The 72,089-nt window shown below is 33.7% G+C and overlaps 6 protein-coding genes across 6 annotated transcripts; all 6 read left to right on the top strand.

Moving 5' to 3' along the window:
- The first annotated feature begins 3,061 nt into the window (after positions 1 to 3,061).
- Positions 3,062 to 9,017, top strand: LOC129750497 (endocuticle structural glycoprotein SgAbd-5-like). Its single transcript, XM_055745460.1, has 3 exons — positions 3,062 to 3,188; positions 3,263 to 3,432; positions 8,730 to 9,017. The coding sequence occupies exons 1-3, from the start codon at positions 3,138 to 3,140 to the stop codon at positions 8,944 to 8,946; spliced, it is 438 nt and encodes a 145-aa protein (XP_055601435.1). The 5' UTR covers positions 3,062 to 3,137; the 3' UTR covers positions 8,947 to 9,017.
- Positions 9,018 to 16,973: 7,956 nt separating this feature from the next.
- LOC129752252 (uncharacterized) lies at positions 16,974 to 17,416 on the top strand. Its single transcript, XM_055748038.1, has 2 exons — positions 16,974 to 17,119; positions 17,185 to 17,416. The coding sequence occupies exons 1-2, from the start codon at positions 16,974 to 16,976 to the stop codon at positions 17,414 to 17,416; spliced, it is 378 nt and encodes a 125-aa protein (XP_055604013.1).
- A 20,811-nt stretch (positions 17,417 to 38,227) lies between these two features.
- Positions 38,228 to 45,846, top strand: LOC129757361 (flexible cuticle protein 12-like). The gene is made up of 3 exons (XM_055754562.1): positions 38,228 to 38,362; positions 38,426 to 38,547; positions 45,536 to 45,846. The coding sequence occupies exons 1-3, from the start codon at positions 38,354 to 38,356 to the stop codon at positions 45,720 to 45,722; spliced, it is 318 nt and encodes a 105-aa protein (XP_055610537.1). The 5' UTR covers positions 38,228 to 38,353; the 3' UTR covers positions 45,723 to 45,846.
- A 258-nt stretch (positions 45,847 to 46,104) lies between these two features.
- Positions 46,105 to 47,449, top strand: LOC129756730 (cuticle protein CP14.6-like). The gene has a single exon (XM_055753725.1). It carries the CDS (start codon positions 46,996 to 46,998, stop codon positions 47,305 to 47,307), a length of 312 nt encoding a protein of 103 aa, XP_055609700.1. The 5' UTR covers positions 46,105 to 46,995; the 3' UTR covers positions 47,308 to 47,449.
- A 15,083-nt stretch (positions 47,450 to 62,532) lies between these two features.
- On the top strand, positions 62,533 to 62,958 carry LOC129756508 (flexible cuticle protein 12-like). Its single transcript, XM_055753414.1, has one exon. It carries the CDS (start codon positions 62,586 to 62,588, stop codon positions 62,904 to 62,906), a length of 321 nt encoding a protein of 106 aa, XP_055609389.1. The 5' UTR covers positions 62,533 to 62,585; the 3' UTR covers positions 62,907 to 62,958.
- An 8,629-nt stretch (positions 62,959 to 71,587) lies between these two features.
- On the top strand, positions 71,588 to 72,016 carry LOC129757640 (flexible cuticle protein 12-like). The gene has a single exon (XM_055754915.1). The coding sequence runs from the start codon at positions 71,630 to 71,632 to the stop codon at positions 71,939 to 71,941; it is 312 nt and encodes a 103-aa protein (XP_055610890.1). The 5' UTR covers positions 71,588 to 71,629; the 3' UTR covers positions 71,942 to 72,016.
- The last annotated feature ends 73 nt before the right edge of the window (positions 72,017 to 72,089 follow it).

Below are 72,089 nucleotides of genomic sequence, written 5' to 3'. Positions count from 1 at the left end.
CTATCATATTCAATTCAAACCACTTAATCCGACTTCGAGTAACGACTTTTACGACCTTTTACTTGCGTTAGTTGGAATTACGATTCGCAGAAGCGTTTTTAATGACTTGAGTTATCATTTAAATGCGATTTTATGTTTGCTGGGCTCCCCAACGTTTCCCTCCAGACTCATTGAGTGGAGCAGGAGTTGCTCAGCAAACATGAAATCGTATCAGAAATGATAATTTAAGTCGTTAACAATGGTGTTGCGAATCGCAATTCCAACTCCATATTGGAGAGATCGTATAAAATGTCGCTTGAAGTCAGTTTAAATTGGATATGATAAAAAGCCCGCCAAGTTTGTAAATTTTGAAATGATTTAAATCCCGCGCGAGCTTCCAGTGAGAAACCATCGTCATTTTCTCTCTGCAACCAGCAGTGCATTCAGATGGCTAAAATTTGGATGGGAATTGAGTAATATTGATCAAAGATAGAACTGGAAAATATTGCCGCTGGCAACGATTTGATGGCTATGAGAGTGAACTCTTGTATTCTTCCGATAGGTACGAATAAGGTGTCGGAAAATACAGGCGAGACTTGTCAACAAGAAGTTTCTGATTGGAAACCCGCCAGGCGACCGCTAAAGAGTTCGTTTTGCTGTCCAAGGCCGTGCGAACGAGTGAGGGGGGAAGGGTTTAGGGGTTTAACCCCCCATATGAAAATTTTTTCCAAGTAAAATTTTCACAGAAGTAACGGAAAATTACTTTATGTTAAAATGTATTTGAAAATAAGTGTTAACAAGCAAGTCTGAAATTTTTCTCGCCTCTGGCGGAATTCAATCTTAAATCACCCTTGGCTTGAGACATTTCGATCTACGATACTATTCGACGTTTACGAATTGAAACTAACTTTGGTTCTAAATTGCAATTCAATTAATCTTCTGTATAGGAACTCAAAACTTGACATGCAAAAACCATACCTCGTCTTCAGAATTGGGTTTTATTAAGAAGTGTAACTAGATAAGAACTGAGTTTGAAACGAACCTTTTGTTATTTAAAAAAAAAAGTTATTTTAATTACAAATGTTATGCTGATATGGAATATTCTTCAAGAAACCATTTTGGACTTAATTTAATTTAGTGTTTTTGTTTTGCTTAACACAACACATAACTAACACAAGGCCACAAAATTTACATCTTTCGGTGGTGCAATGAATTAAAAAAGTAGCTTCGACTAATTTGGGTACCTTGAGTCTGAATATGCAATATTTTTATCAGTTTTTCTTATTAAAATGACTTTTGAAAATAAGTAAAAAGTATTTGAGAAATTTCTGCATTGTTTATACAAAAACTCAAATTAAAAACCTATCATTCAAGAATAAAAGTTTTAAATGTATTATCAACTTTCCTCAGGAATTCAAGTATTTTTGAGTTCTGCGAAAAAGTTATAGAAGTTATAAGTTTTTTTTTAACTTTTTTTCATTTATCAAATTTTTTAGAAGTTTCAAACTAAACTGAATTTTAGATATTTTCAACTAAACATGTAATCTTTTTGCAGGTTTCAACAAATGTATGAAATGTTATCAAGTTTTTTTTACACTTTCTACAGTTATGTCAAAAGTACTGTAACGATTAGGGTGGTCTAACCGGTTTTACCGAAACCGGTAAAACCGGTGAAACCGTCCATTTTCCAATACCGGAGATACCGACTTTTGGGACGAAAAAAAACCGGGATTTCCGGTAAATTTTTCATCAACTTTTCATCATCTTTTCATCAACGGCACTGTAATAAAATTGACACAGCTAAATGTTTTTTTTCATCAAATATGTATGAGTATAAATACTTATATTTTGTTCAATCAGTTTCAAACTCTAAGCTCAATAAACCATGCTACAAGGTTTAAGTATGTGAGATATGATGATTGTTGCTAAAACTTGCCAATGTACTTTTTGAATTAAAGCTAGAGTAGCGTTTAAAAAAGCATTGACAAGCTGCCATCTCTCACTTAGATGAAATATTTTCATGAAACTTTACACATTTCAGTTCAGCTATCGAACTAACACTTCACAACATTTCAAGACTGTACAAGTGAACAATGACTGAAAAAAGAAACAGCTACAAGAAATTTAAGATTGCTTGATTATTATATCACAGTAGTTTTCATTGAAAAACTGGAATTTGGTCAAAATATGCGAACATGTTTTATCTATAAACAGGCCAAGTTTTTCAAATTCGTTCTAAACGGTGAAGGGCTTTCAAAAATTAAAAACCAAAAATGTTAATTATATACTTCCTACTTACAATACTTACAATACCCCACTCTCCTCTATAGAATGGTCATAAAAATTAGGTTTCGAAGAGTTTCTAAAATGTCCCGCTTTTTTCTGAAAGTATCTGGTAAGCCTAGCTTAGCATGCAACTGCTAATTTCCGAAGGCTGGCAGAAGTTATTGGGCTCAACAGTCAACGATATTATTAAATATTCTCAATCTGCATTCGTTGATTCTTTTTATTACATGATCATCGCTGCGATATAGATTCCTTTTTATTCAAATCAGCTCTTTTAAGCATAGTTGTAGCATTCTGGACATCTTAAAATGTCGGTTCGAAGTTGAAGTTTCAAGATTTAATAAAACAGCCGAAGAGAATGATATTCATCTCTTTTATAGCCCTGATTACATTTGGCTTGAAACATCTGGAAAAATAGAAATTTTTCATCTTTTCCCCATTTATCTAAAGCGCCTAGTGCTTTCAAGGTATTTTTTTTTAATAAGAACATGCATGTTTTCGTCTTCTCTAGGCATTCCTAGACTTTTGATTTCTTAAGATGCAATCTTAAAATGCGATCATAGTTCATCCACCTTACATATTACAACGGTTTACATTCGGAAATCGTTCTGCGGAAATAGCCGTTTTGCACAAATTAAGGAACATGATCATTCAACTAGAAGCCATCTACCTGAATGTATTAGAACAAAAGAAAACAATGATATGTTGAGTCCATGCAAGAGTGGCTGGAAGCATCGGTCAATCAAAACTGGTCGGTCTAGTCGCGTCTTCAGATGAAACTCATCTTCACTTGGTTCATCGATTCATTAGTGGTAGCAAACAGTCTGGGGCTGATCGCATAGCCGAAAGGTTGGATTGGTGCCTTAGAGAGCATGGGGCAGGTGAATTTAAGCAACATTATGTTCGCCAAGTGGTTTGGTAATGTAAGTAGCCGTCATTTAAATTCTCGAAACGGCTAGTAATGGCTTCTAATATAATTTGTGTTTTTTTTTTCTAGTTACTGCTTCTCATTATGTTGCTGATTCTAGGATCAGTGACCTGCAAACCGGTTTCGAATGATGGACCTCCGATTACTACTAGCAGTGGACAGAACAGCAACAAAGACAGCTCGCAGATTACTATCGTGCGCTATGAGAATACCCGGACGGAAAAGGGATATAAATTCGTGTAAGTTGTTAAAGAACCATTCTTAAAAACTTATTATAAGATAATTTTAATCTAAGCTGAAGAAAATTTAGAGTATAAGTTTAAGTATGACTTAACTTAATTTGCTGATCTTCACAAACTATGTCAGAATCAATTTCAAAATTTTGTGTTTAGAAAATACCAAATATTTTTAATTTAGTTTTGGTTAGTCGAGTTATTAATTTTGCTGAGACATAAATTTACAATTTTGAACTGTATAAAAACAGAGATTTATAAAACTTATAATCGCCGTGACTAATGTTACTTGACCAATTAAGCATTATCGGTGAAAAAAATAAAAGATCGTAACTAAGACAAGGAAGAATACGAATGAGGCCCTCAGAACCAAAGAGGTATAAGTTCATTGAAGCTGATTTTAAGAAAACACGTTTCAAAGTTTTCATTTAGACCGTTTTCCATATATTTTTGGGACAGTTGCAGTTTTCAATCGATAAAATAAAGTATGTGATTCAAATTCTAAAAATCCAAACTTTGCAGCAGTTGAAGATTGAAATATGAATAATAGTTTAGCCCTATCGACTCGAAATTTATTATTACTATTGTTTTGCTTTTATACCTCTTTGGCTCCAATCTCTTCAAATAGGCGTTTAGAAAGTTAAACAAAAATGAGCGGGTATAATTTCATGCAATAGTTTTTTCGCCACATAGGGGAGACAAAAGCATAATGACCACCTCCGGAGGACGCTTGTTAAATCATAGAAACCAGCTATAATATGTGAGCCATATCATTGTTTCGTGTTCATACACTAAAAAAGTATGTTTCCTAACGGGCTGAAACTAGAAAAATAAAGATAGAATCATTTTGAAATGCATTTTGCATATTAAAAAAGTTAACCGAAAGTTTAAAATCAGTCACAGTAAAGTCTGCTTCATTTAATATTGGAACACAAACAATTGCGTGTAGTTCAGTCATTTATTAACGAATTCATTATTTGTTTTTCATACAAATGTAGCATTTTCTTTACTCTTTCATAAAAAAAAATTAAAAAAATTATTCATTGCTGTTTCGAAGAAATTCTCCTACTTTTCCCGTAATACGGCACATTAGGCGGCGCACACCCTTTTCGTCCACCGTTTTGGCGATTTGATTCCACCAGTTCTTCATTTGAGTCATGTTCCTAACAAGTTTTCCCTTTGCCTTAAGCCTCCGCTTCGTGATTGCCCAGTATTTCTCTATCGGCCGGAACTGGGGGCAGTTTGGGGGGTTGAGGTCCTTCGGTATTACGCTGACCCTGTTCGTTGCGTACCATTCCATAACCGTTTTGCTGTAATGGCAGCTTGCGAGGTCCGGCCAAAACATTACTGGACGGTCGTGGGCACGAATAAACGGCAGAATCTGTTTCTGTAGGCACTCTTTTTTGTAGACTTCTGATGTCATTGTCTTGTCAGTGAGAAAGACTTTGGTTTTCTGTCCACAACTGCATATCCCCTGCCAAATCATGTACTTGCGGGCGAATTTATCCGCAAACACGAACTTAAATTTTGCAGGTACATCCCCCCGAGCCGTCGCCAAATAAAATTTTTGACCTGGGATTTGCCCAAAGTCCGCCTTTACGTAGGTCTCATCGTCCATCAGAATACATCCGTCGAACTTGGTCAGCACTTGGTCGTACAGCTTTCGAGCACGGATTCTGACCACATTGTTCTGCTTCAGCGTCCGATTTGGCTGTTTGCTGGCTCGGTATGACCTTATTCCTCCCCGGAGACAAATTCGTCGCACCGTACTGTGAGCGGCCTGGAACTTATTGGCCAAATCGCGGTCTGAAAGATTGGGATTCCTCTTGACGGCCTTGATGACTTTCCCACGCAGTTTCCGGTCGACAGTTCCACTCCGACGCTTCGAATGCGGCTTCCGAGCCGTCGTCAATGTTTCCTTGTACTGCTTTATAACACGCCATACGGTATTTCTGGGCATTTTAAGCTGTTTAGCTAGCTTCGATGCCGACAACAATGGATTTTCAAGAAAACTGTGCACAATTTGATCTCTCCGTTCGGCTTCCATGGCGGTTGTTTACAAAATGCTATCGTTTGGTGTTATGACATAAATACATGGTGAAAGGTAATGAATTTCCCGACACGTGGGTGAAAAAAGTTTCCAAATCCGTCCACTAGGAGCGCCACAATGAGCAAAAGAATTTGTTCCAATATTAAATGAAGCAGACTTTAGGGGCATAATGAGACCCCCTTGGTGCAGTTTAAGCTCTTTTAATCGGGGCACGATAATAGTTTTCTTGCGTAGAATATAGCTGCGAATTCAACTCGATGAAGTCAACTGAATTATAGAGCTACAGCTTGGCTTGTTTCATCTGTCAATTTGGTCTATAGGTAAGGTGTCGGAAAGTTAATCAGAGGACTCAAGTTGGATTCCTGGTCGAGGCGAATTTATTTTCATTTATCATTTATGATCATGCATTTTGAATTAAACGATTAGTCGTAAATTCATCAAACAAAGGAATAACAAAATAATATATACAAACAATTCACTCACACTCATACATTATGTTCCTGGTGCCTTGTTTGGCTGATGGTGCTACTAGCCGTTATGTGTAACAATCAAAATAATCGATCATGAACGGCAAATGAAAAAAAAATCGCCTCGACCAGGAATCAAACTCGAGTCTTCTAATTACCTCTCCGACACCTTACCAATAGGCTAAACGGTCAGATGTAAACTAGTCAAGCTGTAGTTTTATAATTCAGTTGACTTTTTCGAGATGAATTCGCAGCTAGATTCTACGGCAGAAAATGCTCGTCGTGCCCCAATCAATTGTATTCTGTTCGTCCCGAATCAACTAGTTAAAGTAAAAACGCTTTTTATTATAGACACATTCCACGCGCTTGTGCCGCTCAAAAGTCATTTTTATCCGTTAGCCTATCAAAAAATTTCAAACTTGTCTATAATTATGACAATTCAAATCACACAGAACCAAGGAAAAAAAGAGAAAAAATATTTTCAAACATGTTTTATATGATTATGAAAATCAGTTTTTATTTGTTGGAAAAAGTCCAAAATAATTTATTAAAATATATAGATAATTTGTTTTGGGAAAAATTTCTAAACGTTTTGAAGCCAGCTCGTGGACATCGTCTCAGGAAGCAACTGACTTGCCAACTGAGCTATATCACAAGCCGAGTTTCAACGTATGATCCCTCAATATGTTGCTTTTCAAGAAGTGCCAATCAAAATAAGGAAAAGTTAGGTGAAGATACTGAAAATATATAATTGTAAAAGTCGGAACAATGAAATATCGTTTTTAGAAGTGCTCATAAAATGTGAATGGTTCAGAATAACTTGATATTTCGAGAGGTGAATTTAGTCAACTACCCTGTTCTGTTTTAAGTGAATGCATTCACGTCACAACTTTAAATAAGCATAATTTCGTTCATGATTGTTCGATCGAGAAGTAACGCACATCAAATTGTGGGTAATTAATTTTTCTAGAACTTATTTCCAGAAACAAATATTCGGTTTCCACAGAGAGAACAGCAATTCAAACTTTTATTGACTGAAGTCAAAAATAGTAAATTCTAGCACGAATTTACGTCACAAAAGTAATCGATCACAACAAAAACAACTTAAATTTGTAATGACCAATTTATATTCATTTTAAAGAAAATTCAATTAATGACCTTTTGCTAGAATTTTTTTCGTTTTCAAGTCAATTGGATGACTTTTATAATGATAACTGTTCAGAAAAGTCCGGAAAAACGGTTTCACGTCACGGTGGAATGTGTCTATATTGAAAAATTTAAAAAAGATGAATGGTGGTGAAAATGGATGAACAATATGTACATCGTTGCAGTGCGTATATTATAGATCAAGATGATTTAACGATCCTGAGAGCCTTTTTTCCGGTGCTCGAAAATTTTAATATTTTCGTCCCTTGAGAACTTAGTTGGTTTTTTTCTAAATATTTTTGTATCGAGGATTCTTTTGGCAAAAAAATGTATACTATAGGAACTAAAAAACAGTTCTCCTTGCAAATTTATTTAAGATAATACGTATTTTCTTAGAAACGAGGGGTGCCCAGCTAATCCCCGAGTACTCATTATGTCCTCATCTCCCCTATCAACAACTTGTTCATCATGAATCACTATATAGTTATCAATTCATCAGATTATTATCTCAAATTATTTTTGTTTCAAATGTTTGGTTATGATACTGAGTGCAATGTGTTCATATACGAACTTGAAAATATTTGAATTTGTTACATATCAGACAATTGTAACTGCAACATTACCAATTTGATCATTTTAAATTTGGCGTGTTTGTATCAATACTTCGAAACTTTGCTTTAATCAAACACAAAGATATTTTTTTTTATCAAAACATTATAAAGAAAAGAACTTTTATCTCATACTTAAAATTCGTATAAAAAAAACATTTATAAAAGAAAAAGATTTTCCGAATTCCGGATTTTTCTCTTTATTTGGTAGATTTAGAACACAGAACCATACTTGAGGAAATGAACTGAATTTCGAATAAGCATATCCTGTATTTGCTATGATCTCTGACTCATTAATCAGAACTCAAAATGGAATAAAGGTTAGATTTTGGGTTTTACATTTATTGAAATTACAGGCAAAGAAATGTTATATAATCTGACACAAAATGATTGTTTCAATTCTATCGTTCAAAATAGTCATCTATTAGCAAAAAACTTAAGTATAAAACTGGACATTTTTTGCAATAAATTAAAAAAAACACAGGATTTAGAATAATTTTAAATTTTTCCCCTATAGCTCAGATTATTAAATTGAAGCAACGATATAAATTGACAAATGATTAAAACATACGCGTTCAAGGCTATCTAGAACATTTAATAAAAATTGCTTGTACCGAATAAAGGATTTTTTTAATACTTGATAAACATATAAGTTCCAAAAATGATTTCAAAATTTTGGTATCTATATTCCATAAATAAGTTTTTTTTTCGTATCAGCTTGATTAGAAATAAAACGTCATTTTAAATTTTATTTTAAAAAGCTTTTGGCAACTAAGATTTTCTCTTAAAATTGTCGCATTGACTATACATGTACCCAAAAACTAATTTTAGTTTCAATTTTGTTTTAATAGTCAGCTTAATAATTTAAATACTTTAAGAAAAGGATTAAACTCTGCCTAAAACATTCTAAATTCAAATAAAAATGAATGATAATGGTGGTTCTACTATCGTCCCGTACGTAAATTTGAGCTAGCTGAGTAAATCCATATCTTATTAAAAAAATGAATAAATGAATGAGACTTTTATTTTTAGGTATGAAACTAGTGACGGGCAAGTTCGAGAAGAGGAAGGAACTCTCGTTAAAGGTGCTGACGGAAAGGAGTATATGACGGTGGAAGGACACTACAGCTATATTGGAACGGATGGAGAGCAGTACGAGCAACACTATGTGGCCGATCAGGACGGATATAGACCGACAGAACCCCCGATTGGAATATCCAATAATGTACTGTTGTCATTAGTGGGGTAGTGAGAATTTACAGACTGATACGAACTTTGTGATATAAACTTTGAGAATGGAATAAATGGTGTTTTTTAATTTTGCCAATACAGATGCAGGGAAGTAGATTTGAGGTGAAAATGCGACGTATAACTTTGTTTACATATTAAATTTTAGCCTTGATTTACAGCAACAAAAAAAATGCTGGAATAGTCCAGCAAACCAGCTAACATTTCTTGCGGATTCTTCCAGCACTTGATCTTTATTGCTGAAAAACAAGCGATCGATCTGTTAAACTTGAATTTGTTTTTGTTTTTACTCATTATTTTTCGTTGCATAAGCTTGAGCTTGCTATCAACTACGGTCCACCTGCAGCCCCTCCTGGCCAATGGCATAATGGTTGCACTCCATGATTGGTTCGAGATAATCAATGTTCAATTGTACAATGAACCAAATAAAAGATTGCTGGGAACAAGCAATACAATCTCACTGTGAATTTTAAGAATTTCAATCTTCAAAACAAACCATAACGACGCCGGCCAATTCCATGTAGTCAATAGGAGGAAAAGAAGTGCAGCACATGAGGAGATCCCTCCACAATTCTCCACGCTGAATGTTTTGGGAAAAGGTATTGCGGTATGGAAAAACATCTTGGAAAAACGTTTCCTATTGAAACTCCTGATTGAACCTGCAGGCTTTAAACAGTAGGGGAGAATGAGGATACTTGATCCCTGGGGATACTTGATTCCTTAGCTATATCTCGAAACTGGAATGATCAAATGTTCTAGAAAAATGTGCCAAAATGAGCAAAATAACAATGCTTGTAGTTTAAAAATTTTAACAAAATAATTGTTTGAGTAATTGAACTTTGTTTGAAAAATTTCACAAAATGTAACTTTAAGATCTTTTTTCATCACTTTAAAATGTTCCTTACATGGTGAAATTATGAAAAAAATATTCGTTCCAATGTATCAATCGTTCGAGCGTAAAATGAACTTCATAATGCCATATTTTCAAAGTAATGGAAAAATCTCAACTTTTTCCAGAAAAAGTTTTCTAAAATGTTTATTATGGGTACAATTGATCCCCTAGAGTTGGGTACAATTGATCCCCCTTCCAAACGGCATTTTCTTCTTCTGAATTGATTGTTATGATTGCTGATTACGAAATTACTAATATTTATCCAAAAACTAATATTTATCAAACAATTGTCTGAAGTAAAGAGCAAAAATAATTAATTTTCTCTAAATTATAAAAAATAGCGCCTTTAAGTATGCAATGTTTTTAGCGTTGAGACAAAGTTATAGAATTTTCTTCTTATGTCTTCTATAAATTGTGAAATGAGAACAAACATGACCAAAATAGTCAATTAACATTCTATCTTGGGGTTTTGTTTGATTTTTATACAAGGATTAGGGCTTCCTGAATAAAAGATCAAGTCTCCTTCAATAGGGGATCAAGTCTCCTTCAATAGGGGATCAAGTCTCCTCTAACTTCAGAAAAATTGCATTTTTTTTGCTCCCACGAAAATGCTTCTAGTTCATCAACGGATTCAAGTATCGTTCTAATTTTTGGAGCATATAAACTTGAAGTTACAAGCTGTCAGAAAATGTCAAAGACAGCGAGTTGCTAATTTTTTCCAAAAAGATATGGTGAAAATAAGAAAAGGGGATCAAGTATCCCCACTCTCCCCTATAAGTTTACTAATTGTGAACTGTACTTTGGCTGTACTGTACTAATGTGTTCCTAACTGAACTTGGCCTCATTAAATTGAATGTCCAAATTTGGTATTGTTATCAAAGCTATGTATATTAAATTCATTTAAAATAGTTTTGTGATAACACGGTAGCACAAAAAATTTCAAAATATCTACAAAAACCGTCTGGCTGTAATATGTATTTGCGTTTACAATAAAAAATGAGTGATAAGCTACATAAAGATGAAATGTTTTTGCAGCTACAATTTTACTAGGAGTTTAGATGTTTGGAGTTATACATAACCTATTTAGCGGAAATAAAATAGATTTTGATTTAGAGTAAAATCCCAAGTAACCAAAAGTCACATAGCTACTTAATCTTGTACGTTTTAAGTTCACATTTCGCTGAGTAAAAGGTACTCGAGAGAAATAACATCCGTTTTCCTTAAGTGCTTTATTTGGACTTCTGAACGAACATAAAAAGTCTGAACAAGTAGCATAGAACATATTTGTGCGTTCTAAGTACCTTAAAAAGTCCTGATATCAATTCGGCTTATCTTGCTTCGTTACGAACTATTTGATTCCATGTGGAACTCCTTACGAACTTTTTGGTTCCATGTTGAACTTCTTACGAACTTTTTGGTTCCATGCGGAACTTCTATGGAACTTCAATGCGAATTGAGTTATGTCAAAATTTTCAAATAGTTTGTTTACATTCTCCTCGAAAATTTATTACCGTCGCCGGCTATTGGAAAAAAAATGGAATGAGGAAAGAACATTACATAAGTAAGTACATAAGAAAATAATATTAGGAGAATATTTTACTAATTAAAAGTTAAATTTCAGCACCTTGAACCAGAGTTGTCGAACGCAAACCCTTTAGTTTTGGAACATCAAAGAACCTTTCTTAATTGGCAACAGTTCGATCTATCATGTTCATTCAGAAGTTTTCCCAAAAAAAGTTGCTTTATCCCTACGTCGATGGTGAATTGGACAAAAATAAGTGGAGGGAGAAACATAAATAAAGTTAAATTTTTTTGGAAAATTCATATTAATCAGAGATTGTATATTATTACGTTACAAATTCGAATCACATATAAATATTCACTATCAGACTACATTTCATAGTTTTTTACGTTTTCCGCATTAGTAAAAACATAGTTATTCCGATTCTTCTTATTTCCCTTTTCAATGAATGTAACTCTCACAGCAACATTAACTACACATCCAGTACCTAGTACATTCGAACAAACATCAAAGGCAGATTATTTCGACGGGTCGATGAATCGTTAGGAAATGTGGGTCGATTTAGCTCATTATTTTTCCATGTTGAATGCGACGATTTGCCGTTAAAATCGAACTATTTTGATAATTTTCTTAAATTTTGTTTTCTGGTATCAACCAATCTAAAATGTACATAAAATGTGTTTTAATTTAGGAAAATATTAAAAAAAAAACTAAAAACAAATTACAACTTCCTCCTGTAGACTCTGTGTCTGCAGTTCTTTAAAATTGGATTGTATTGTAACAGAAATTGCAGCGGCTTGTTCACGGTCCACATATTTTGTAGGTATATTCCTTTTTTGAACTGCAAGTAAACATTATACAATGAGATACAATTGTCACAAAAAAGAATTCAGTTCGTGCAATTACGTTCAAATTTAAATGTTGCGGATACGACTCACACGGAGATTATCAATTCATGGTGTGCAAAATTGATGGCAAGGATAATTTATTTCGTACGGCAGCCCTCGTTTCACAACTTTTGTTTTTACTTTTAGAAGCTGATTGTTTACTATTTTTCATCCGGCCTACTTTTAAAAGGATAACCCGTAAATTATTTCAAATAGATGTTTTCAATACCATTGAGTCAGAAAACGGCCATGGTTCAATGGTAACGTGCTCAGCTTTCATTCCACAGGTTCAGGTTCAAATCTCCATGCAGGAAAATTTTTCAAGTAAGTTTAAAATTGTTGAAAATAGAAACAAATATAAATAATAAATAAAGATTAAAGATAATCATAATTAAAAGTATAAAACGACTTAAGAACGCTTTATTTTTGCAAGATTTTTTTTAAAGTTTCATTTGAAGCTGAATAGCCTTCTACTCAGCTTTGTTTATGGAACTTGAAAGAATCAATAAGAACTTAAAATTTCAGCTGAGTAGAACGCTATAAAGCCTTCAATCAGGGCTGAGTAAGCATAGAGACCATTCTATGGAACTTTTGGTTAGTTGGGATGACTATACAGCGTACCGCTTTAACGGATTTCCTGTAACCTTGTTATCAAGCCTGAAAACCAAACTACTGAAAATGTAGAGAATTTTATCTTTCTCTGTTCTTGTACAATTCCAAATGCTTCTGAATGCTTGGAATATCTTGAATACTTGGTAAATATTTCTTCTGAAAATTTTTGTCCTTTTTATATCACTTAACAAAATATATGCATAGGATGTAAGTACTATTATTAAAAATGCATATTAAACTTTTAACTGCCTGTTTTACAATAACGCATGGAATCATCTACGATCACAGCAGTTCATAAAATAACTACATTCACGCGCACGCAGCCCGCACCAAGGAAATAAAAATTGAGAATTAATTTGTTGCCATAAAGGAATTTGAAGGCTTTTGAACTGCTGATGAACGAAAAAACCTCAGCTGATGGAACAAGCATGAAAAACAAAAACTTCCGAAAGCTCAGAGCTTCTGAAGATTTCTTATAATCACTTTCAGCGCTGCATCTAAACAATTGTTATCGTCATTACTTCTTTCATTGAAATCCACATTTTCCACTGGAATTGTGAATATTATGGAATAAGTAGGGTAAATGATCTTGAGCGGAGCTAGTCGAAATCTGATCTTGAGCGGAACTATTTACTTTTCCTAAGATCTAGGCAATGATTGTTTATGAATCTAATCAAAGTGTTGAAAAAACACTATTTCAAGATCTTTTCATACAAGCATTGACATTTTTGCTAAAATTTACTAACTGAAATAATGTTATTAGAAGATTTAAAAATATTCGCATTTCTGCTGCAATTTTAATCAATCTACGCTGACTTTGAACGTCAATTTATGTCACCCTTGACCGTTATAAACTGATTCTTAATGATTTAAATGGTAGAAAAACCCATAAAAAAGCATTATTCGGGTTTTTGTAACAAGTTTTCCATCTAAATTTCAATTAATAGCGTAGTTTTTAAAAGTAAAATATGATCTTGAGTGGAAGTCTTTGATCTTTGATCTTGAACGGAACTACTGGCTTCCGAAATAAACCGCTAGGTGCGCTGCCTTATGACTTATGGCTCACACGTGGTTTTTACCCCTGAATGTACGCAACACCTTTGTATATTTCTTATTATATAAGCTTTAGGGAAAGAAAAGATGTAAAATTTAGTTCGAGTAGAACAAAAATTAATTAATTGGTGTCACAGCGTACCGAACTAGGCACATAAAAAGTTTTATTTTTTGGGGTACAAGAAATGTTTTTTGATTCTTTCTTTCAGAGGGACGACGGGAAGGAGGAGGAAGGCTTTCATGCATATTTTTTGGCATAATTCGAGAACTTATGAAGCCAATAAGTCATTATTTCAGAATAAGTATCAATCTTCATTGCCTTTACTATTTGTACTTTAAGAAGTAGCTTTCATTTAAAGAGGTTGTTTTAGATGTTAAAATTACAATTGAAAACGATATACTCCCTAATAAACAAAAATTCAAATTGCTTCTTACACACATTTCTTCAGTTTTGCAAAGTGGAGCAAAGCACACCGGGTTAGCTATATATTTTATAATACTCCACGATTCAATTGGTGGCCTAGTATTGAAAACCTATCCGATTCCATTGTGTTTGATTTTACACTTGAGCTCGAACTGGAAATCGATTTGAGAAATAATTGTTCTTATGAAAATAATAACAACATAATTAATGTTTCCATAAATTTTAAATATGAATAAATTTTATCGTGATTCATAAGAAACTGGAATTTATTATAAACTTTATTCTAAGAATAAGTTGCTTAGAGCAAGGTTGCCGAAATCACAGAAAAATCTGTTATTTCACAGAATTTTGAGAGAACTTATATCACAGCATCTATGTCACTTAACCCAAAATTTTGAAATATTTACAGATTTCACAGAATTTTCGAATTTCGAATGGATTTCCATAGTTTTAAATTTTTTGGTCAATATAAAATTTAGGTTTCTTACTTTGAATTAGAAAAGTGTGAAAAGATTTTCAACGTAAACTGGTTTTTCTCAAATAAAATATAAAAATGACCCAATTTATCGTGAATTTCCAATGAAATTAAAGGAATTAAGAGAATAAGAAATCACAAAAAATCTGATTTTTTTCTCAAAAATTTTTATTAAGACAATGTACAATTTTTTTTGTGAAAAATCTGTAATTTAAGGCATCTTCTTTTGCATTACTGACTTTGTCGTTAATTTCAAAAGTTGTCAGGGCAATATAATCTTCAACACGCACATTCAAATAATCAAAATAATAATACTTACGAATTTAATTTTTGAGATAAAAAAAACTAAAAATTGAGTTTGGAGAATCGATTTTTTTAAAAGAGGATACAGTGAATCAAAGTGAAAATTTGACTTTTTTTTTAGCAAGAAATAAATTTGAACGGATATTTTGAGAACAACTTTTGAACGCAAAGTTTGATTTTTTTACGTAAAAGCATTAATTTTTACACTTTAAAATCTTCAAAGAATTGAAATTTAAATGATCTTTTCACAGTTACACAAGTATTAGGAATAATAGCTATTAAAGATGTTGACAGAAGAAAATGGTTTTGCTCAAGATCATATTTTAGTTCCGCTCAAGATCAGAATTCTTACTAGCTCTAGAGTTATAAGGATTTACTGTAAAATATTCTAAAAATGATCATTAGAAAGCAGAAACCAAGATCTATCCGCTGAACTGAAAAAATTTTTGTTCTGATATAACCCATAGCCATACCGCTTGATCAACTGTTCCTAGTAGCGTCGAATTGAGCCATTTAGTTCCGCTCAAGATCATTTACCCTATATATTAGGGAGAATGCGGGATAGCTAGCTTGAAAGCTGAAAATAAATTTACACATTGTAAGCAGCTACAGAGGCTTTTTATTTATTTGTTGTTATTTTAGTTGTTGATACAGTGTGGAAAGGGTTGAAGAAGATTTTTAGACCAAGCCCACTGGACGTTGCTATTTCGGTCGGTATTTTATATGGTTTGATTGGTTGCCTTTTTATCTACTTACTGATTTTCGCACTCATTGTTGCCATCCAGGTTGGTGTTTGTGTTTGTTTATTTTCTGATGGCGACGACCGGCTGTGTTGCTACCGGGTTGCTACATAAACGCATCCTGTAACAACCTACTGCTCGAATGCTATTTTTCGAATCAAGTAAGCGACTGTTGGTGCGATGATGGGTTGATAGATATGTTGCTGAATGTGCTCGATTCATGGTTTAGCAACCATTGGGTGGGCTTGGTCTTAGAGAATAAAAAAAGAGTCCTCAAGTGCGAAAGTGTTTAAAAATGTTGGTAAAAAATGAGAAACAACGCTTCTCTATAATAGCTTTTTCAACAGTCGTCTCCTTCTATTCAGTGTGTTTAGTTCATACGCAAGAGTAGGTATCAACTATCAAATTTCAGGTGTTCAAATTTGTGTCCAACAATCCTGGAAATTCTTCGATATTTTGAGCAATTTGCATTTTCAAAAATATTCCTAAAAAAAAAATTCAACGCCTGCACCTTTATTGGAATATCATAAAAAAATCTGACATTACTCACTAAATCTCATATCGATCCAACCAGCTAAATCCGCACGCACCACAATCAGCACCGGTGCGCATCCGACTGCGTTTCAAGGTGCATGCCATCTTCAATTTCAATGCCATCGTCAGGTGAGGAGCAGAACCATGTGTGTCTCAAAACAGGTTTATTTGATTACAACTTCTGATTTCAGTAAGGATGATTTCATTCAACTCTGAGGGAGCGCATCTTTCCGATGACTTAGATTAAACATACTTTGGGAAACAAGCGTTAAGGTAAAGAGAACCTCCCACGTATGCAATTTTCCTCAAATGTTACGGGAACCTTGATAGAACAAACTAATTAGGTGCCTTATAGGGAACTCAAACATGCAGATTTTAGTTTAAACATTGTTCTGAAGATCCAATACAATCAAAAATGTCAACGCATAGTATGGTTAAACCAACCAGTGATTGATGGGTCTGTAAACTTTTATCTGATATTAAACTTCCATATCGAGCTCCGCTTGGGTAGAAGATTTATAAAACCCAAACCATAATGAGCCAGATAAATCTCCCTTCCGTAGTTATTTCTAAATCCAGTTCGAGAATGGCTTCTCAAAGTACTGCAATTTGTTCGCTTCTGTTACTAGCCTTCGCATGCATTGTATTCGGACAAGATTTGGCTGATCCCGATCTGCAGAACATGCTGATAGATTACGACGTTGAGAGCATGGTGGAGAGCTATCGATTCAAGTAAGGTCATTAAAAATCTGTTAAACTGGCATCGATTTAAAGAAGATTTGTTTCTTTTTCAAAAGATTTTCAACCGTCGATGGACAATTCAGGGAGGAAATGGGAATGCTGACAAATCCTGGAACCCCGGAGGAGGAATTGGTTGTTGTCGGAATGTATGGCTACGAGACTGACGATGGAGTTGAGGTTATGGTGATGTATGTCAGTGGCAAGAATGGATATCGGACCAAAACGAAAACGAAAAAGCTAGCCGAGGCAGAGCGAAAGCGGAAATTATTGACTTCGTTGGTGGGATGAAGTTATAAAAAAATCTTAAACATGAAATTTGATTGCAAAAAAAAAAAAATAAAAAGATAGTGCCGTGTATTGAAAAATATGGTTTAAAGAACTTTTACAAATGAGATCACTTACATTCGGAAAGAATGTTTATAAGACCGCTGCAAGCTTTGTATGAAAATTTCAAATTCTTAAATTTTTACCCCTCCCATAACTTTTTTTGGTTGTTTTTGCTGCCACAAATAGCAATAAAATTTTTGGAAGCGATCCATCCAGTCCTGAATTAGCGCAACGAGTTTTAATTTTGTATGGACATTTGTATGGGAAAACAAAATTTTTCATTCAAAAATCGCCAGAGATGTTCTGAAAGTTCCAAAAAATAAAACTTTGGATGAAAAATGTTCCTTGATTCTTGCAGTACATTTCATGTCAACAAAGCACAAACCTAAATTGTACCCCAGGAAAGATATTCAATGTTTTATAAAATTTTTGTTTTCAAAATTCATTTTTTTAATTATATCGTTTTTCACTGCTTGTTTGAAAGCTGTATAACAGTATGACTGAAATAAAAAATCTCAAAAAACTGCTTTGCATTGCCAGAGAATTTATTGACATAAAAAGCCCTTGCAAAAACATGTCATGCAATTATTAACAGCTCTAGCAAGCAAACTCTGCCATTTTTGAATACTTTTTAATGGATTCAGATTTTTTATTTTAAAATGGTTATAACTTTTTTCATGAAATTCTTAGCTGCTTGTCATGTAAGCAAAAAAAGAAGCTTAAGAATAGTCAAAACTAAAAATTAAAGACCGACTTCATTTCAAGCTTAATTGAATTTTCTGGATGATTTAATGTGCAAAAATTTCTTCTTCCATACAAATTTCCATACGAAATTGAATCGCGTTGCGCTAACTCAGGAATCAACCAAATCATCTCAAATTTTACACTGATGCTTGGTGACCCTAAAGGCATCGAAAAAACATATGGGAGCAAAAAGTCATTTTTTGGTCTAATGTTTATCTTAGAAATTATTTTTTTATGAGTAAGTTCTTGGTGATTTAGTCTATTCATCATGTTCGCGCATTTCACTTGCATCTGAAACACAACAATGATAACATCCTCAGATTTAAAAACAAACAGTCCCATATTTCATGACCGGTTTCCTTTCAGTTGTGAACCGATCAAAGGGCGGAACCGTTAAATAGGGGTTCACTTAATCGATGGCAATCGGATGGTGGTTTGCGATACCTTTGGCCTGCCAGCCAGCATTTCAGTAGGCAGTTGGAGATTAAAAATTCAAATTACCTCACGCATCTTTACAACGGTGTTGCTAGGTCGTTCGGCAAGTTTTGACCTTCCAACGAAATAAAAAACAAGTTTAACTGGACATTTTCAGGTGTAGAGGAGTAACGTGGGGCAGATTGTTCTTTGCTGAATCCTATATGTTGTTGAAAAGATTTTTTTCGATTTTTCAATTCATGGAAGATTCTGTGGAGAGATGTAAAAGAAAATGTCTAAAATTGTGACTTTAGAAGATTCGTTACATTTATTCAAAAATGAAATAAGATTTTCAACTGATTCCTTTTGTTAGAAAAATGTTGAAAAATTAACAGACTAGACTGTACAGGGTTTGTTTTTGCTGTTTAACATAAGGCTATGATCATTTAGTATCCGGGCAGTTACAAACGTGTGTATTTTAAAACTATTCATTTGATCGAAAAAATGTTTATGGAGGAAATGAGGGTGTTAATGTGACATTTAAACTAAAAATATAAAAAAAAATATTTATCAATGATTTCAAGAAATACTCTAACTTTTTCATAAAATCTCTTTTTTATCTTTGCACACTTTTTTCAGTCAAGTTTTGATTTATTTTTTTTACCACAGAACCAAAACCTTTGCAAAATCATGATATTTTACACAAACTCACCTGGAAAAAGCAATTGGAATCTAGTTGGAACCTTTTCATAAGTTGGTATCTCGAAGAAATTGATCTCTTAAATCCGGATTTAACATAATTTTTTTTGTCCATCAGAACACATCTGTCATATTACGTAAAAACCGAATGCACAGATTGCGATCTTTGGATCTGATCATTATTAGTTATTTACTTGGTGTCTACTAATCAGGCAACACTTTTTGCCTCTGCCGGAAATGGATTTTTTGCATTATTTAGGGAGTCTTCATTCAGTTATCCCAAATAACCATAAACTTTTAACCATATTTAAGATCAAGAGTTGCACTCCGATGGTTGATTTAAACTTCGCGTGGATCCTAGAGTGGCTCCTTATACTTAATAACCATGTGGTACGAAAAAAAATCAGAAAAAATCAACAGTTCATGAGCTTTCGAGTCAACAATGAAGAATTTTCGAGGCACAAAATGCGCAAAAGGAGTAAATTTGTGCAAAATTGTTTTTATCATGTCTTTTTGCATAGTAAATATCTCATACACACGTAAACTTAAAAATCTATCAAAAATTGGCAAGATAGTCCTTTCCATAACCAACACAACGGTACTAAAGTTTTGCATATCCGAGCTCTATTAACACATCTATCACCAAAATAAACTGCCCGGATACTAAATGATCATAGCCTTAATCAAAAAACTTGAAGAAATTTGTATTCTAGAGAATTGGCCAAAAAGAGAGCTGTAAATAAGACCAGCAAACCAAAATAAAACTACCAGAAAAGAGAGTTTTTTATAGGACATCACCAAAAAAATCGCACATAATCTTCATAATAAAACGAAAAAATTGAAAAAAAAAGTTACTGGAGCTAGAACAATGAAAAATTAAAATACTTTAAAGATTTATTGCAAGAATAATTTTTTAGTATGAAAGTTCACGATGTTTATATGATCTCTTTAAAAAAAATTGTAAGAAAATACGGACGATAAAACTTTTCAAGTATACGATTATCCTTATGACCTATATAACATTAGATTTAAAACATACATGAAAAATTTGTGATTTGTGATACAGTTAAACATGACACTAAATGTTGCAATAAAAGTTGTACCTAGAGATGTACTGAATAGTGGTATTCGGCGAACGGCCGAATACCGAATATTGACCTTTTCAACTATTCGGCAAACGAATATTCGGCTGAATATTCGGTCGAATATTCAGTTGAGTTTCCAATAGAAATACTTCTATTTGTACTGCTTTTTCTAATAGAAATCTTTTATTTCTGCAATTTAAGGGACATTAAGTTTTAAGTCGACTTTTCCAACCATATGGATCTGATCTTGTAGAGGTCTCTTTGATTTCCAAAATGTCACCATTAGCTTAAAGGAAATCAGATGATTTGTCGCTTCTAGGACGTTTATCATAAAAGAGATTGAATTGTGGTGAAATCTGGGACAAAATATGTCAAAACAGGTGCCAAGCTATTTCAAATTGTTTTTTTTATATCCAATTAGATGAATATCCAGATTTTGCTAGATGTCAACAAAATAGTTGCCAAATAGAACGATGAACTTTAACCTTACGCATACAATATTTTCTACAACACGTATCCACACGGCTTGGTCTGAACGATTTTTTTCAAAAACTTGTAAAAAAAGAGAAAATCTGAACAAATTGGCATTTTTCTCAAACATATAAGAGGAAAAAGAAATATAATTAGGGTAGAAGCACTAGTTATTGAACAGGTACCAGATATTGAACACTAGTAAAACATTAACCGATTAAAACAATAATATACAGTAGAAAAATGAATCAAAATTCGTTGTGCCACTGTTGAAGCATTTTCTACCTCTGTTCAAATTTTTATCAAGAATCTCGGACTCTTAAAGCCACAATACCCGAAACTTGAATATGTGGTCAAATTTTGGCATGGTTTTTCGACTGGATGAAGAAAAAAGCCGATTTTTGATTGGGGGAAAAATTGGATAAAATACAAATAAACGTCTAAGAAAATGATATGAGTGGTTTCAACTAAGTCTTTTTAAATGATTTCTGGAAGAGTAGCAGCCTTTATAATCCTAAATTTTTAAAAATTTAACAAATTAAAGTGTTCAATCATTGGGTCACAGAAAACGCCAATGTTTCAATTATTGAACGTTCAATCTTGCAGTACTCGTTTCGTAGAGAGATGCATGTACCAGTTATTGAACAAACATCGGTTGGTGTTTGGAAATGTAAACAAACTGTTTCTCGGTTGCTAGCTCAACCAAAATCGCCCCTGCAAGGCATACTTTCAAGCGAAATACCCCTAAATATATGCGATGTAATTCAATGTTTACGTGTTCAATAATTAGAACATTGCCTGTTCAATATTTGAATCATTGTGTTTAATCATTGGAACAACAGTAATTTTGAATAAAAAGGCTTAAATAATAATTTCAAAACATATTTCCGCGAAAAAAATATATCGATTCGAAGCAGAGAAATAAGCTTAAGCTACGCTATCAAAATTTTATCAGGAAAAGCTTTCGTTATTATTTATTGGCCACAAATGTGTTGAATCCCAAAGATGGTGTTCAATATATAGTGTTCTTACCCTACTTGAAATTTAAAGTTTTCTTTGGATTAGAACAGTAGTGTTCAAATTGTATCTAACGAATAAATTTACTCTAGAAAATCGTTCTGTAACAGAAAATTAAAAAAATTTCAAAAAATTATTTGATTTAGCAAAAACTCTGAATAAACCTGGGTATAATCCGAAAAATTCATAAAATATGTGACCATCCTGATCAGATTTGACTTTTCTTGAATTCTTCATTTGGTTTATGGGAAAGCCTGAGTATATCAAGAAAATTTGGAATAATAGATAATCGAAGTATAAAGCTATCTACTATGAAAAAAATACGGATACATCTAAAATGTTTAACTGAATGCATAAATTTTTGATGATTTTGAAGATTTTTCAATATTTCTTTCGGATATTTAACAAAATTTCCAACATCACATCCAATTTGGGAAGTCTGTTTTTTTTTTATAAATTTAAATAATAAATATTCGGCCGAATAGGCCAAATAGGCCTAGCTTAACTATTCGGTGAGCCGAATATTCGGCTTAACGGTTTTTTGGCGGTATTCGGCGCCGAATATTCGGCCAACCGAATATTCGGTACATCTCTAGTTGTACCCTATTTAATCACGCGCGTCTCTTAAAATCAGGGATAATGCTCTAAATTCAAAAAGGGTAGAAGCACTAGTTATTGAACAGGTACCAGATATTGAACACTAGTAAAACACTCACCAATTAAAACAATAATATACAGTAGAAAAATGAATTAAAAATCTTTGTGCCACTGTTGAAGCATTTTCTACCTCTGTTAAAATTTTTATCAAGAATTCCGGACTCTTAAAGCCACAATCCCCGAAACTAGAATATGTGTTCAAATTCTGACTTGGTTTTTCGACTGTTTGAAGAAAATTGGATTAAAGCCAAGTAAACGCCTTAAATAATAATATGAGTGTTTTAACTAAGTCTTCTTAGAAGATTTCTGGAAGAGTGGCAGCCTTTATTATCCCTATTTTCTTAAAATTTAACAAATTAAAGTGTTCAATCATTGGATCACAGAAAATGCCAATGTTTCAATTATTGAACGTTCCATCTTGCAGTACTCGTTTCTAATAGAAATGCATGTACCTACCAGTTATTGAACAAACATCGGTTGATGTTTAGAAATATAAACAAACTGTTTCTTGGTTACTAGCTCCAGGCTTCCGAAAAGTACTGGCGAACGACAGTTTTCTTGCGAATGTCGCACATGCACCTCGATGAAAGCTTCCCGAATATTTCTTCCCCGACAGTATTAAAAGGAGCGGTCGTGCGGTGTACAGCGATGGCTTATTTTACCTCATGCGAGAGTTTGTTCGTGGGTATGAAATTTTTTTAAGCTTCGTGACAGTTTTGAGAAAATCTTCGTGACAGTTTTCAATGCGTTGAATTTCGCATGACAGTACTACTTACTCCGTCCGACTGTAGCCGAGATTCGCTCGGGCTGAGTTGATTTCGAACGAACGTATTTTCTTTTTGCTAGAAGCTACTGCGGGTGGTGATCACCCCAATCACCCTCTCCTCCCCTCCCCTTTTCGCTAAACCTGCACCGGCACCACATATCGCGTTACGCGCCGATCGTATGCTGCTGCTCGGTTTAGATGGCTCGTTCGATCTATTCGAAACCGAGCAGCAGCGCATACGATCAGGCATGGGTACGGTATGGGTACGACAGTCACCCGTGACAGTCCTGCCCAAACTGTCACGCCCTGCAGCCGACAGTTAGGATGAAATTATTTTCGAAACAGGAGGCATGAAGGGATGAAAACCGAACTGTCGGTTGGGTTCGCTACAGCTACAGCTTAAAGCACAACACTTTCGGCAACGCATGCTTTGAGCAGATTGTTCAGATACAGCCTGGGTTCTCGCACGTGTGCGATGTAGCCGAAGCATTACGATTCGTTACCGACGGTACAGCAGCGAACCGAGTGGTAAGGAAAACCGAGACAGTTTGTTTGGCAAGAAAAAAGCTGTCATAGCAAAGCTGTACTTTTCGGAAGCCTGGCTAGCTCAACCAAAATCGCCCCTGCAAGGCATACTATCGAGTGAAATCTATTATATAAAATTCTCTTGTAACGGTGTTTGTAGTACTACTCCTTCGAATTGACCGGAACGATTGTAAATAAATGATTTTTAGAATATTCTGTAGGCATGCGAATCGGTTTAAACCGAATAAAAGTAACAGAAAGTCGCATAAAATGTCCGTTATCATTAAATTTGTAATAATTTTAATCAAATTTAAGTCATGGCATCCATTTTTTTCGAGATTTTCTTTACTTTGGGCGCCGGGCGGGCGGTTTGTTTTTCGTCTCCATGGTCGAGGCGTCCCGAGCCAACGTCGTGAGAGGATAGTAACCATGGCATAGCATACTGATTAGTGGGAACATTTGGGCGTCTATTTCTCAACCAAGCATACTTTCAATGCACGTGGTGGCGATATGAAGCCTAGATGTGTTTTTCCTTTTTGATTCCTTGCTCATTTGTACAGCACATATGAATAAATGATGCCTAGATGCGACCCAGATTGATATTTTGCCGGTCAAATCAAAACCATTTAAACGATTTTAAATTTTAAAACTATTTTGATTTCATGTTTATTGAATCAGCAATGGTTGTCTAAAAAACATGTATTTAATACTCTGATACATATGAAAAAATGATATGACTCTTTGCGGACGTTTGAAAAAAAAAAGAAAGTGAGAAAATTTACATACAATTTTCTAATCCAATACGCCTTGAAACAATTTTTCACACAATTCAAGTACGTACTTAACATGGAAGTGTGTTTTTTACATATTTTGGCTACATAGAAGAGACTTGAGATCCGCTTTTTTAGTGATTCATATTCCAGAAGCATATTTTTTTCGATAGCGGAAGCAAATTTTTTAATAACATTATTATGACATGAAAGTGTTGAAAATATTATTAACTTTTGTCATTTCACACGGCGGAACAAGTGCCAACCAGCCATGAAACATCTACCTTTTAAGAATTTTATCTCCAAAATTGTCAAAAAGGGTATCCCGAGAGTTAAATCTGAAGCGAATATTCAAAATAATTAAATGTCTTTGTTAATGAAGGCATTTGGATAAACAGTATCCAGTAAAATTGCAATAGGTACCAAGCATTATTTTATTCTGGAAAAAACTGCAGATATGTCAATGAAAGTTGATAAAAAAGACAAACAGAAGCAAGAATTAAATTCATTTTAAAGTCTTTATACTGACGTATCTGAAAAAAGAGCTATGCGTTTTTACTTGCACCAATTAATGGGACAAATGTATAATTAGATATTTCTGTTTGAAAGAATACGAAAGTTGAACTGATATCCGTTTGCACTTGCTCCAGTGTTTTTTTAATTAAAATTTACATTAAAAAAGCCACTTTATTTTTTTTTTTAATAAGGGGTCTAGGTATGTTTATATGAAGATTTCCAGAAAATAGAATGAACCCGTGAAATCATCGTAGCCTTAAAAGATTACTTCTTTTTTATCTATTTAAATTTTTGAAATCTGCTTCTCAATTAAATGTTATTGAATCTTGAAAATATCACTTAATCTTAAACGTAATCGCAAATAACCTCCAACAGTGTTTTTGAATTCAGTGCACCCCAATGCTTCAGTTAGAATTTTTCAAAAACAATCGGTTAAATTGGGCACATATGTCCTTTAGGATAAAAAAGAAAAATATGCTTGGATTCGGTTGAATAACTAAAAATCTAATCATATTTTTTTCCTACTTAACTAATCGTTTCCTAAAAAAAGTATTCATGTAAGATGCTTGAGTTGAAATTCTTAGGTTTGATTCCGATAGAATTAAGCAGGACAATTCGATAAACGGAAAGGAGAGAAATAAAAAAAAAAAAAACTAGGACATGTGCACGAAAGCGAGACTACTAACAACACAACATTTGATGCTTTTTTAAAGTTAAACAGCGAAAAAAAAATGTAAAATAGATGCCAAGTTTAACGTGGTAAGACGAAGTTTACCGGGTCTGCTTGTACCCCTATAGATATGATGATACTCAATGTTTACGTGTTCAATAATTAGAACATTGCCTGTTCAATATTTGAATCATTGTGTTCAATCATTGGGACAAAGGTAATTTTGAATAAAAAGGCTTAAATGATTATTTCAAAACAAATTTCCGCGGAAAAAATATATCGATTCGAAGCTGAGAAACAAGCTTGAGCTACACTATCAAAATTTTATCAGAAAAACCTTTCGTTATTTTTTATTGGCCACAAATGCGTTGAATCTTAAAGATGGTGTTCAATATATAGTGTTCTTACCCTACATCCTTTGAAAGATATTGATATCTAAACACCTACAGATAAGGATCCAACTCGAGTCTCTACCCCTCTCTACGCCAATGCATTGGCAATGCTGGCACAGTTGTTTTTTTTTGTTGAAAAAAAAAATGCTTATTTTCAGGGAAAACTAGCAGAACAAAATCCAACAAAATTTTGCTGGTTTCCAGCAAAATAAAATTTGCTGTGGGTGTTCGATCCAGTAGAAACGTTACTGACGAACAGCCGAAAATCGGTCGAAATTAACCTTTTTTTTTGGAAAAGGCCGATTACACTTCAAGACTGGTAGTTTTGGCTATTGCCAACATTTCGCAGGTCATCCAGGAAGCAGAATCGGTTGAAGAAACGAAAAGAATAAGTCGGATTGGAGTAAGTGTTTTATTATTTATTCATAGTATTCACCCAGGTATTCATAATAATAATGCTAAAAATTCTCTATTTACAGGTCTTTCAATAAATACAGTGAGGGGCAAAATAAAGTGTCCAAATTATTTTTTTATCATTTCTTTTATTTTTCTGGTTAAAATTCACCGAAAACACATCGTAATCATTTTTAAAATATTGTTTATTATGTTCTTTTCCATTTTTGTTAATGTTGCGCTGGTAAAAAATGAAAGTTTTTCTGATTGAAAAAAAATAACAATTAATATTCCAAAAAACATGGGCAAAATAAAGTGTCCAACTCAAAAATCAATATAATTTCGATAAGTTTCCATCGCGAGGCCCCTCGAATTTGTTTGTTTTGTGTATTTTGACGGTTCATAAACAACTGGCTTGGCTCTGGAGTATTCAAACAGGTGTATACATCCAAATAAGTTGTAAAATATGGAGAACGCATAAATTTTTGGTTCCATTCCGTTGTCCATCCGGAAACTGGTTGTTCGTGATGTGAATATCGGTCAAACGCACCGGGAAGTGGCCTAGCACTACGAAATCAGCAAGACAGCGGTATCAAAAATCATTAAGAAGATGAAAACGTTCGGATTGGAGATGGATTGCCCAGGAAGAGGACTGAATCCCAAGACAGATGCCAGAACGGACAAGAAAATCATTCTTGAAGTGAAGAAAAACGCAAGAATAACGATCCGGCAGATACAGGAAGAGCTCCAATTTTCGGTATTGCGTTGTACTGTCCGTCGCCGCATCCATGCAAAGGAGTACCATAGCAAGATCGCAGTGAGAAGGTCTTTCATCAGCCAGGTGAACAAGGCTAAGCTGCTCAAGTTCGTCAAGGAACACGTCGATATACGGCTCGAGTACTGGAAAACATTGTTGTGAACCGACGAATTCAAATTCGAGCTATTCAACCGGAAGAAGCGGCATCATATGTGGCGCAGGTCGGGTGAGGAGCTCCAAGATCGCCATATCTAAGGAACAGTCAAGCACGGAGGAGGTGACGTGATGGTGTGGGGGTGCTTTTCTTGGGGTGGGGTGGGCAATTTGGTAAAAATTGACCGAATCATGACAGCTTAGTCATATTCCAATATCCTGCGGGAAAACCTCGAGGTATCCCTCATCAATACGGGCCTCAAAGAGCGCTTCGTTTTACAGCACAATAACGATCGGAAGCATACGGCCAATCTGATGAAGTCATTTTCCCGTTCCTGCCGCATCAAACCCCTCGAACGGCCCCCACAAAGTCCTGATCTGAACCCCATCAAAAATCTGTGGGCCATCCTCGATGCTCTGATTGATAAGACTGGTGTGACAAATTAAAAATACCTATTTTGATGCCATGGAGCATGCGTGGGAGGAACTCGACCCACAACACTTGCACAACCTTGTTGAAAGTATACCGAAGCACTTGTAGGAAAGGTTGAAGGCCGAAGGAGGCCATACCCATTATTAAATCGTTCTTGTTTGCTTTCAGTTTGAATCAATTTGGAGCTGTACCGATCTGGACACTTTATTTTGCCCCTGTTTTCTTTGGAATATTAACTGTTTTTTTTTTCTATCAGAAAAACTTTTTTCTTTTAACAGCGCAACATTAACAAAAATTGAAAAGAACATAATAAACAATATTTAAAAAATGATTACGATGCGTTTTCGTTGAATTTTAACCAGAAAAATAAAAGAAATCGAAAAAAAATAATTTGGACACTTTATTTTGCCCCTCACTGTAATATTTATCCGACTTTGTTTCAATTTTGTTTTCCTTGCATTCAATATAACAAGCCACAAAAACTGCTCACATCCCAACCGAGCGGCAGCTTTTAATATAATATGTATATTTTAATGATATGGTCGCCAGAATTTTTTCAGCACGTATCCGGGCCGGACAAACCGAACAATTTTTATGTAAAAACCTGGCAAAATCCGGGCGTTCGATTTCGAATTGACGACCATAAATCCGGGCAATATTCGGGCAAATTTTCTCAAAACATGGAAATTCCTCAACAAAAACCAAGAAAAAAAATGAAAAAAAATTGTTTTTCATCAAAACTCATCGATAGATTTTGAACCGTTATTTAGGCTTCCAAAAAACCTTTCATGATTATTTGCTCGAAAATTTTCGTTTTGGAGGTGGTTGTTGTTTTTTTTTTGTTTAATTTGCCAAATTGAGTGAATAAATCCGGCTCAACTCCTTAAAATATTTTTTTTTTTCATTTCTGTCATTTTTTGTCATTTTTATAATATTTGTCATTTTAGTCATTTTGTCATTTTTGTAATATTTGTTTAAACTTTCTTTTAAAACGAGCAGTAACAGTCAAGTAGGTAGTAGGTACACTAACTTATTTTTGAAAAAAGAAACCTAAAACCCGTTGATCCTTTGCAGCTTTAACATTTACCCTATTGTACCCAAATCGAAGGCGTTGGGTTCATCTGTCTCATCTCAAGGGGTTGATCGTGTTGAGATGATAAATCGTGCCTATAATTCGAGTTGTAATATCAGGCGCAGATTTCCAAGCAAGTTGGCACCGAGAGGGCATCCTAAACGATGTTCGAGGGAAATTGCTTTCCGTTAAAAGATGTCAGCCGTTAATTAAGTATGTTGTCACATTAAGCGTCGAAAATTAAGCTAGGATAATTTGTTTGCAGCTGGTAGTGAAGCACTGTCAACCATGTGGGTTCATTATGTCAATGAGAATTTTCAGTGTCACTGGGTGAGTTCAGTTTATTAAATATCTTATGTTGCTTCAGATATTGATGACCAATTTAATTAGGTTATACAGATACTTTTGTAGTATGAAATTTGGTCGGTTTTTCTAAACTGCTAAGAAAATTCTTATCCAAAGATTCTGGAGAGAGCACAGAAAGGATAAAAAAGTACAAAATGAAACATTTGATCCAAAGCGAAATTTGCACAACTGACGTGTGGCTATCAAAACTAACCTTGAATCCAACTGATTTAAATAATCTACATAGGTTTGCATTAATTAAAGCCAACTCGTTGCCTTACCACTTTTCAGCCATCAAGTTGTGATCAGCTTTCGATTTCTTATTCCAACCGGTTTATCGCTTTATATACTTTGTTAATTCTTTTCCTAAGTAGTGGGGGAAAAGATGATCATCAACTTTTTTTCCAACTTTTCTATCGGCTTAGCAACGATGTTCGATCTTCGTGCGATACTGATCAGTCACACTCTGGCTAACCGTTGGAAAAGCAATATAAATTTGATATCTATCGATGCGTGGATGTTTTTGAACACTCGAATTCAATTTTAGAGTTTTTTTATTCATCCGTAATCTGATCAATCTCCAGGTGCGCAAATTATAAATTGAGATTTTTATAGGCTTTTTAATGATTTATGTTCAATATTTTGAGGTTTTTCGTAATGAGTTTGATCCTTTTTTAAGAAAACTTTCAAGAGATCATAGGATCAATATGATTTAATCTGTACATCTCGCGATTCGACCAATGGCCTACACTAGCTTTCTATGTTATAAGCTTCAAGAAATCCTCAAAAAGAACAGCAATAATTTCTAGACATATTAGTGAGTTCAAAGCTCTTCAAAAACATCATGGATGTCTGATTCACAGATGAACAAATATACAAGCTAAGCCTTGGAACGTGAATGACAAAAAATGACAAAAATGGCAAAAATGGCAAAAATTAGAAAAATTACAAAAAGGACAAAAATGACAAAAATGACAAAAATGACAAAAATGACAAAAATGACAAAAATGACAAAAATGACAAAAATGACAAAAATGACAAAAATGACAAAAATGACAAAAATGACAAAAATGACAAAAATGACAAAAATGACAAAAATGACAAAAATGACAAAAATGACAAAAATGACAAAAATGACAAAAATGACAAAAATGACAAAAATGACAAAAATGACAAAAATGACAAAAATGACAAAAATGACAAAAATGACAAAAATGACAAAAATGACAAAAATGACAAAAATGACAAAAATGACAAAAATGACAAAAATGACAAAAATGACAAAAATGACAAAAATGACAAAAATGACAAAAATGACAAAAATGACAAAAATGACAAAAATGACAAAAATGACAAAAATGACAAAAATGACAAAAATGACAAAAATGACAAAAATGACAAAAATGACAATAATGACAAAAATGACAAAAATGACAAAAATGACAAAAATGACAAAAATGACAAAAATGACAAAAATGACAAAAATGACAAAAATGACAAAAATGACAAAAATGACAAAAATGACAAAAATGACAAAAATGACAAAAATGACAAAAATGACAAAAATGACAAAAATGACAAAAATGACAAAAATGACAAAAATGACAAAAATGACAATAATGACAAAAATGACAAAAATGACAATAATGACAAAAATGACAAAAATGACAAAAATGACAAAAATGACAAAAATGACAAAAATGACAAAAATGACAAAAATGACAAAAATGACAAAAATGACAAAAATGACAAAAATGACAAAAATGACAAAAATGACAAAAATGACAAAAATGACAAAAATGACAAAAATGACAAAAATGACAAAAATGACAAAAATGACAAAAATGACAAAAATGACAAAAATGACAAAAATGACAAAAATGACAAAAATGACAAAAATGACAAAAATGACAAAAATGACAAAAATGACAAAAATGACAAAAATGACAAAAATGACAAAAATGACAAAAATGACAAAAATGACAAAAATGACAAAAATGACAAAAATGACAAAAATGACAAAAATGACAAAAATGACAAAAATGACAAAAATGACAAAAATGACAAAAATGACAAAAATGACAAAAATGACAAAAATGACAAAAATGACAAAAATGACAAAAATGACAAAAATGACAAAAATGACAAAAATGACAAAAATGACAAAAATGACAAAAATGACAAAAATGACAAAAATGACAAAAATGACAAAAATGACAAAAATGACAAAAATGACAAAAATGACAAAAATGACAAAAATGACAAAAATGACAAAAATGACAAAAATGACAAAAATGACAAAAATGACAAAAATGACAAAAATGACAAAAATGACAAAAATGACAAAAATGACAAAAATGACAAAAATGACAAAAATGACAAAAATGACAAAAATGACAAAAAAGACAAAAATGACAAAAATGACAAAAATGACAAAAATGACAAAAATGACAAAAATGACAAAAATGACAAAAATGACAAAAATGACAAAAATGACAAAAATGACAAAAATGACAAAAATGACAAAAATGACAAAAATGACAAAAATGACAAAAATGACAAAAATGACAAAAATGACAAAAATGACAAAAATGACAAAAATGACAAAAATGACAAAAATGACAAAAATGACAAAAATGACAAAAATGACAAAAATGACAAAAATGACAAAAATGACAAAAATGACAAAAATGACAAAAATGACAAAAATGACAAAAATGACAAAAATGACAAAAATGACAAAAATGACAAAAATGACAAAAATGACAAAGATGACAAAAATTACAAAAATGACAAAAATTACAAAAATTACAAAAATTACAAAAATCACAAAAATTACAAAAATTACAAAAATTACAAAAATGACAAAAATGACAAAAATGACAAAAATTACAAAAATTACAAAGATTACAAAAATTTCAAAAATTACAAAAATTACAAAAATTACAAAAATTACAAAAATTACAAAAATTACAAAAATTACAAAAATTACAAAAATTACAAAAATTACAAAAATTACAAAAATTACAAAAATTACAAAAATTACAAAAATTACAAAAATTACAAAAATTACAAAAATTACAAAAATTACAAAAATTACAAAAATTACAAAAATTACAAAAATTAGAAAAATAAGAAAAATTACAAAAATGACAAAAATTACAAAAACTACAAAAATTAAAAAAATTACAAAAATTACAAAAATTACAAAAATGACAAAAATTACAAAAATTACAAAAATTACCAAAATTACAAAAATTACAAAAATTACAAAAATTACAAAAATTACAAAAATTACAAAAATTACAAAAATTACAAAAATTACAAAAATTACAAAAATTACAAAAATTACAAAAATTACAAAAATTACAAAAATTACAAAAATTACAAAAATTACAAAAATTACAAAAATTACAAAAATTACAAAAATTACAAAAATTACAAAAATTACAAAAATTACAAAAATTACAAAAATTACAAAAATTACAAAATTACAAAAATTACAAAAATTACAAAAATTACAAAAATTACAAAAATTACAAAAATTACAAAAATTACAAAAATTACAAAAATTACAAAAATTACAAAAATTACAAAAATTAGAAAAATTACAAAAATTAGAAAAATTACAAAAATTACAAAAATTACAAAAATTACAAAAATTACAAAAATTACAAAAATTACAAAAATTACAAAAGTTACAAAAATTACAAAAATTACAAAAATTACAAAAATTACAAAAATTACAAAAATTACAAAAATTACAAAAATTACAAAAATTACAAAAATTACAAAAATTACAAAAATTACAAAAATTACAAAAATTACAAAAATTACAAAAATTACAAAAATTACAAAAATTACAAAAATTACAAAAATTACAAAAATTACAAAAATTACAAAAATTACAAAAATTACAAAAATTACAAAAATTACAAAAATTACAAAAATTAAAAAAATTACAAAAATTACAAAAATTACAAAAATTACAAAAATTACAAAAATTACAAAAATTACAAAAATTACAAAAAATATAAAATTTACAGAATTTAAAGATTACAAAAAATACAATAATTTTATAAATTACAAAAATTCCAAAAAATAACAAAAGTTACAAAAACTACAAAAATAACAAAAATTACAAAAATTACAAAAATTACAAAAATTACAAAAATTACAAAAATTACAAAAATTACAAAAATTACAAAAATTACAAAAATTACAAAAATTACAAAAATTACAAAAATTACAAAAATACAAAAATTACAAAATTTACAAAAATTACAAAAATTACAAAAATTTAAAATTACAAAAATTACAAAAATTACAAAAATTACAAAAATTACAAAAATTACAAAAATTACAAAAATTACAAAAATTACAAAAATTACAAAAATTACAAAAATTACAAAAATTACAAAAATTACAAAAATTACAAAAATTACAAAAATTACAAAAATTACAAAAATTACAAAAATTACAAAAATTACAAAAATTACAAAAATTACAAAAATTACAAAAATTACAAAAATTACAAAAATTACAAAAATTACAAAAATTACAAAAATTACAAAAATTACAAAATTACAAAAATTACAAAAATTACAAAAATTACAAAAATTACAAAAATTACAAAAATTACAAAAATTACAAAAATTACAAAAATTACAAAAATTACAAAAATTACAAAAATTACAAAAATTACAAAAATTACAAAAATTACAAAAATTACAAAAATTACAAAATTACAAAAATTACAAAAATTACAAAAATTACAAAAATTACAAAAATTACAAAAATTACAAAAATTACAAAAATTACAAAATTACAAAAATTACAAAAATTACAAAAATTACAAAAATTACAAAAATTACAAAAATTACAAAAATTACAAAAATTACAAAAATTACAAAAATTACAAAAATTACAAAAATTACAAAAATTACAAAAATTACAAAAATTACAAAAATTACAAAAATTACAAAAATTACAAAAATTACAAAAATTACCAAAATAACAAAAATTACAAAAATTACAAAAATTACAAAAATTACAAAAATTACAAAAATTACAAAAATTACAAAAATTACAAAATTACAAAAATTACAAAAATTACAAAAATTACAAAAATTACAAAAATTACAAAATTTACAAAAATTATAAAAATTACAAAAATTACAAAAATTACAAAAATTACAAAAATAACAAAAATTACAAAAATTACAAAAATTACCAAAATAACAAAAATTACAAAAATTACAAAAATTACAAAAATTACAAAAATTACAAAAATTACAAAAATTACAAAAATTACAAAAATTACAAAAATTACAAAAATTACATAAATTACAAAATTACAAAAATTACAAAAATTACAAAAATTACAAAAATTACAAAAATTACAAAAATTACAAAAATTACAAAAAATTACAAAAATTACAAAAATTACAAAAATTACAAAAATTACAAAATTACAAAAATTACAAAAATTACAAAAATTACAAAAATTACAAAAATTACAAAAATTACAAAAATTACAAAAATTACAAAAATTACAAAAATTACAAAAATTACAAAATTACAAAAATTACAAAAATTACAAAAATTACAAAAATTACAAAAATTACAAAAATTACAAAAATTACAAAAATTACAAAAATTACAAAAATTACAAAAATTACAAAAATTACAAAAATTACAAAAATTACAAAAATTACAAAAATTACAAAAATTACAAAAATTACAAAAATTACAAAAATTACAAAAATTACAAAAATTACAAAAATTACAAAAATTACAAAAATTACAAAAATTACAAAAATTACAAAAATTACAAAAATTACAAAAATTACAAAAATTACAAAAATTACAAAAATTACAAAAATTACAAAATTACAAAAATTACAAAAATTACAAAAATTCAAAAATTACAAAAATTACAAAAATAAAAAAAATTACAAAAATTACAAAAATTACAAAAATTACAAAAATTACAAAAATTACAAAAATTACAAAAATTACAAAAATTACAAAAATTACAAAATTACAAAAATTACAAAAATTACAAAAATTACAAAAATTATAAAAATTACAAAAATTACAAAAATTACAAAAATTACAAAAATTACAAAAATTACAAAAATTACAAAAATTACAAAAATTACAAAAAATACTAAAAAAACAAAAATTACAAAAATTACAAAAATTACAAAAATTACAAAAATTACAAAAATTACAAAAATTACAAAAATTACAAAAATTACAAAAATTACAAAAATTACAAAAATTACAAAAATTACAAAAATTACAAAAATTACAAAAATTACAAAAATTACAAAAATTACAAAAATTACAAAAATTACAAAAATTACAAAAATTACAAAAATTACAAAAATTACAAAAATTACAAAAATTACAAAAATTACAAAAATTACAAAAATTACAAAAATTACAAAAATTACAAAAATTACAATAATTACAAAAATTACAAAAATTACAAAAATTACAAAAATTACAAAAATTACAAAAATTACAAAAATTACAAAAATTACAAAAATTACAAAAATTACAAAAATTACAAAAATTACAAAAATTACAAAACTTACAAAAATTACAAAAATTACAAAAATTACAAAAATGACAAAAATTACAAAAATTACAAAAATGACAAAAATTACATAAATTACAAAAATCACAAAAATTACAAAAATTACAAAAATTACAAAAATTACAAAAATTACAAAAATTACAAAAATTACAAAAATTACAAAAATTACAAAAATTACAAAAATTACAAAAATTACAAAAATTACAAAAATTACAAAAATTACAAAAATTACAAAAATTACAAAAATTACAAAAATTACAAAAATTACAAAAATTACAAAAATTACAAAAATTACAAAAATTACAAAAATTACAAAAATTACAAAAATTACAAAAATTACAAAAATTACAAAAATTACAAAAATTACAAAAATTACAAAAATTACAAAAATTACAAAAATTACAAAAATTACAAAAATTACAAAAATTACAAAAATTACAAAAATTACAAAAATTACAAAAATTACAAAAATTACAAAAATTACAAAAATTACAAAAATTACAAAAATTACAAAAATTACAAAAATTACAAAAATTACAAAAATTACAAAAATTACAAAAATTACAAAAATTACAAAAATTACAAAAATTACAAAAATTACAAAAATTACAAAAATTACAAAAATTACAAAAATTACAAAAATTACAAAAATTACAAAAATTACAAAAATTACAAAAATTACAAAAATTACAAAAATTACAAAAATTACAAAAATTACAAAAATTACAAAAATTACAAAAATTACAAAAATTACAAAAATTACAAAAATTACAAAAATTACAAAAATTACAAAAATTACAAAAATTACAAAAATTACAAAAATTACAAAAATTACAAAAATTACAAAAATTACAAAAATTACAAAAATTACAAAAATTACAAAAATTACAAAAATTACAAAAATTACAAAAATTACAAAAATTACAAAAATTACAAAAATTACAAAAATTACAAAAATTACAAAAATTACAAAAATTACAAAAATTACAAAAATTACAAAAATTACAAAAATTACAAAAATTACAAAAATTACAAAAAATACAAAAATTACAAAAAATACAAAAATTACAAAAATTACAAAAATTACAAAAATTACAAAAATTACAAAAATTACAAAAATTACTAAAATTACAAAAATTACAAAAATTACAAAAATTACAAAAATAAAAAAAATTACAAAAATTACAAAATTGTTCAAATTTTAAAAATTTCAATTATTACAAAAATTACCAGATTACCATACAAAAAAAAATACAAAAATTACAAAAATATTTGAAATGATTAAAAAGTAATGACAGCAAAAATACCAAGATTATGACAAAAATTTCTTATTTTGAATTTCATATCTGATCGATGGAGTATACCTTACCATTTCCCTCAAAATTCTTGTTTTTGAAACATTAACAGGAACTCGATAATTCAGTTTTTTTTCTCGAATTTCTATGAATGGTTATATTTTTCTTTATAATGCGAATCTTCCAAACTGTTCATTATCTTTACAGATGTTATCAATTTAATTTTTTGTTGAATGCACAGCCACGCGCCAGCCCATCGTCGGCTATTATTTTCAAGTTTATTACATTTTTGCAGCCTATGTGACAGAGAATGTTGCTATCAGGTGAAATATTACCCATCAAAATCAACAGCAATAGTTCTCGTACAGGGGAACAAGTTTTTTTGTCACTCTCGAATCAACGAATACGCAGAACCGCACCCGTCGCCCGGCAAAGGTCACATTTCAAGCGGAATCCGGCGACCGAGGGAAGATCCTACAATTTTTCTAGAAGACTTTTGCTCACGAGGATTGAAATCTGAAATATTATTCGCATGAAGACCAAATTTAAAAGTATAAAATTCCATGATTTCAAACATTCCATTTAGAATTCTTAAAAAAGATTCTATGGCATGAAATCTATTTCTCAACAATCTTCGGGTACAGATATTAAGGAAAACAAAAAGAAAAGGAAATCATCAAAAAGTTCAAGTTTGAAAGAAAATAACTTAAAATTTGTATTCCACGATCCAGTATCGCTCTTCGCAAGTGAAGGGTTGAGTGCGTTTCAATTTTATCGCGGTTTGATGTAGGCTCATCGGTTGCATCATCTTCGCATATTGATCTCCGCGCACGTGAATCTTGGCAGTAAAGATCACTTTTTAAAACTCGTTGAGCAACGAGAAGTTAGAATTGCTCGCTCGATGGGCGACTTTCTTCAATGCATCTGCACCGAGAATCTAGCACATTTGAAAAAGTACACGCATATAAAAGCGCATCCTCCGCGAGGACCCGCCCAGTAATCGAGATTGACAGCTGCCGGTGCATCTTGTAAACGTTTGAACGTTTGAACGCAGCATCACCTTCTATCTATTGGATCTAGGACACGTGTACCTTACGGTGATTGGGCTGAAGTGAAAATGAAAGTGGTATGGCGATCTGCGACAATATGTTTTTCAAGGGTTTTGATTGTGATATTTACTATTCGATAGGTTTTGGTGTTTTGTGTTCTGGCTGTTGGTGCAATTTGGGCGGCACCTCAGGGGAATCCCGCCGATGCACAGATTTTGAAGTACGAAAGTGATAACATCGGCATCGACGGGTATAGTTTCCAGTAAGTGTCAGATAGTCCTAAAGTTTGTTTCCTAGTGATCGACAGCAGTTCACTGGAATTCACATTTTGTTATAGACTAAGTTTTGATTCACCTTTTTCAAAAGTGCAAGATGTTAAGTATTTGAATGATTTTATTTACATAGTATTCAGTCTCACGACATAGCTTGACGAACATAATTTCTAAAGTTCAATCGGTCCATGGAAACCGTTCTCCAATTTCTCGGACATCCCACATTCGCCAGATCACGCTCCACATGGTCTAACCACTTGGCTCGTTGCGCCCCTGCTCGTCTCGTTCCTACCGGCCCTACAGCGAACACCTGTTTTGCAGGACAGACGTACGGCATTTTCGCAACATGTCCCGCCCAGCGTATCTGGCCAACCTTCACCACCTTCTGGATAATGGTTTCACCGTAGAGTCGCGTGAGCTCGTGGTTCATCCTTCGCCTCCGCAATCTGTTTTCCTGCACGTCTCCAAAGGTGGTACTCAACACTCGTCGCTCGCATACTTGGAGTGTACGCAGGTTTTCCTCGAGCAATATCCACGTCTCGTGCTCGTAGAAAACAACCGGTCTGATTAGCGTTGTGTACAGGTTACACTTCGTGCGACGGTCAAGTCTTCTCGATCGCAGATGCTTGTGGAATCTTTCGACTTCCGCTGATCTCGATGAACTCGACAATTTATCTGAAATCCGCACACAGGACTGCGTTTCATTCATCCTCGCCTTGATCAATCTGGTCAGCTTCCAGGAAAATCCGTCCTCGTCCGTGACTTTCCATAGATCGTCGATCGATCGTGCCGTATGCGGCTTTGAAGTCGGCGAATAGGTGGTGCGTAGGGACTTGGTGTTCTCGAAATTTTTGGAGGATTTGCCGTAATGTGAAGATCTGGTACGTCGTAGACTGTCCCCCCATGAAGCCTGATAATTTCCCACGAAGCTGTTGGTTTGTGGGCGTTAAGCGGCGTAGTAGGATTCGGAACAGCACTTAGTATGCGGCGTTGAGGACAGTGAACGCTCGGTAGTTCTCACAGTTCAATTTGTCGCCCTTCTTGTAGACGGGACATCATACACCCTATTTCCTTCCTTTCGGTAGCTGTTCTGTGTCCAAGATCCAGACCATCAACCGGTGCACATATAGGTAGATGCACCAAATAAACGATCAAATTATTTGCGGACAAACGGTAAACGGTAGACTTTGATGTCTTCGCAACATTTTCATATTTTTTGATGATCTATCAAATTCTTGATAGTAAAATGTGATTTTTCCACCTGGAAGGAAAATAAAAATATTTTTTTTAAATAGTTAGTTTAGGGACTTGATGTCTTGACAAAAGTTGTAGATCTTATTTTTGTAAGAAACTTTGTTGAAGACACCATCAAGCTCGCATGAAAACTAAAAAGTTACGAGTATTTGAAAAATAATACAAGTGATTTTGAGTAAGATCTTTTTTAGTATACGATTTACAAACTTGGTATATTTGTGAAAGCTGTTCGTATTCTTGAAACACACAATTTTTTGGAACATGCCAAATACATATTTCAACTAAGAAAGGAGGTATACTAAAAATATTTAAAATAATGCCCTTTTTCAGTAAGCTATATACAACCTTAAGAGTTCGGCCGAGTTCGTATTATTTTTTGAGTGGGTTTTGTTGATCAAGTTATTGGCTTTTCACATCAGTTTTGGATAGATTTTTTGCAACTACCAATCAATAATAAGCTTTTTCCTCTAAAAAAATGCAAAAATTGAGGTTTTTTTCTTCGAATTTTAAGTGGTTCTAGAGGAAAAAGTTCATTATTGATTGGTAGTTTGCATAAAATCTATCCAAAACTAATGTGAAATTTATATATCAATGGAAAGCCAATAACTTGACCAAGAAAAACCCACTCAAAAAATTATACGAACTCGTCCACACTCTTAAGGTTATAACTTACTGTCCGCAAATAATTTTGGTCGTTTATTAGGTGCATTAACCCCTGTGTGCGATGGTTTGTTAGATAGCTCCTGATCCATATACACAGTCTTTCAGAAAGTCCTAAATGTTGTAGCTTCTTGAGCAAAATTTCGTGATTCACTGAATCATATGTGGAACTAGCTCGACTAATCAACTGATCCGACGAGTAGAGTTTTTAGGATATGGTGGACAAAAAGATTGTAGCGTGGGCGGCAATAGTACAAAGAAGTACAGGTTGAAACGTGGAAAAACATCGACAGCGGAAGAGGCAGCGAGTCAAAATTTTCCAGGTCCAAAACGCCGCGTCGTTTAGCTGTCAGAATTGGCTCCGCTGAATCAATTGACTTCATTCCAACTTCAGGGGTACCACAAGACAGTAATTTGGGCCCATTACTGTTTACGCTGTTCTGCAATCATATTAACATGCTTCTTGTTGAATGTGGATGTATGCGGATGATCTGAAAATATCTCTGATCATAAACAGCCTTACTGATTGCCACGAATTACAACAATAGCTCGATACAATAGTGAACTGGTGTGCAGTCAACCTTCTAGTTTTGAGTGTTGCTAAGTGTTGTATCATAACATTTGGACGCAGGAGACAACCTTTCGTGCAGGATTACAATATTCTGGGCGAACAATTGCATCGTGTAGACCAAATTAAAGATCTTAGTGTTATTCTAGACAGTCATATGACTTTCAATCACCACTACTCTGCAACTATCGAGAAAGCTAACCGGATGCTGGGATTTATCTTACGTTTGAGCAAAGAGTTCACTGATCCTGTCTGCTTGCGAGCTCTTTACTGCTGTTTGGTTCATTCAACATTAGAATCTGCAAGCCTAGTGTGGTGGCCATTTGAAGCTGCGTAGATTGCGCGTTTCGAAGCAATTCAAAGAAGATTCGTACGATATGCTCTTCGGGAGTTGCCTTGAGAGAACCCTCTTAACCTGCTACCGTATGCTCAGGGTTGTGCTTTACTGAGACCTCACACACTCTCGGATCGTCATGCCATCAGCCAGTCACTGTTCGTGGCGAAGGTTTTACGAAATGAAATCGATTGATCATGGCTTCTTTCTCTATGTAAGATCTATGCCCCTGCGAAATCGTGACTGGCTTTCACTAGAATCAAGAAGCACTCGGTATGGTAGTAACGACCCTTTACGTTCCGCAAAAATAAGCTTTCTACGTTTTTATACGCTTTTTGACTTCAATGTATGTACAACAACCTTTAAACGATTTTTGAAACAATAAAACAATAAAACAATATCCGATTATGTTATTCGCAACGCTGTTGATGACTGACTTGACGGTCCTTCGTCAAGCAAGCCTTCTGCCGGCAGCGCTGCTTCGAACGATTGCACGTAGTCTGCCGCGTCCTCAGGTTGCTTCAGTCGTGCGATATTTAATCGAAGCGGGCGTCGGTTTCGTATGTTGTTAACTACGGAGAGTTTTGAGCGCATCTCCACCATCACCAGATAATGGTCTGACTCGATGTTGGCGCCTCGACAGGATCTGACGTCGATGATGTCCGGCTGGCTGTCTATCAAAACGTGGTCGATCTGTAATTGCGTTTGGTACGGTGATCTCCAGGTGTACTTGTGTGGAAGGCGGTGCTGGAAAAAGGTACTACGTACGGCCGTTCGCTTGAAGGTGGCGAAATCTCTTAGTCCTAGGCCGTTTATAAAGGTCAATTGTCGGTTTGAATTCCTTCTCCTTGCTGACCTGAGCTTTGAAATCCCCTGCTTATGTCAAAGATCCGGCCCTTGATCTTCAACCGGCACATTTGTGAGTCGATCGGCCGTTACATCATACGAGCGACCGAACCTGCATCGCATCGATTATTGCTCAATAAAATGCGCAGGAGCACGAATGTTCTCACGAATCAAGCCCGACCAAAACGGGAAAAAAAACGAACAAGGCTCCTGATTTCTGTTTGCTTTGCTTTCTTCTCCACACACTAAATCGAGCAACAATCATCCTTGGATGCAACTCTTTGAGCTTCCATCTGCAATGCCATCGAGGCAGGAAAAAATTAAATCTGAGGAAAAAAGCTTGAAAACGAGATTCACTAACACTTAGCAAATAGATGTTGGTCACACGATACATAGAGAAATCGTGTAACGTTTCATACTCCTGAATTTTTCGTTGTTTGTTGTTCGATATGCAACATCAGGACCATGAAGTACCTTCAAGCACAAGAAAGATGAGCAAGTAAAATTTTAGAAAAACAACAACTTATAGACTCATTGGGCCACAATGGTCTAAAACCTTGTCTCCCAACGATTGTTTACATTTTTTGATTGTTTTTATTGACGTTGTATGTACTTAAAACGAGAGGGAAAAATTATCAACGAATATCAGCGGCTTTTATTGCTATTTTGGAAAATTTTGCTGATGTTATTTGAGATTCAACCATTTTATGAAACTTATAATTCATTTTTCCTGCCGAATTCTCACTTTCTTTGCATGAACAATAAGTTACCTTTATTGACTCGCTCTCAAGACATATTGTATTGATCATCTTAAATAACATTCTTAACTTCCTTTTCAATTTCAAGTGGTTCTATGAGGCTTCCAAGCTATATTAACAATACGCATGACTTAAATTCGTCACACTGCTCCTGCCATCCTCTCTTTTTTATATTTAAATTTTCAAGTTTTCCTTTCAATTCAACTGGAATTCAAATCATTGTATCCAAGTAATTCTCTTGACTTGCATCATTATTCACATTCATGCCAAGCTGTCTCCTCACCTCGCTTGGTTATAATTTCTATGAGATACCAAAACTGATCTCTCAACACTAAGTTGTAATTTTAAGTTGTCCTCTTGGACTCGCTTGGAATTCGTATCATCCGAAAAGTTTAGTTGTATTCCCAACTGACTTGACAATTTTAAATAATTTGATCAAGCTGTTCCTCGACTTCCATAATTGTTTATTCCTATCTAAAGCTTACTTTTCAATCTGCTTCATTGTGAACTTGTGTAGATTCCGAAACTATCTTCACATTCGCTTTAAGATTTCAAGTTGCTATCTAAATTCTTTTCGCGTCAGCTTCCCACAGCTATTCAAACGCCACAAAAAAAAGTTGCTATCTAAATTCATATGAAATTTGATTAATCAGTTCAAACTGCTTTCTCGACATGCTCCATAAATTTTTCTTATTTCAAACTGCATTTTCAATTCGTCTATAAATTTTCAAGCTGTGCTTTCTATTCACTTTAGTTCAAATTATAAGCTGTATCCTCAACTCTTTCAGTATTTTTTTTACCTTGTTTTAAAATGACTTCAATTCGCTTGAGTTTCCATGCTCTCCTATATGTCCTCTTAGTTCGTTTCACGAGTTTTTTTTCTACAAATTTACATCACAACACGTTTTAAGATGATTTATTTTTATTTCTTTCAAGCTGTCCATTCAATTCTCTTATTGGTGTTTTTTTTTTTATTTATTTTAAGCAGTCCTCTCTACTTGCTTGATCACAAAGCTGTCCTCTCAACTCGCTTATTTGTGTTATTTTCAAATGTATTTTAAGCTGTCCTCTCAACTCGCTTGATTTTGTATCAATAAGTTCAGGCTGTCCTCTCAACTCGCCTTCCAATTTTATACTGTCCTCTTAACCCGCTTGAAATTCTGAACAAAACCATGCTGTCTATACGACTCGCTCACTATTTCATTATCATTCTTATTTCGGCATTAGTCCATAAAACATTTATTGCTCATTTACAAAAACACTAGTTATCCCCGGCTGATCGATCGCACCATACCAAAATGGATCGTTACCCTTCCCTAGCTAACACAACCCATTCCTTGGTTCAAAGTCGTTTTGAAAATCAGTGAAGTGATAGAGATAACAGTGAGGGAATCAGCTAGCTTGTAGGAAATTCGACTGGTTGCTTTTCTTATTACGCCGTAACAAATTTCAATTTCTTCTTTTGTCACCCCCCCTCCTCCTGAAAAACCAGAAGGGGGAACAAATAAAGTTAAGAGTATTTTACTGAAAAACTTGATAATTTTTTCGAAAATTCAAACAATTAGAAGAGCGAAAGTTAAACTGCAGACAATGGGAATTGTATCACCTTTTGTATTCGAGATTTTTTCAAATTTTCGATGTAAAATAACTCGAATTTTCGATGTATGTTGTATGCAAGTTTATTGCATGCAAGCTTCTGTCCATCTTTTTCCAATTTATTGAAAATTGAATTTTATTATCCCCCCTCCTGATGTTTCAACTTCAAGTGGCAAAAGAAGGATTTCAAATTTGTTTCGGCCTTATTTGAGTGTTCATAATTCTTTTTAAATTTTAAAACTTATAACGCCTCGAAGATGTTAATAGCAGTCTCCTCGGGAAATGTTTAGGAGCATAGGAGGTGTAGGTAAAACGAAGATCGCACAATTTTCCAAAATGGCTCCTGTTACAAACATCTCCCTTACTAACACAACCCTTCCTGAGATTTTAATGTAGATTCGCAAACGTATAGACGGTTTCTATAGCTGGTGATACTGACTTAGCATTGTTTCAGAGTTATTCAAAACAAACTTTTGATGAAAACTGGAATAACAGGTTCATGGTTGATCCACAAAAGTATCTTATTAACAAACCTTCCTTCATTCCTTATTGATTTATAGGAAGTGGCCAGCGCCATTATTGGTCTTTTTTTTAAGAAGGCAGGCTTAGTGTGGCTCTTGAGAGTTCGTCCATCTGTGATCTCTCCTTGTTAAGGCTGGAACAAATGTTAATTTCTTCTTTTGTCAACGATATGGTATTGCAATTTATTAAAATGTAATTGTTTTTCGCATTTTTTTTTATTGTTCTCCCCCTCGCGATGTTCCAACTCCGAGTGACCAAAGGAGGAATTCGAAATTTGTTACGACCAAATTGAAAAAAAAGTTTAGGTATGCCATAATTATTTTTCAAAAAATAAACTCAAACATTTACAGATTTTTTTGTCGGTTGTTTTATCATCCCTTAAATATTATTTTTAACTTATGATGCACGATTTCAACTAAAATTGCTTTATTCTCTTTCAGATTCGAGACAAGTGATGGAACGTCCCGATCGGAACAAGCTGAGCTACGAAATGCTGGAACCGATGCCGCCTCGATTGTGGTCCGGGGATCGTACTCATACATCGGCCCTGACGGAACTCAGTACGTGATCAACTATGTTGCTGACGAAAATGGCTTCCAACCGGAAGGCGCCCACATACCAAAATAATAAAAAAAAAGTTGAAATTTAAGGTCCTCATTTAAAAATCAAGATACTCAACAGGCTGAGCTTAGGAATAATTGAAGAATAAATAGTACCTAGTATGTGGGATGTTACCAAATAAAATAGTGAACACGAATTTTTGTGTATTATTTTTATCGTAAAGAAATAACTGAATGATAATCTTAAACTAAGTTTTCATATACCAATGACATTAATTATAATTAATGTCATTGGTATATGAAAACTTAGTTTAAGATTTCGGAAGCTTTGAGGTATGAACGATCTCCTCAAAGAGTATGATTTTAGGGATAAAGGATAAAGTTCATCAATTAGAATGAAGCTGTTGAAATGCACTTTACTGCAGACCTTTTCAAAGAAGATCGTTCTCTCAGTGAAACCAAAAGAGTGAATCCCAGTTGTACGTTTCTTAATTTTTCAGAAAGATTTCGTTTTATTGCTTTTAAAGGTAAAATCTACCCAAAAACGAGAGAACGTTTATTCGATTTGCATCCTAATTGTCATCTTTGACAAATCAACTGCCAAACCGAATGCCGATAATCACACGGCAATTATTTTAATCCAAACAAATTTTGCATCCAATCAAGACATTCTGCGGCAAATCTCGAAAATGTTCCGAATTGAAGATCTAGGGAAGACACACGGCGGGTAATTCAAGATTTTGCAAACGCGAACGTTCGTTTTCGGTGGTCCAAAAAGATTTGCATTCACGTTCTACATAAGTGTATATTGGAACATCAAACCAGTTTCCAATTTCCAGACAATTTGCGTCGATCGAATGGCTTTTCCTATAGATACAGCAGCGGACTATATGGTTCAGAATAGATCGGATTCAGTTTCAGTTTAAAATTCACTGGAAGGCTCGTCTTCCTTTTGCAAACTTGAAATTTGCCGGTTTCTTTGCGGTGATGTAGCAGACTTTTTTTTCGCGTGTTTCATTTCATTTCGGGTTCATTCGTTTGAAGACGGAAGTTGAACCAGAATTCAAAGTGGTTATGGTAAAACGATATATAATGTCACCAAGTTTTTGGAAGATGTTCTGAACGTCCTGGTTCTGGTTTGCTCGTCTGCCGCTCAGAATTAGAATCTAATTTTGGGGCTTTCCAGCTCTCCATACCACCCCGGCTTCCTTTCCAGGGACTTCCCGATCCACGCGATTTGGGTATCGTATAAAAAGAGAATCTGGATTCCAGGGATTTATCAGTCACATCCTAAGCTTCCGTAAAGAAACAACCCAGCAAACCCAAAACCAAACGTGAAAATGAAAATCGCCATCGTATTCGTTGCCATCGTTGCCCTGGCTCTGGCCGCCCCAGTCGAAGAAAAAGATGCCCAAGTGGTCCGATACGACAGTGATGTTGCCGCCGATGGATACAGCTTCCAGTACGAAACCAGCAACGGAATCAAGCACCAGGAAAAGTCGGAGCTGAAGAAGTTCGATGAAGAAGTTTCGGCCCTCGTTGTCCGCGGATCTTTCTCCTTCGTCGGTGCTGATGGCGTCACCTACACCGTGAACTATGTTGCCGATGAGAACGGATTCCAGCCGGAAGCTGCCCATCTGCCCAAGGCCTAAGGACCCGGAAACGGCGAAGCGATAGATCATCAAACATCCTCCACATTCAACATTCAGTCCAAAAACAAGTTAAAACCATTGTAAATTTTGTGTAGATAAATACCAAGACGAACAAAACTGTAAAAATCCCAAACGATCAATTACCCAGGATAATTTTTTGACCATGTCCGCATGATTAAAAGTTATTTTTACCACAACCTTTCTTGATTTTTTTTCCTTCGAAGATGACATAATTTTCCTTATCTTACACCTTTTGATTCCTTGTGGAGTACCGTCACACGGAGCATCATTCAATAGCAGGTTTAGTGCAACATTTGTATACCACAACAATTATTCCATTTTTATTTCAATAGAATGTAAAAAAAATATCATTACATGATAACAAAATGATGTTGGCATAGTTTCTCACATCGTGAGATAGTTTCTTAAAGTTTTTGGTTCTTATATAAAATTTAAATAATGGATGTACAAATTTACACATTTTTCGATGCTGTAAAATACTTTACCCAGTATGACGGATTGGCTAAACGATATCACCTACAAACTTTATATTGCTTTTGTTATCCTATACCAACACTGTTGGTGTAAGAATATTTTTCGAAAATCACCCAATTTTTTAAATAATTTTTTTTGTAATTCAGTTACCAGTCCGGGCTGAAATGCATCAACATACAAATCAAAGATACACCTTTTAAATCTCGTTTCCATATTCTGGGGTATGGTTGTTTTGCATCACACGTTTGTTAGTTTAAAAATTTCATCCATCCAAAAATTAATTTTTATGATTTAAGCTGGTAAATTATTGTGTAGTATTTTATACCCCTAAATGTATGCAACACCCTTGTGATTTTTCTTTAAAAACATTCTTGACAGAAATATGTAAAATTGAATTAGAACATATCCAAAAATAACTGCAATTGGTGCTTTATGCCAAATTACGTCACAATTATATAAAAAACTTGAAATTATCTAACGTTTCTAAGTGATTTTTCATTAGCAACTTAGTAAAGTTGAAAATTGCAGGTTTTGGTAAAATTAAAAATAACTAGTGGAACCAAGGACTAAAAAAATCGTATTCAAATCGGAGCAGCCAAGAAACAAAACCGCGCGTAGTTCACAAAAGTTCTGACCACAGTAGGTTCGCGACTCAGCAAACACGTGATTGTAGGGGATTTTTTTCAAGACGAATCCGATCGCCAGAAAATCGTGAGCGAGCCGTGGCAGAAAACCTCGCGAACCTCGCGATTCTGGTTCGTGAACCAAATTGGAAAACGCATTGCACACTTGATGGTCGTGTTTTCCGTTTCGTTATTTTGTCTCCACATGGTTGTTGATTGCGCCAAATGCAACGCGTGGACAGATGAAATAAATCGATTTTTCAAAGTTTACATAACAATTTCCAGAAAATAATTTACCATGTTGTAAATTTAAACGATGTATATAATTTGTGAATTGAAGTTTGTCCTTTCTGGTGTTAAACAACGTCAAATTTGGCAAATTTGTATATAGAGTTTCGATAGGATGCAATCTGGCCCAGTAACAGATAGAAAAAATATTGATTTAATTATCCGAAGGATAAAAAGTTCCTCCGCATCCTAAAAAGATGTATGGGGTGGGGGAAGGATAAAAAAAAATACAAGTCCAATCTAGAAATGTGCTACTTCGGCATGTTAATTGTATACCCTTTGTTATTTTCTAGTTTCTCCCGAAGTTCAAATTGAGGAAGTTATATAAGTTTGGAATTTCAATTTTCATGTCATGGCAAAAAAAGGAGGCATTAACCGTGCGATGAAGTTTTGAAAGCGAGGGAAAACCATTAAGATAATTAATCATTTCAATGTTTCAAACTCATTGCGGACCAAATACAAGATATCTAGTTTTTTTGCTTGACGCGTTTCCGAGCCGGACAAACCGGGCAATTTTAAATAAAAACCTAGCAAAATCCGGGCAATAAATTTTAAAAATGTCCATAAATCCGAGCATTATCTGGGCAAAAAAAACTTTTTTGTTCATCAGAACTTATCGACAGGTTTTGAATCGTATTTTAAGATCCAAAACACCTTTCATGATTATTTTTTCTCAAACAATTCCGATTTGGAGGAGATTGTTATTTTGATTTTCCAAATAAAGTAAATATAACTGGGCAAAATCCGGGCATTTTTCAATGAAATCCAGGCAACCGTGCCGTCCCGGACTGATTCCAAATTTTGTATTGAATGTCCAGGCAAACCCGAATAAAACCAGGAAATCGGACAACATTAGATAAGAAAGAAACGCTATTTCTCTAATATCATTTTCAGTTTATTAGCAGATAATAATGACGAATTAAAAATAGCAGGAAAAAAATTCAACAAGCTCAATCAAAGGAAATCCAGGCAATAGACGTAGATTTCAAATCCATGAGTTTGATCAAGATCAAGTTCAAAATTAATGTTAAAGATAACTATAATTGAAAAATTTGCATTTAAATTTTTGAAAACTGCTTTTTACTTCTGTTTTGAAATAAAAAAGATCTTTTTATAATTCAACTGATTTTGGATGCAACGAAATATTGGTGTTTTTCAAAGTTACAGAGCCAAACCTAGTTCAGAAATATTTCAAAATATTTTTCAGAACATTCTCATTTTGCAAAATATTTTCAATGGCATCTTATTTGATTTTCATTACTACTTAAATTTGACATACATACTACCTTTGGACTAGTGTGAACATATTCGATTTTTATTTTTAAAATATTTCAAATATGTACGATTTGCGATTGATATTTCAAATTCCTAATTTCAGCTGAAAATCCGAATGATGAACAAAATTTGAAAACAAATAATTCAATGTTCACGATTCAAAATTCATTTTTTTAAAATTCCTTTTCTGGATTCATAATTATACAATTGATTTAAAAAATAAGAATTGAAAATTCTTTCTCAAAAATTCTTAATTTCATATTCGTGACCATGCTTGGCAAAAGTCATCGTCATGAGGCGTGAAGCTGTGACTGTGAAGCCTCTTGGTCCGACAAACTCAATTGATTGTTCCTTAACGACCAGTCACTTCGTTTGCCAGTCATTCATTCCCCAGTCATTTGAAGCTAAAAGAATGACCTAGTCAAGCACACGACCAGTGACCAGGGTTGCCAACATTTATTTTCAAAAATCAGGGAACTTGCGAAATAAAAATCAGGCACAAAATCAGGCTACGTAAAAGTAACGGAAATGACGCTCAAAGTGATGACCTTTTTTTTTTTTTTTTTGGTCATCTCTCCACATTTTCACTCCAATATGTGTTGTGAGCCTACTTAGATAAATAACTCTACTGCATCAAAGCAATCTGAAGATTCCCTAATTCTCTTTTACAATAAGAATTAACGGGAATCTTTCGATTGCTTTGATTCAGCCGCATTTTCACTTCAGCTATGGTACCTACTCCAGTTCCTTACTACCCATTTTTCATGACATTCGCAAAAATCAGGCATATTTTCAAAAATCAGGGAAAATCAATGGCTTATCAGGTTGTCAGGCAGAGCCTCGAAAAATCAGGCAACGCCTGAAAAATCAGGCACATTGGCATCTCTGCCGGTGACGAAAAAGAAACGCATTTATTATTATTGTTGCTCCTGCCAGCAAGCTCGTTTTCAGTTTCTTATTGCTATTGTTGCTCTCTGCCAGCAAGTCGTTCAATTAGATTAGTTGTACCTGCCGTCAGCAGCCGATCGAAGTGTGAAGAGATTTGCCAGTCACTCTCAGGAGAAATTTTGACCTTGTGTAGGAGCTTCGCCAGTCGATGATGGAGAAATGTTGATTGTTGTCGTGCTTTATCCGTCATGCGAGTAGTGAGGCTCCGTCAATTGAGAACAGTGCCAGTCGTTTGATGAAACAAAACTAGTCGGGTCAAGCGTGACGGGCGAAATTTACCATCACTGTTCGTGACACTTAATTTGAAACTGTACAATTTAAATTCGAATTCTGAGTTTTGAAATAAGTTCTACGAATATTTGAATCTAATTTGTGGATTAAGAATTCCCAATTCAAATAGTTAAGTGTGACTTTTTCATTCAGAATTGAGTCATCAGAAGACCACAATTCCAAAATCAGGATTCCCTATTCCAAAATGAATTTCAACTGAATATTTTTGAATTTGGAATAAGCAATTTTCAATCATTAATTTGTCCATTTCAAACTCTATGCAAAGAGTGAGAAAATATAAATTTTAATAGCAAAATCCGTATAAGCGGATTCAGAAATGTTAAAATAAAATCTGAAAAACAAACTCCGTACTTACTAACAGTTCGAAACATAGAGTGATGAACCCATAAAAAGAATTTTGATAGTTTTGAATCATAAATAATGAATAATTAATTTGGAGTTATTCATTTTAAAGTTGCGTTGTGAATTTTGATGATCGAAAAATAATCTTCAGATTATAAGTAGATAAAAATGACGAAAAAATGATAGATAAAAAAATTGCAGAAATCAATTCAAGAAGCTCAATGGAAGGAAATTCAGACAATAAACGGTGATTTCAAATCCAGTAGTAAGATCAAGATCGGATTCAGAGTTGATGTTAGAGATTATTACAATTTAAAAATAACAATGCAAGTTTGTAATTAATTTTCCGATGTATCATTAATTCTATCGGTTTTTATCATTGATTGAGTATCATACTCATTTTTTTTTATTTAAAAGATTTGAATTGAGAATAACATGAATTTATTGTAATATTTAGAAACTACCGTCCCGTTATTGTGGTGAAAGTCCGTTTTCGCTTTGACAAAATAAAGTACGCACTCTTATAATTCGGGTTTTTTCTCTTCTTGGAAAATTGTTTCGTCTTCTTATAAGTTAAAAAGAATTCAATTCTCTGCAAAAGCCGTTGGAACTAAGGGTTTCATTATTTCTTCATCCTTTTAGGGGCATGTGAATAAGGTGGTGAAAAAGCAAGTTTCCGTAGGTATTTGTATCCCTCAAGCCAAAACCCCTCAAGAAAGTTTTTTTTAAAGAAAAATTACTTGAAAACTCTTCTTTGATTATTGAATTAATTTATCAATTTTTTATGATATTCACTTTAATCCAAAATAATCATTGAAACGTTTGCATGTGTTTTCTTATTGAAACTTTACATATGGAATCGTGGTTGTCTTTTCCAATTTTAAAAAACAGTTATGGAATTTTACACTCAACCTCTACTACAGAAATGTAGTGATTTGGATGAAATTGTGAGGCTCTAAGATTTGATTTGATTATTTATTCCTTAAACGGTTGTTAAAGATCATTATTTGGGCCTTCTAGTGTCCGTTCTAATCCATAATTTTGTCAAAAAGCTTTGTTTAATTCAATTGACCACCCAGGAGTTGACATGACAGAATGAATTTGATTTAATATTTAAAGTTTTGTTAATCTTAAAACGCTGTAAGTTATCAAAAAAATTTTTTTTTTAATAAACTTAAAAATAAAACAGAAATATTCCATACAATAATTGAAAGAATAGTGGAAAATGAAGAACTTCCTGCTGCTGCTTGAAGCACAATTTATTACCCGTACGCGTACCTAAAGAGACGCACAGCCTGCCTACGAAAGAAAATCGAATAACCACGCGTTCCCTTCCAAAAAAAAGTTCATGAACCTTTTCGCTAAATGGTTCGTGAGCCAAAATCGCGGGGAAAAATTTTCATGTATGTTACGATTTCCATGAGCGAGACAGGATTCAAAATCCAAAAGAATCGTCTGTTGGTTGGACTGCCTCGCTCGTGTTTCCTATGGTTCGCGAACCTAAGGGATTTTTTTTCACAGCCTGCTCGCGCTTTGGCGAACCTTTACTGGTAAAAATCGTAGACGAGCGGGAATCGCCACTCGTGTACACGATTTTATTAGTCCTTGAGTGGAACCAATAATTTTTTCTGACTACATCAATTTGATGTCCCATCAGGGCTTGTGATATAGCTCAGTTGGCAAGTCTGTTGTCTCCTGAGCAGATGTCCGCGAGTTCGAGCCCAAGAGTAAACATCGAACACAGTTGTACCGGATAAGTTTTTCAATAACGATCCGCCAACTGTAACGTTGATAAAGTCGCGAATGCCATAAAGATGGTAAAAAGACTATAATCGAAAAAAAAAAAAGATGTCCCATCAAACTTAAAACTTTTGATATACAAGCGTGGACATTATCTATAGTTTAGATTTTTGTTTATCTATCTTGGTTGCAACTAACTTGGAAACAACTATTTCAGGAATAAAAAAGTCCATGTTCATTTAGATATAATTCGGATATAATTTTGTTGATACAAGAGTCGCTTAAAAAGGTTCGTGAACGAATTTCTAGAGTAAGGTTGCCAGAAATTTTTGCGAACTTATACGATGCGGGAAAATCCACGTAGTTTTATCTTAAAACATGGCAGAATCCGGTTAATTCATTTGCAAACTTTCAACCTAAAATCTGGGCATTATCCGAGCTAATTTGGACAACATCAAGGAATTTTGCAACATCGAAACACATCAGCAGATTTAAATAATTTTTGAGGCTTCCAAAAACCGTTTATGATTATTTTGAAGAAAGTTACTGAAAACTGAAATCGTTTTGGATGCTTAATTTTAAAAATATTATGACTCAATTCGAATTTTTTGTGAATAGTGAATAGATTCGGGAAAATTACGGGCTATTTTTAACGAAATCGGGGCATCCGGACCGGACTTTAACCAAATTTTGTATAAAATACCCGGGTGATTTGGTAAGCTTATTCTAGAGACTAATAAGACTAATATCAAATTCATATTTAAAATGTACCTGCATAAAAACATTGGAATACATTTGTTTTCGTGGATACCATTCAAATGCTGGAAATTCAAAACAAAATTGATGAACGTAAAGTTTAAAAAGCTCCAGACTTCCGAATTTCATATCTCATATTTTATAACACTATTTCAGAAATAAATTCAGTTTTAAAAATAAAATTCTTCGGTCATAGTTCCCAATGAGAAATGAGTTTAAGAATGAATAAAAACAACACAATATTTCAAAAAAAGTACAGAATAATTATAAATTGTCAGAGTTTTATCAAAAGCTAAGATTAAATATTTGCTCTTTAAAACGTAAAATTTCCAAATGAGTATCATTATTATTTGGTTTTCTTAGCCTTGTGCTAATATGAAGAAGGGAAGGGGGGAGGGAGTCTCCCAAGCAAAAGACTAATGTTTGTATAACTGGAGAACCGATCAAGCAACTGGTACCAAACGAGACATGGGAGGGTATTTGGATAAAATAAAATTCTACAATTATTTGAGACCCTCCCTTTTTGCAGTAGAAAGATATAAAGGGGGGAGTGGGCCTTTTTATAATTTTTTTACATAACTCCAAAAATAATTAAGCAAATGGAATCAAATTTCGCATGGGATGGTATTTTAATACGAAAAATATTTCTACGATTTTTTGAGACACTCCCTCTTTCCAGTAGAAAAATATAAGGGGGGAGGGGCCTCTTTTATAATTTTTTAAATAAATCAAAAACTTATTAAGCAAATGGAACCAAATATGGCATGGCAGGATATTTGGATTCTGAAAATATTTCTATGATTATTTGAAATCCCTTCCTCTTTTATAATTTATTAAATAGCTGGCAAACTAATTGAGCAAATGGAATCAAATTTGGCATGGAAGAGTATTTCGAATCGAGAAATGTTCAAATGATTATTTGAGACCATGTCCTTCTTCCAGAGGGGAGAAAGGAAAGAGGGAGGCCAGTTTAATACAACTTTTACTGCATAACTCGAGCACTTTAACTGAAAACGGAACTGAATTTAGCAATAACAATATTTGGGTACGAGAAATACTTCTATGAATATTTGGTATCCCTCACTCCTGCAAAGAGGTAGATGGAGTGGGGGAGGGGATTTCCTTACAATGTTCAGTATAACAAGAGAGCTTTTCGAGCAAATGGAACCAGTGTTCGAAACTGTTGGCATGCTTGCATGAATGTGAAATAATTTTTCAATCACAGTATACATTTTACTTTGAACCTGATTTCCTCTAATCATTCACAAAGCAATCTCTGACTGATAGTCGATCAAAAGTCACTTCATTTTCAAATGCGTGACCCTGATCTTACAAAAAATTTCAGCCATTAAAATGCTAAAGTCGTTGAAGTCAAAAAAAAAAAAATGCTAAAGTCGTTGAAGTCAGGCTAGTGAAGTAGACAATGTGCAACTCGAGACCCCATACACCCAACCTTCGGGTAGTGGTCATATCACCTCTTGTCTGCAACTCCGATTCTCTACCTCCCCGTGGTACTAGCTGGGGTGCGAGCAACCTTAGCGGAGATCGGGTACCCAACCCCGGTGGATGCTTTGGTCGCATGCAGAATGAGTTAGGGGGCTTCGTACGCGTCTGTTCTCCATGTTAGGGGCGGCGTGCGGAGTGCAACAACGTCCTGGTGGTGTTCGGGACCCAAAACAGCAACATCACGACGGTCCTCCTGCGAGATAGTGGGGTTAGCTGCGGGCCTTGCGAGCCTGTGACTACTAAAAAACATAAGCAACGAATAACGAACAACAAATTTCGGATGGAAATCGGCAAAGACCCACGCGACGAAAAGGGACTAGCGATTGGAAACTTGGAACATGGAACTGCCGATCTCTAAATTTTGTGGGCAGTACCCACGTGCTCTCCAACGAATTGAAGAGCCGCAAATTCGACATCGTAGCGCTGCAGGAGGTATGCTGGAAGGGCTCCACGGTACGAACGTATCCAGATGGTCGTGCCATCTACCAGAGCTGCGGCAACACACACGAGCTTGGAACAGCTTTTATAGTGATGGGAAAGATGCAAAAGCGCGTGATCGGGTGGTGGCCGATCAACTCACGAATGTGCCGGTTGAGAATCAAGGGCCGGTTCTTCAACATCAGCATCATCAACGTGCACAGCCCTCACCTCGGAAGTACCGGTGACGACAAAGACGAATTCTACGCGCAGCTGGAGCGTGAATACGACCGTTGCCCAAAACATGATATCAAGATCGTCATCGGGGATTTCAATGCTCAGGTCGGCCAGGAGGAGGAATTTAAACCGACAATTGGAAGGTTCAGCGCGCACCAGCTGACCAACGAAAACGGCCTCAGACTCATTGATTTCGCCGCCTCCAAACGAATGGCCGTACGTAGTACCTTTTTTCAGCACCGCCTCCCACACAAGTACACCTGGAGATCACCGTACCAAACTCAATCACAGATCGACCACGTTTTGATAGACAGCCGGCACTTCTCAGACATCATCGACGTCAGATCCTGTCGGGGCGCCAACATCGAGTCGGACCATTATCTGGTGATGGTGAAGATGCGCCCAAAACTCTCCGTAGTGAACAACACGCGAAACCGGCGCCCGCCTCGGTTAAATATCGCGCGACTGAAGCAACCTGAGGTCGCGGCAGACTACGCGCAATCGGTCGAAGCAGCGCTGCCGGCAGAGGGCGAGCTTGACGAAGCCCCTCTCGAGGACTGTTGGGATACCATCAAAACAGCCATCAACAGTGCTGCGGAGAACGTCATCGGTTATGTGGAGCGATCTCAACGGAACGACTGGTTCGACGAGGAGTGTAGGAGGGTGATGGACGAAGAGAATGCCGCGCGGGCGGCAGTAGTGCAAAGAGGCACCCGTCGAAATGTGGAAAATCACCGACAGCGGAAGAGGCAGCGAGTCCGACTTTTCCAGGAGAAAAAGCGCCGCCTGGAGGAGGAGGAGCTCGAGGAGCTGGAGCAGCTGCATCGTTCCCAAGAAACACGAAAGTTCTATCAGAAACTCAACGCATCCCGCAAAGGCTTCGTGCCGCAAGCCGAAATGTGCCGGGATAAGGACGGGGGTATCCTGACGGACAATCGTGAGGTGATCAAAAGGTGGAAGCAGCACTTCGATGAACACCTGAACGGCGCACATGCAGGAGATCAAGACGGTGGGGGAAGGTACATCGCCGACGTAGCCAACGACGAAGAGGAGCCACTCCCAACGATGAGTGAAGTTAAGGAAGCCATTCGCCAGCTGAATAGAAACAAGTCGGCTGGGAAGGATGGCATCGCAGCTGAACTCATCAAAATGGGCCCGGACAGGTTGGCCGATTGCCTACACCGGTTGATAGTCCGGATCTGGGACATAGAACAGCTACCGGAGGAGTGGAAGGAGGGGGTAATATGCCCCATCTACAAGAAGGGCGACAAATTGGACTGTGAGAACTACCGAGCGATCACTGTCCTCAATGCCGCCTACAAAGTGTTGTCCCGAATCCTACTCCGCCGCCTCACGCCACAAGCAAACAGATTCGTGGGAAGTCATCAGGCCGGCTTCATGGAGGGACGGTCTACGACGGACCAGATATTCACATTACGGCAAATCCTCCAAAAATGCCGTGAACACCAAGTCCCTACGCATCATCTATTCATCGACTTCAAAGCCGCATACGACACGATCGACCGTAACGAGCTATGGAAAATCATGGACGAGAACGGCTTTTCCGGGAAGCTAATCAGACTGATCAAGGCGACGATGGATGGAACGCAGTGCTGTGTGCGGATTTCGGGTGAATTGTCGAGTTCATTCGAATCGCGCAGGGGGCTTCGACAAGGTGATGGTCTATCCTGCATGATGTTCAACGTGGCGCTAGAAGGTGTTATTCGACGAGCGGTGGGCGAAATGCGGGGCACGATTTTCAACAGATCCAGTCAACTTATCTGCTTTGCCGATGACATTGATATAGTCGGCAGATCATCTGCGGCGGTGGAGGAGATCTACCGCAAACTGAAACGCGAAGCAGGAAGGATTGGGTTGATGATTAATACGTCCAAGACGAAGTACATGCTGGCCTGCGGATCCGAGACCGACCGAACCCGCTTGTCCAGTAATAACAAGGTCATGATCGACGGCGACGAGCTGGAGATAGTCGAAGACTTTGTCTATCTCGGCTCACTGGTGACCGCAGACAATGACACCAGCCGTGAGATCCGGAGGCGAATTATCAGCGGAAGTCGTGCCTACTATGGACTCCACAAGCAACTGCGGTCGAGAAGACTTTGCCCTCGTACGAAGTGTAACCTGTATATGACGCTTATTAGACCGGTTGTTCTCTACGGGCACGAGACATGGATATTGCTCGAGGAGGACCTGCGTACACTCGGAGTATTCGAGCGACGAGTGTTAAGAACCATCTTTGGCGGCGTACAGGAGAACGGAGTGTGGAGGCGAAGGATGAACCACGAGCTCGCGCGACTCTACGGCGAACCCAGTATCCAGAAGGTGGTGAAAGCTGGCCGGATACGCTGGGCAGGACATGTTGCGAGAATGCCGGACGACTGTCCTGCAAAACAGGTGTTCGCTACGAATCCGGTAGGAACAAGACGAGCGGGGGCGCAACGAACGAGGTGGTTAGACCAAGTGGAGCGTGATCTGGCGAACGTGGGGTGCCCGAGAAATTGGAGAACGGTTGCTATGAACCGAGTGAATTTTAGGAATTATGTTCGACAAGTTATGTCGTGAGGCGGAATACTATGTAAATAAAATAAATCGTTGAAGTCAGATAGTTTGCTGTTGTTGGAAGCATTGACTAAAATGGATTTTTATGAATGTTTAGATTCCGTTGTTGAACAAATGTTGCTCCATGCAGAAAAACAGACTTCGAACTCAGAAATACATGGAGTTGTTAATATTCTGCTTTTCTGATGAGATTATTCAGAAATCATCTTTGAGCACGTAGTAAGATACTGACATTCTAGAACGTTTAATAGCTTTTAATTTAAGTTGAAAAGTTTTTTTTAGAATTTTCTAGTGTTCGTGTTGTATTCTTAATCCTTCATGTTGGTGGTCTTCTTAAGAATTTACTTTATCAAAAATAGGTATTTGAAATCCATTCACATTTTCTCATACTGTCACAAGTCACAACTTTGTGAAATGACTGACTGTCTAGCGAATGAAGGAATAAAACAAAAATATTCACAATATTCATGGAGTTAGTCAAGGTCAACCTGATATTTTTTCGCTGTCTGTCTAAATAGATGGGGAAAAAAGCATTTTTGTTTCATTCAGGTTGTATTGTGATGAATGAATTTGACTTTTTTGAGCACTGAATGGAACCATATTTGGCATCTGAGGGTATTTAGATACGAGAAATATTTCTATGCTCAATTGAAGTTCCACCTTTCATTCAGCGGAAAGGTATAAAGGGGGAAAAGGGTACTTTCATACACACTTTTTCATATCTCGAGCATTAATCGAGCAAATGAAACCAAATTTGGCATCAAGAGGGTATGATTCTATGATAATCCTTCCAATAAATAGGTACATAGGGAGAGGAAAGTGGGCTCAATACGTATTAGTTATTTTGTTTGTTATTTTTTGCTGCCAGACATGCTGAGAACAGTAGCGTATATTACCAGGGGGCTCAATAGAGCTTTTTTGGTATGGGGGAGTGTGGTGGGCCGCTAAAAAAACAAAGGAAAAATACAATATATGAGTTCTCAATTTATGCTAACGAAGCCAACAAATGGAAACAAATATGGCATGGAAAGGTATTTGGTTACGAGATATGTTTCTACGATTGTTATAGACTTTTATGATATACAGTGTAGAAAGGAAAAGAAATAAGAGGGCTCCATATAAAATTTGTTGTAAAGGTTTAAAACTTATTAACAATTGGAACTATATTTGATATAAAAGGATTTTTGGATACGAAAAAAATGGATATCTATATGGGATAGTGGGGAATCATGGGCCACTTTTTTTCTTTGTTCCATAACTTCTTTATTATAAAAGATAAAATGAAAATAAAAAATGGTATGGTTTTTTACATTTTTATGGTATCATTAGGCATTTTTCTTTAATTTTTAATAAGTTATTTTCTCAAAGTTCTGACTTTTGTAAAAAAGCAATATTTTTTCAATTTGAAAAATGGTGGGGAATCGTGGGCCACCATATCTAAATTAACCAAATAACATGCAAAGTTTATGAATTGACCCAATACTGAAATTTCAAAATTCATTTCGTTATTTTAAAGCAATTTCAGATGATGAAATAAGAAAGAGACATGTGTATGATCGAATAGTTTCAAAAAACTTGCTTGGCTAAATTCCTTATAAAGGATGGACAAAATATTTTTCATAACTCTTCATTTGGCATAAGAAAACTTTACAGATAGTAATAACGTATTTGTAGTTTTAAATTTGTATAAAACCATAAAATTGTAGGTGGCCCAAGATGTGTGGCCCACGATTCCCCACAAGCTATGATTTACAAATTGGTTGCGTTTGAGTGACTTATTGATGTTTCATCAAAAAATCCTTTTCCACGTGAAAAAAACATGACAAAACTAAGATCATACGCGTATGAGCGCATTTTTGTTATAAACTTTAGGTTCCCCATCGAAGCAAACAGCTTGTGCTTTTTAAATTATGTAAGTAAATTTTTCTAACTTTTTAAAGCTTGATAAATAACAGAAGCATATGATGCATATTTTAGTCAATAACATATAGAAAAATTGGCTGACGCAAAGCGACGTCAATAACAGTTGGTTTGAGATTTTTATCTCAACACACATTTGAGATATTCAAAGTGACCCACGTTACCCCACTCTCCCCTATATATAAGACAGGGAGAGAGACAGAAATGTACGAACACGCAAAACTCTTCACTGGATCATCCGATTTGCATGCGATTTTTTTTGTTGTCTTCGTCTTCACGCGAAGAAAAACGGAGATAATTTCGAAAATGTTTTGAAAATAAAAAAAGGAATTTGAAAATAAATTTTTAGTTTTTATTCGTATCAAATAAATGTCATGGCACCCAATTTCCATTTTTTTTCATTCGAATCACTCAGAGTAGGAAGGCGCCAAAAGCCAATACTCATGTTCATCTAAAGCAAGTTTTGGCGCCCATTTTCAGTGGTTAAAAGGAACTTTTCCAAAGTTTAGCTATTTAGGATTTAAACTTGATATGAGATCCAACTCTCAGTTTCAAAAGTCAGAAAAAAGGAACTTGAAAGAATATAAAAGTTTAACATTTAAGTAAAAAGCATGCCACCTAAAATTTCGAAACATTTTAGTATAGAGAAAAATCTGAACCAATACACAAACATACAAAAAAAAAATTCGTACCAGATATCAGATCAAGAAAACAATCTATCAAGCACAAGTATTTTGTTTATTTTACTGGTGGGCTACTTTGTAGCAATAAATTTAAGCCTATTTATAAGTCAGCTAGACGAACCAGTCAGAAAAATTTGAATTTTTTATGACTTCCTCCATATTTTCAGTTTGAGCTTGAAAAAACCTTTCATATTCCTCTCACTTCATGGAGTCAATGATCATCACTTTTATTCAAATTTTAGCTCACTGTTGGGCTCACTCCTAATGTAGTTCTTTGAAGTAATAGTTTGTTGAAAAACATTAATTAAAATTTTTGGATTGTCACAATTACCAAAATAAACAGCTTTGAAAGAAATTGCATGACATCAACCAAAGAGTTCGAATCGACACATAGTATAAATATTTGTTATGAAAACATGATTTTGAAGATAATGCAATCAATCTCAGATTCTAGATTAGGTATAAAATAAAGAACCAATTTTATTTTTTCCTCAAATAAGCCTTATTTTCAATTTTAAGATCTTGACAGTTTAGGCTGGAGGAAATTTAATATTTACTGCAACTCAGATTACAAATTGAAATACTAAGAATTTGTCAAATTTGGCTAAAATGTGAATTGAAATTCAGTATTTCCATAAGTTCAATTTAAAATGACTATTAAAAATAGTTTAAAGTTTAATTTAAGTTTTTATTAAATTGAAAATGCTTAATTTGTATGGATTATTTATCAACACAAAATTGAAAATATTCGAACTCTTTCGAACCTTCCAGCATTGCCGCTGGAAACGACTGACATTGGCGCCGTCAAATAAGCCGAATCGGAATAAATAATGTTTCGCCGAAATCAGTAAAAGTGCATCTGCCGCGGAGCAATTTAAGTGGTAGCATTATCGACGCTGAAGGTGGGCCCGGGCACGCATCTTCTTCACAAGAATGTCTCATCAACTGTTGTTAATATGACGTGCACTCGAAGAATCAGCCCCCGGACGAGAGACAGCCAGCTGATGCATATGCAAGTGCCCGTGAAGATTCCTCTGGATTGATTGTAACCTACCAAGGGGCCTCTTCGGTTATTTTCTTTCCCAGGTATAAATATTGGCTGCACTTGAAGAAATGTCAATCAGTTTGCATTCTTCATTGTAGTTGCAAGTGCACCTCAAACTATCGACAAGTAAAAATGAAATTCGCGCTCGTTTTCGTCACTTTGCTGGCTTTGGCCTGTTCACTTCCGGTTCCGGATGATAAGGAAGCACAGGTACTTCGATTCGATAACGATCATCATGGTATCGATGGGTACAGCTGGAACTTGGAAACGAGCAACGGAATTCAGCAGCAGGAACAGGCCGAGCTGAGGAGTTTCCCCGATGATAATTCGGCCATCGTTGTCCGGGGATCTTATTCCTATTTGGGGGCTGATGGAGTTACCTATACTGTGAATTATATTGCCGATGAAAATGGATTCCAACCGCAAGGAGATCATCTCCCGAAGGCGTCGTAAAGCCATGAAGTTGAAGTGTTGTGTTACCTATTTATGTGTGTTAGGAATGGTTGAATAAAACAAACTTAAATAAAAATTAGTGAAATTCGCTTCTATTGTGAAATCCTTTGCCTCAGTTAAGATTCCTAGGATTCTCCAGTAGTTATGAAACCAAAAAAACTGTGATAATTTGGTTTGTAAAAACATGCTTTCGGACTTCAAAATTTTATAAGGATAAACTGATAAAAATATCAATTTGACTATGCGTTTATGTTTTGGACAACTGTTAGCTTGGCTTTGCACAGTCATATTTCATTTAAACATTCTTAAGACCCTTGTAAAATATAAACGTAAATTATTGATTTCGAGAAACACAGTAAAATATTATTTACATCCGGTTTTCAAAGTTTTTAGCATCTTTTTCCAATCAATATAAAAGTGAAAAACGGAGTAGGCGATGAGTAGGCGCATTTTTTTCGTGCTTCGTGAAAAATTATCAAAATAATAGTTTGAATAGTAAAATATTCAAAAAAGTTGTGCGTAGAAGTTATCAATAATTTGTTGAGCAAATAATTCAAGTGGCCTTCGCAAGTTAAGGTGTGATTTAAACTGGAATTGTGCAAAAACGCAACAAGGATTTTGCTGATTCCATGCAGCCAGTGAAAGGGATTGGGAGAACAGTGAGCGAAATAAGAATAAGAAACCACTATGGTTTTCGCTTGTCAAAATATAAATTATTTAAAATTATCAAAACTATCTTCTACAATTTGTTTGAAATTATTCAACGAATATATCAAGCATAATTTTACAATTTTTGTATGAAGCAATTGGATCGAAAATATGCAAAAAGTGTAAAATAAGAATAGTATCTCTTATATTTTTCTTGAAAAATCAAGATAATTTTCTTAAATTAGCTGTAAAATAGCGAATAAAATGCTTCTACGAGCTTTATGGATAGATAAATGCATTTTTAGGCGTCTTCTAGTATCCCAAAGGTATTAAAAAGGTGTTTAAGAGACTTTCCTTAATCCTAATTGTGCCTGAGGAATAAAAGGCTTATCTACAAACAGGTGTTCCGACCAGCGATAATGTATGCAGTTCCGATTTGGTCTCACTGCTGCGCGACTAGGAAGAAAGCCATCCTGAGGATTCAGAACAAGGTTCTGAAAATGATTTTGCGGCTTCCACCTTGGCACAGCAACGAAGATCTTCATCGGATTGGAAATCATCTCTAACTTTAGAGGCAAATCGAAGAAGTCTTCGCAGAGATTCGTTCTCTTTATAATTAGTTTAATTTAAGGATAGTTTTTAGTTTTAGTTTAAGTTCAAAATATTTTTGACATTACAGAATGTTTTCGTACATTAAAATACTTGATTGCACTCAGAAAATTTAAGTCTAATTAATAATTTTTTAGTATCTAGATAACTATACACTCAGAAAAATACTATTATGCATGCCATAAGATTCTCTTATGAAGTGGCGCCATAAGAAAAATCATTGAAATTCATAAGATTGTCTTATGACGCGAATGAATTCTGAAGATGAACACCTAATCCAATGAGGGTTTGTAACTTTTCATAAGAGGCTCTTATGGAAACAGAAAGTCAATTCTAGTAAGAATAATTTAAGATATTTGACGTTGAAAACCTTCACTTTATTGTTTTCCGAATTTGTTTCAAATAAAATTATTCAAAGTGTTATCAGCAGCACATCAACACCCCGGCTCCAACATAGATTTTTTTTGCCGCATCCGATTCTTCGACCTTGCCTTTTTTGCCGGTCAGCATACTGAAAAGTAAACAAAAAATAATATATTTTAGTTGACAAATATATTAAGCGTTCACATCAAAAACATCAACTCAAACTTACCAATCAGAAAGATCACAATGACATTCAACTGTTATGGAAAACTTAGCTAACAATAGCGAGTGCTTCGTACCGCTAGACGATGGAAAACTTGACGGCAGTGTTCTGAATATCACTCATTTTCAATGAATGTTTCTGATTGCCCTTCGCACCTGAACGTACAGCGGTCGGGTTTCGTTATTGATTGCTACTCGACCTACCCGATCATCGATCGTTCAATTCATCGCTAAAATACAGATCACCTCGCTAGATGCTTGCTGTCAAAACAGTGCAGCACCATCATCAAATTGGAATCTCACCAATGCGCAATGCATATGGCGAATCTTGTTGGTCTTCGATCAGGAGTGAATGGATCAGGCAGTGAGTGAGTGATACATGAAGCCGATCATTAGCGTATTTTGTTTGATTTGATATACAGCAAATTAATAAATTTATCTGTTGTTATAACGTTTTTTAACATCAGTATGATTAAAATCAAATTGTAGTTGTGTTTGTGAGGGAAAGATGTTCAATTTCGCCGTGTTTTTCAATTTTTACAAGTTCTTTTATTAAACTGTCGTCCGTCACGTTAAAATTACTGAGAATTTATGGTGTTCCTCACAATTGTTTGATTTTTCTCGTCCTGCAAAAAATAATTTTGATTTTCATATAATTCAGGCAGATACTGAGTGAGCTACATTCAGAATGGATCAGTTTGTATCTCAATCATCTCCGATATGCGATGTTTGCTAAACCGATTATTCTGAATGATGCGACTCGGTTTGCATAGCTGATAGGAGCGCTGATCGAGATTGCATACCAGCCAGGCGAAGCAGTTGCGAGAGGCGCTTTCCCATTATACAATCAGAATGTTTCCAACAGGAAACGCATCCTGAGTGTTTGTTTTGATTGATATTCAGAACACTGCTTGACGGAATGAATGAATGTGTTCATTATACTTTCACAATGCCCTTTCTTCTATTTTTCATAAGATGTTCATATGAAAACTGAAGGAATTACATAAGACTCTTATGAAACACAATTTTACACTGTAAAAAGCGGTTCATAAGACGCATCTTATGAAAATTATAATAATAATTTGCCTGAGTGTAGGGCTCTGAACAGTTCATTATTGTTCTGAACACCTCATTAAATGTAATGATGTAATACAAATGTAATGATGAATTGGCACTAGTAAATACATGTTTAAAAAAATAAAGAAATTTTCCTCTAGCCATAAGGATATTGACATTTGAGCTACAATCCTTTATTGATCTGCTTTTTTTCTTCATTCACATTATGTAAAATGACGAAAAAAAAGGTTGTGGTTAATTTTGAATCAGGAAAAACAGGTTCGAATTAAAAAACTTTGATTTTTTTCAGTCAATCGTACTTTTCCAATTCCAAATTGTAGATGGCAGCACTTTCTTGCAGTTCAAACCAAATTATATCTCAATACTGACTTTCCAGGTTTATTGAGACCCATATTCATCATTTTAATATGTAATTATTCCAACACAGTTCTTCTGGATTTTCTGGATTTGGAAAAATTTATATACACAAGAATATTCCACCGCCGAAGTTCCTGCTCATCTCAAATTCCGATTCAATTGCTAGGCATTTGGTCCAAGAAGTTAATTTTTAGAGATTCAATTCTGATTATTTGATTCAGTGAGCATTAAATTCCCAAAGAATTCGTGCGATACCGTGTAGAGTTAACTGGGGTAATTATGAACAAGGGGTAGTTCCGAACAAACGACGTAAGGGACGTTAGGGTCATAGTAGGGTCTCAAAACTGATCAAATGTGATAGTCTGTCATTATATTGATAAGTTACAGTTATAAATTGCAAACCTAACTGTTTAAATTTTTTAGTTACAGTTATTAACAAAATTTATGTCTAAGGAACGAAAATCGGTTTGAGACGTGTCTTACCAATTGACTTCCTCGTCAAGGTGAATGGAGATAAAATGTAGTTTTTGAAAGTTTTACGTTTGTCTATTAATGCTCTATGTGATGTGATATGATTTTATGTTGAAAAAAATTTCCACCCACGTACAAAGAAGTGTTCATATTTACTCCATACTTTTCAAGATGCGGGGTAATTATGAACACGTGTTTTCTCAGCATTGGTTCATGATTAAAATTTACTTTTTACCTTCAAAATCACGATAACCATCCAAATCTTGAAAATAAGCCTTTATATATTTTTTAGAATTGTGGATCTGTAATTATATGAAAAGATGCCTCCCAAGTCCCAGCTATGAAAAACTGAAAATAACCTGTAACTTTTCAACAGTAAATTTGAAAAATCAACAAATCTCACTAGGACTACAAACTAAAAAAAAATTGTGATTGATAAAAAAAATTAATGTTTTTTAATGAGAAGTCTATTTTTGGACTATTCAGCCTAGAATCCATGTTTTATCATTCCATGTCATGTTAATGGAGAAATTAACCCGTTTGATAATGTATTGTAGCTCAAATGTCAAATACCTCAGTGCTAGGGCAACACCCTCTTAAAAACCTGCTAAAGCAGAGCATTAGCTAGAAGCATTATCATTTACCATAACACAGTAAATTTAAAGATAAAATCTTGATTTTTGTAGAAAACATAAGTAGTATTGGTATTCTTATTCCGCACTCTTTTTCATACTTTTGCTCCTCAACGCCAATTGCTTCATGCAAAAATTGTAAACTTATGCTTGATTTACCCGTTGAACAATTTCTAACTAATTGTAGAAGACAATTTTGTTGATTTCCAATCATGAAAGGCAAAACTTCTCAGATCGGCTTACCCAGTGAAAGAGAGTGCAATTTTTTTCGTCTGCTCCTCCCAAACTGTGCGGGGAGAGAAAAATCGCACTGTTAACCCTTCGTTTCATAAGGTAACCAATTTGCAACAATTAATGTATGAAAAAAGTAAAAAATCGTATTTTATTTTAAATTTTTTTCTTTATGTACTCGTTATTTTCAGCTGTTTAAAATGATTTTTAAGGAAAAATAAAAAATCATGAAATGAAGGGTTAACAAGAGTGTGATTGTTAACACATAAGAGTGAGTGAGAGCATTCACATCCGCTGATGGAGAGGATTCCCACAATGTGTTGAGGAGAAATCTGAGAGCTAACACAGTTGTTTTTGGTACGTTAACGAGAAAAGACTGTCCCCTCTGAACGCTGCTTATGACGTGGCATTTGTTCTTATTTTAAAAAACTGTTGAATTGTCCTGAATTTTGATAAATGGTTTTACCCTAGATATAAACAATAAAAAAATATTGATTTTGATATCTTCATAAAAAATAATTAACAGTTAGACCTTAAATTAATAACCATTCAGGCATGATTTTTCGAGTAAAAATGATTCTGAATCAGGTTTTAGAGATGGAATATAATCTCCATGCAGGGTTGGGAATAAAACGACTACAAATCGACAAATATGTACCTAGTTTAATTCTTGTATAAGTTTTAATATTTCAGTTATTTGATGAACAAGTTGAATAAAATTTTTATAAAATTATAGCTATGAGACAATCCTAATTAGTTTCAATATTAGGGAAAAAATAATGATGAAATGTATAAAGCTACAATCCAAAAAGTACTGAAAATGTAGCCCATGCCCTTGTAGTTATGCAATTTAAAAAAAAATCTCATCGTTCAAGATTTTCGATAGTTTTTACAGAAAACCGTAAAACTTTCGAAAATTCCAGCTTTTAATGTAAAAAGAGCGAGAGAATTCAAGACTCAAATCATCTCGGGTAATACATTGTGCATCAATAGACGAAAATACCGAGCGCTTAACTGTTTTCAGGGAAAACTTATGAATATTTCTCAGCTTCCGGTGAATATTACCGGCATTTCAATAATAATTTCAATTATTCCAGCAAAAATAACGATTTTTCGGTAAAATCTACCAGAGTTCCCATAAAAGTTACCGATATTCCTGTAAAAACTTCCAGTTGTTCGGTGAAAATTACAGGTTGTTCACTAAATATTATCAAAATTTTAAAGGTTCTTGTTACTGTATTTCGGTTATATTCACAGATAACGGACGTTAAATAAAAAATGAGAATTTTTTCAATCACATATAAAAAATTGTTATTTTTTTCATCGATTTCAGTATTTTTTATTAATAACATAATGTATTTTCTTCAAAAAAATGTCAGTGAATGTTTGAGTAAGGGCCGTGGTCTGATGTTCGACGCAACTTTGTCGCGATGCTCTCACAAGAACGTTGTACGGCACTTAAGTCCATTTTCCGGATTCTTGTAGTCAGTTGCTTCGTGTCCTTGGCCCTCCAATTGTTTTTATACACTAGGGCACTGAGTGAGCCAAAGAAATCCTCTATTGGGCGGCACTGGGGCAAGTTTTTTTTTGTTCAGATCTTTCGGCACGAACGGTATCTTTCTCTCCTCAAGGTACGCCAGCCAGCCAGAACGAATGACGTCCCGCGGTATTTTTTGGTCATCCATCGACACTGTGATTTGACCGTCTCAATCTGCTCCTCCGTGTACTCCGGCGACCTCGTCTTCTTCCTGCAGAGGATTCCTTCCATCTTGAGGGTACGATGGATCAATACGTGGAAGCAGCCATATTTCCGATCGGCGTCACGCAGGGTGGTTGCGTCCTTGTTGTCAAACAGTTTCTTTAACGATGTCTTCCTCTGCTTCGTCATTATCGTCACCGGACGACCACTTCCGACCTTCCGCTCTACGTTCAGGGAACCCAGGATACGATATACCGTACTGACAGGTACATTTTCTTCCTTGAAATGTGCCACCGTGAACTTTTTTCCTTGCTGGAAATGCGTTTCGTAGAACCGTACAATGCGTTCGCGGAGCACGTGCTGTTTCGACGCCATCTTTGCTTTGACTAAATTCAAACTAGCAAAACCAAACACGCCTACTGTTTCTAGGGAGCCCAAAGAGCAATTTTCTTGGAGAAAGAAAATTTTACGCTCTTTATTTGAGTTACTGAAAGGTATTGAAAACATTCTCATTTTTTATTTAACACCCGTTATTTCGATAGTAATTACAGGTATTTCAGTAATAGTTTTAGGTACATCGGTAAACTTTACCGGTTTTTGGTATTTATTACTGAGCTTTTAAAGTTTTCCGGTTATACATTACCGGCCTTTCGGTCATAATTACTGGCATTTCGGTTCAACAACACCATTTGTTCGGTAACATAACGAGCTGTCACGTTTACAACTGTCAAAATTTTGACATCATTTCTTAGGTATGATACCGAGTTTCTATGTTTTTTTTACCGAAAAGTTCCGTAATATTTGATAGCTGTCACTCCTCGGCCATGGAAAAATTATCGAACAGATTACCGATTTCCACATTTTGGGAATTTGGTAAAATAACTATCGAACTCGCTTATTTTCGTTTACTGTGTACAAAAAAAAAATTAAAATATGTACAAAAACTGTTTGATTTGATAATCATTAAGTTTGCGATTTTTTTTAGTATGACGGAAATTTTTTATTCGATACTAGCTGATCCCGTACGAACTTCGTTTCGCTTCGAATCATTAATACGTCAAAAAGAGTTTTTTGAAAATATTTGGTAAAATATTCAACAATGTTAAAAGTCGCCACTTGTTCTTGACCTTCAAATTAAAATTCAAATAAAAAGGTTGATTAGCATTTGAATAAAATTTATGTGAGAGTGTTTTCTTCTTGATCGGTTGCAAAATCACGACATTATATCAGAAACGTGTCTATTAGGTGTTTCTCTTACTGTGAATAGCATTATATTTTCATTATCGTTTATTCTATTTTTTGTATATATCCGGTCTTGCCCATAAATCAAATAAAGAATTCGAGGCCTGAATGCTCAGATATTGTTTAAAATTTCCAGGATTTTGCCGATTATTCAGATAATTTGCTAAATCAAATTAAAAAAAAAAACTCAAATTATTCTTTATTATTTTTTAAATTTTATGTACAATACGATTCATCTTGTATGTTTTAGAATAATGCCTCAGTTTTGGTCAGATTTGCCCTTTTTTACAAATTTGTCAAAAAATAGTCTAGAATTGTCCGGAGGTTTAGATGCGTGTGGTGAAAAATATGGTATACTTAAGATTGAAGATTATCGTTTTTTTACATTTATCTTGCTCATATCCGACCTTCATCTTATTAGATATCAAATAAGAAATTTCAAATTGCTTGGCACCTGATTCGACTTGTTTTATCCCAGATTTCACTGGAACCCAATCTGTTGGATGATAAACACCCTAGAAGCAACAATTCATCTAATGTCCTTTCAGTTATTGGTGACATTTTGAAAATCAGAGAGACCCCTACTTGAAGAAGATCTGATGTGTGACACATCTGGTTAAAAATAATCGACTCAAAATAATGAGGAGCATTCAGATGGAAGAGAAAAAAAAGTATTTTTTTTAATAATCTATTTTGAATTTTTTATTAATAACTCAACAGAATATTCGACCGAATATTCGGCCGATATCACTATTTGGTACATCTCTAACTTTAAGTATGTAATCAACATACATGTACCCAGCCATAACACAGATATTGACAATTAATCGCCTTTGATCAGCGTATCAGCGTTTTATTGCTTCTGATCAATCGACACCCGAAACTGGTTGAACCGAAAAATTCAAACCAGCTATGTCAAACCGGCACACAATGTCATCAAATTACGGAAGACGCTTCTTGATCTCGTGTCCTGGTACTGGTTTGTTCATCTGCCGGCAGTGACATTAGAATCTAATTTGGGATTTTTCTCTTGCCACTAGTTTGGATTGTTGGAGTTATATCAAATTCGGTGGGGAGATGTATAAAAAGAGAGCTTAGATTCCAGAAAATTATCAGTCATACCATAAACTTTCGTAAGACACAACACCCAAGAAAACACAACCCGTGCAAAAATGAAATTGGCAATCGTTTTCATCGCTACCTTAGCCCTGGCTTTGGCCGCTCCAGCTGAAGAAAAGGACGCCCAAGTGCTGAAATACGACAGTGATGTGGCCGCTGATGGATACAGCTTCCAGTACGAAACCAGCAACGGAATCAAGCACCAGGAAAAGTCGGAGCTGAAGAAATTCGACGAAGATGTTTCGGCCCTCGTTGTCCGCGGATCTTTCTCCTTCGTCGGTGCTGATGGCGTCACCTACACCGTGAACTATGTTGCCGATGAGAACGGATTCCAGCCGGAAGCTGCCCATCTGCCCAAGGCCTAAGGACATTCGAAACCGCTTATCCTAACCTGAGTACAAATCTTTTAAACCCTTGTAAATTTTGTGTAGATAATTAAAAAAAATAGTGAATAAATTTTACACAATTCAAACCAGTTTGAGTTTTTATTCATAAAAAATTGACTTCATTCAC

Source organism: Uranotaenia lowii, chromosome 3, assembly GCF_029784155.1.
Source record: "Uranotaenia lowii strain MFRU-FL chromosome 3, ASM2978415v1, whole genome shotgun sequence".
NCBI classification, from domain to species: Eukaryota; Metazoa; Arthropoda; class Insecta; order Diptera; family Culicidae; genus Uranotaenia; species Uranotaenia lowii.
This window is presented reverse-complemented; position numbering and strand designations above follow the sequence as displayed.

Bases quoted from the DNA above. Each gene is read 5' to 3' on its own strand.
- LOC129757361 (XM_055754562.1), top strand. The intron at 38,548-45,535 runs GTAAGTGTCAGA...ATTCTCTTTCAG, and splicing joins ATCGACGGGTATAGTTTCCA to ATTCGAGACAAGTGATGGAA.
- LOC129757640 (XM_055754915.1), top strand. From the start codon at position 71,630: ATGAAATTGGCAATCGTTTTCATCGCTACCTTAGCCCTGGCTTTGGCC.
- LOC129750497 (XM_055745460.1), top strand. From the start codon at position 3,138: ATGGGGCAGGTGAATTTAAGCAACATTATGTTCGCCAAGTGGTTTGGT. The intron at 3,189-3,262 runs GTAAGTAGCCGT...TTTTTTTTCTAG, and splicing joins TCGCCAAGTGGTTTGGTAAT to TTACTGCTTCTCATTATGTT. The intron at 3,433-8,729 runs GTAAGTTGTTAA...TTTTATTTTTAG, and splicing joins GAAAAGGGATATAAATTCGT to GTATGAAACTAGTGACGGGC.
- LOC129756508 (XM_055753414.1), top strand. From the start codon at position 62,586: ATGAAATTCGCGCTCGTTTTCGTCACTTTGCTGGCTTTGGCCTGTTCA.
- LOC129752252 (XM_055748038.1), top strand. From the start codon at position 16,974: ATGGCTTCTCAAAGTACTGCAATTTGTTCGCTTCTGTTACTAGCCTTC. The intron at 17,120-17,184 runs GTAAGGTCATTA...CTTTTTCAAAAG, and splicing joins GTGGAGAGCTATCGATTCAA to ATTTTCAACCGTCGATGGAC.
- LOC129756730 (XM_055753725.1), top strand. From the start codon at position 46,996: ATGAAAATCGCCATCGTATTCGTTGCCATCGTTGCCCTGGCTCTGGCC.